Genomic DNA, 72,089 nt, shown 5'->3' with positions numbered 1-72,089 from the left:
TGTTTGAAGTTAATTTATTTTTTCCTCTTGGTTCATACTCTTTGCAATTATACTTAAAGTCAACTTAGGCCTTGTGTGATGGGGCCCCTGTCAAAGCATGTTGCTCTAAAGGCCCACTGGATCTTTTGCAGACTGGGGACCTTAAATGCCTTCTTCTTTAGAATTTTGCAGTCTATTCCAAATAAAAAGCTTTCTGTGGTACCTTGAACTCTATTCCCCTGTTTTCAGTTCTAGCCAGAAGTGTCTGATTGGTGCTTTTAATGTCCTCAAGAAGTTAATTTTATAAACAAATCAAAAGCATTGTATAGTAGTTGAAAATGCCCAGAGTTAGGGATCAGGTAGAATAGGTCAAATTATTCAGTCTCTCTGAGCCTCAGCTTTCTTACCTGTAAAAGGGGGGCAATTATACTAATCTCATAATGTTGCAAAGTTCAGATATTAAGTAAATATTCTAGCAGAGTACTTTGTACATACATGCACTATAAAAGGCCACTATTTTTAAATCATAAGAATTCTACAGTTTAATCTTAAAACCCAACAGAATTTTTATGAATAGAGCTGTTTTTGCTCACTCCCTTTTCTAGGTACATGCTAACTCTACTGATTTCTCCCTTTACCTAGTTTATGATAGGTCCTGAGTATCTATATAGCTAACCACAACTTCATTTTTTCATTATCTTTGCTCTGCTCAGTTTGAGAAGCACCTTGGACAATTTTTGTTACAGTCTGCTCTCTTTCAAAGTACATGGGCCTAATAAACTTTTGACAGTTCTCAATGAGTTTCTGTATTTAGACAATGGCTATTTGACACTTCAAAATTAAGTGCCTCTCCAAAATGTTTTGCTGCACAGCTATGCCATAAGAGGTATTCATCCTTCAGGTTGTCTTAAAAGTTTCTCTCTCTCTCTTTTACTCTCTCTCGCTCTCTCTAGAAGATTGTATTTTCCAAACAGTTTACAACATCTCCCATTCCACATGCTCTTCTTTCAATGTGACTTTGACACTCCTCTCATTAAAACGTGGGCTCTGTGCTTCCTCTTTGTCACACTGGTGGTACTGTGTAATGTTATGTGACTTCCAAAGCCAGGTCATAAAAGCAATACAAATTCTGCCTGGTATCTGGATATGCTTGCCCTTGGAACCCAGCCACCATGCTTTGAGGGTGCCCAAACTATCCCACATTGGTAGACCACAAGGAGAATACACATACACATTTTCTGACTGACAATCCAGCTGAGGTCCCAGCATCAACTTCTAGACACGGGAGTGAAGACACCTTAAGATGATTATTACAGCCCTTGGCTGTTGAGTTACTCTCCCCTACCTTCAAGTCTCCCCGGCCGAGGCCCCAACATCATAGATCTGTGCTCTGCATGAAGTTCTGACCCACAGAATCAGTGCAAGTAATAAAAAATATTTCTTTTAAGATAGTAAGTTTTGAGATGCTTTATAAAATTAGCAACAATATCTAGAACACTTTCCTTCCCTTTCCTACTCCCCCTTCCCATGGAATGTCAATAGAAGTTAATTCTGTTACTTACCTGTATATTTTGAGTAGATGTGAAATGATAATTTGCTCTGTGCTATGCACCATTGATTCCAAGCACTTTATGCATCTTATTTAAATGCTATAAGAGAATACTACAACAATACCAACTATACTATAAGAGAACCGCCATTATTGTTATCTGAATTTACAAATGAAAAAACCCAAAGGTCAAACATCTATTAATTGTTGGCTCCAAACCTCTCATTTTACATCCAAAAGTGCAGAGGCAAGTGAAAGCAGTAATATATAATTCTAGGTCAGAGAGCTCAGTTTATGTTTTAGGTACATAGATTGAAAATATTAGATTCCAAATACACTAAAAATATTTTATTCATTTAAAACTATTTCCTTTTGAACTTTAAAGAAAATATAAGAAGTTACTTTTTCTTTTAGTAGCTTAACAAGTTGCTGGGATCCAGGGAACTGTGAATTAGTAAATCTAACCTTAGAAATCAAGATTAACATTACATTCTGTCCTTTACAAACATATTTCTTCTATTCTCAGATGCACATTTTCCAACATTTTAATAGCTCAAAAATGGGAATGCCTTTTACAGTTGATCATGTGTCATAGTTGAATTGGCAACACTTTAAATCATTTTTAGTGTTATACATAAAATAATGATCTTACAATAGACTGTCTTGTTTTGGTAAAATGCACATATTTTACATTTTCAACCTATTAGATGGTGGAATCTGGCAAACACTGTTGTTGCAACAATGGCATACACATATGAGGAAATGACAGATAACTCAAGAATCCTTCTAAATGATTGATGCAGTAGTGTTAAACTGAATAGTCAAAGACTGTCAAAAATCTAGGAGGCTCTGAAATGAGACCAGCATTAGCCTCCCAGTATTGTCTTGCAAATACACGTATTTTTACCCAGAGAACGGTCATCACAGATAGACACTAGATAGTCAATATTTAATAGGGTCTCTGCTGGAGCGAGGTTTCATAGGAACACAGCCAAAACCCAGTGAAATTTATTGGGGCACCTGATGGTGTTGCCAATTACTGCCCTTTTCTGCAAATAAAGGCATCTCTTGCATCAAAGGGCTCCAGTACCTAGTTTTATCCTGACATTTCTCTTGTAAAATTTATCTTTTATAAGTCAATTATCATAAAGTTAGCTTTTCTAATCTATCACAGCAGGTTTGCAAGATTTTATATCGATTTGTAGTTTTTAAGTCATTGTAGTAGTAAATGGGCTAAATATTATTGGTTCTTGTATTCCTCCACCGTACCTAATTTTCAGAGATCAGTCATGTTCCTAAAGACTTAACTTAGTGATTTTATACACTACAATAAACCAGTCTAAGATCTTCATATTCATGGAAGTAATGATCACAATACAGTACGAGTTGGGATTCTTATAGACAGTGTTTTCAAAAGAAGGCATTTCACTGACCAGGTTGGCAAAACAGCTGCCTGTAATCAGGACTATTGCATCTACTATGGCCATTGCAGATATGATCCCTGCCTCAATAACTCCAGATTTGTTAGTTTATATTCCTTCTTTTAGTGGGGTCGTTGCTTGAATAATAGAATTTCTTGACTGCTGAGGAAGCAAGGTTTCAAGATTGGTTTCCTTTATGCTCCTCTGAGAATTTCTTTTTGTTTCAAAGGGGAAAATAGCAAATAGCTAATTATTTTTAAATTAAATGAAACCTCTATTTCAATTAATAATGTATAAATTGTAGTAATTAAAGGTAAAATGAACTTTTAGGTCATTATACTCAATGTGATGAAATCCCTCAGAGATGTAGTGACATCTAAGGTCACATGGTTAGAAAGGGGGTGTGTATAACTGCCATGGTTTATTAAACAGCCCACAGCAGAAGAGGCGGTGGTCTGAGTTAAGATCAGAGGAACAAAAAGGAACCAATTGAAAAGCTGCCTGGCAAAGACTATTTTAGGTAGGAGCAGTGAGTGCAAATAATCTGAGATGGGAAAGAGCTTCTTGGCAGGAGAAGGGCAATAAAAGTGCCAGTGTACGTGGACACAGTGAGCAAGAAGAAGACTGGTACAAGACTGTTGGATAGAAGTCCGGGAGAAAGGAAATGGATCAGTAGCACCTTACAGGCCATGAACCATGGACATTGTCGGTTGCCTACCTAACTTTCATTTTCCCCTTTTTGTGGACTAAATGTTTGTATTCCCCCAAAATCCGTATGTTGAAACCTTAACTCCCAAAATGAGATAATATTAGGAGGTGGAGCCTCTGGAAGGTAATTAGGTCATGAAGGTGGAGCCCTCATGAGTGGGTTAGTACCCTTAAAAGAAGAAACCAAGAGAGTGCTTTATTTGTCTGTCTGTCTGTCTCTCTCTCTCTCTAACATGTGAGAATACAAGGAGAGGACAGCTCTCTGTAGACCAAGAAGAGAGCCTTCACCAAAAACCCAAACATGCTGGCACCCTGATCTCACACTTCTAGCCTCCAAAACTGTGAGAAATAAATTATTGTTGTTTAAGTCACTCAGCCTATGATATTGTGTTACAGCAGCCAGAACTAAGACATCCTTCTTCTGTTTTTCTGATTTTCTGAATCTTATCTATCTTCATGCATTGCCCTTATTCTTCAGTGAGAAGCTGACCCCATCTCCGGCTCCATGAATGGGTCCTAGTTGGCTTAGGCCAATCAACATATTCCAATCCTCTGTTCATAGTCATTTTTGTCAGGGGTGGGCCTGTGACCCAAGACATGCAGTTAGGGCAAACCATGGGACACTTGTTCCCTCCTTTTGGACATGAACAAAAAAATTTGTTATCCTGATTGTGTCTGATAGACACTTTGTGAACTATTATTGGGAGAAATTCAACACTGTGGATGGCAGAAGAAAGCAGAAAATGGGACTTTGATGACATTTTTTAGATGCTCTATTTCTGGATCTTCCTTATGTGAGTCAGTGAATTCCCTTTATCATTTAAGTCAATTTGAACTGGGTTTTCTTTTCTTTTTTTTTCTTTTTAAACAACACACGTGGTAAGCTGCTCTTTTTTTTTGAATCTTTTTTTTTTTTTAATTTTTAAAATTTATTTATTTATTTATTTATGGCTGTGTTGGGTCTTCGTTTCTGTGCGAGTGCTTTCTCTAGTTGCGGCGAGCGGGGGCCACTCTTCATCGCGGTGCGCGGGCCTCTCATTATCGCGGCTTCTCTCCTTGCGGAGCACAGGCTCCAGACGCGCAGGCTCAGTAATTGTGGCTTACGTGCCCAGCTGCTCCGCGGCACGTGGGATCTTGCCAGACCAGGGCTCGAACCCGTGTCCCCTGCATTGGCAGGCAGACTCTCAACCACTGCGCCACCAGGGAAGCCCCTGAACTGGGTTTTCTTATCTGAACATGCAGAGACATAGTCCACTGGGAAACCATTAAGTGGGTTTATGCCAGGGAGTGGTTTGCCCTTGTTCCATTTTTTAAAAATGTTATTCTAGGTTAAATAATAAAGAAGATTTATTGGCTTACAAAGGAAAAACTGGAGCAAGAAGAATAGTTAAGAAGCAACTGTAGTAGTCTATGGGAAATGTTATAGTGAATAAGTCTAGAGGGTGACATTGGAGGTAGAGGAAAGGTCATTTGCGAAGAAATATATTTCGGTGGTACAGTCAAAAGGACTTGGTGAAGGGTTAGCTGTGGGTAATGAGAAATAGGAATAATCATGGGTGAGTTTTCCAAAGTCATGGGAAGGTTTTGGTTTGAACCATTAAGACGGTGCCATTTACTAACATGGAGTCTGGCACCCAGTGGAGAAATCAGGACTGGAAATAAGATTTGTGAGTCATCAGTTTATCAGTAGGTTTTAAATAAATAGAATTAGATGAGGTAACTTATGGAGAGATTATAGGTAAAAAGTAAAGGAAGGCCTAGGATGGAGGCCTAGTGCTTTCCGAGTTTGGAGGTTGATCAGAGATTTGGGGAGGACGTTAGAGAAGATTGGCCAGGAAAGCAGGTAGAAAACCTACAGTATGGAGAGTTAAAATAACAAAAGTGGGGAAATATTTCAAGAGAGGCATCAGCAGTCTGGAATCCTCCTGAGATTTTGAATAATAGGGAGAGAGGGAAATGTCTGTCTCTTTTAATGTGATGAAAATCTGAGATACTAGAAAGCTCTAAATAATCAAAGATTAATTTTATGATTTATTTAAGACAGATATGTTCTAAAATCTATGCTTTGAAGATATTTCATGGATCATGAATCATAATTAAGCAGAATATTTGATCAAAGTAATGATTCTAACTCAAGTTAACTCTCAGGCCTTATAGGCTCCATCCAACAAAAATAATTAAAAATGATTCCAATTTTTACTTGCACTTCTCAAAGAACATAAATGGATATTCATGTCATAACTCACTTCTCTTAAGTCCCTTTTTTTCCCCCTCTAATTGTCTTAAATTTGTGAGAGCGAGAGAGCGAGAGAGCAAGAGAGCGAGAGAGCGAGAGAGCGAGAGAGCGAGAGCGAGAGCGTGAAACTGTCTTTCCCTAATATTTTCACTAAATCTCCCCCAGATACTCGTCTGTGGTCCTAGTCCAAGCCATGTCAGGCCACTCTTGCATGACTAGAAAACTCAATTACTGCATTTCTCTGGACCTTCCTTCTGGAAGGAAATACAAGAAGTCCTTTGGAAGTTCTATCTCACTTGGATTGCTTTCTCCTGTGGTGAAAATCAGATGAATCAAATTATCTTCCTTCTTAAATCTAATTTTCCAGTTACCCTGGATGAGAAAGTTTATGGGTCAAACTATTTTGCTTTTGGGGGGAATAGTCATTTAAAGAAGTTTTCCTACTGTGACTCATTTTCAAAAGTCAAAATACCACATTTTAGAGGACCTAAAACATTTATTGCATTTATGAAATTAATTTTCATTCCAATGGCCAACTCGCTTTTCTTTGGTTGCTGCTTTGGAGAAGGTTATGTGTTTTCCATAATGTCATCATCCCATTGAATTCCATCTGTCTCCTTCCCCCTGCAGTGGGGCAGCTCTTTCAAGTTCAGCAGGGAAGCCAAATTAAATACCAATCTCCCACCTTTTCAGTAAGTATAGAAAAAACAAAAGCGAAAAAACAGGCCTACAGGGGAGAGACGGGTATGTATACTCGTGCTCTAAAGGTGTAATGTGAAACTCATATTCTGTTAAACCTGTTGAACATTTACTTAAACTTCTTCACCAGTGTGGTTCACATTTACAATAAAAATTACCATATCATACTGTGGAAAGAAACAACATAAATTACTAGAGAAAGAAGACTAGATAGGCCACACTTTCTGGCTCAAGTTGGGAACCTGACTTGTACCCTTTTATTAGAGCTAAAGTATGCATGTACTTACACATCAAGGGGCTCTCCAAATGGGAGAAATCTAGTAAATCCCCAACAGACCTCACTACACGTCTGCCTTCCATCCTCTTCCTTTATTGATTGGGGCAGGTTATAAGCAGAAGAGAAAGGAACGATAGGACCCATGGTTCATTCCCCTACCTCCTACAGCAGTTTAAATGCTGAGGTGCCCTAAAACTTCGGATATACTTTGGAAACTAAGCTGAGGAATGTTTTCTTATTCATTCTGGTCCAGTGCAAATATTTGTCTATTGAGAAATATATAATACATTAGACTTGTAAACCCACCATCTGCCTAAAATGAGCCAACACCCACCTGTAAGGAGGCGGATACAGGCTGGTATCCTGTTTCTCCAGCTCCTAAGTGAAGGCCGCTGACGCTATGCAGCCCGGGTTTGTTTGAGCTGCCCCATGCCAAGATGGCCTGATCAGATTCCAAAGGGTGTGGACATTTGTCACAGCCCATAAGGATTGCTTTCAGGTTCTGTTAGAGAAAACTTTTTGCAGTAATGGGGTCAAACGGAGGCTAAAAAATACCGTCAGCTTTGGGCATGTGGGTGCATTTGTGAATTCTTCAGGGGAATGGTCTAGTGCAAGGGATGAAATAAACCAATCAATCACCTCCTGTTCTGCCATGGTAGCAACAGGTGTGATGGTCCACATTAGCTGAGAGAGAAAGAGATCGTCATTGGTGGAGAGGATGATAGCAAGAAAAGGATACTCTGCTCACAGTGGTTTGTCTTTTTAAATGACCAGAAGTCCTATTTTAACTGACAGACGTTTGGCTGACCCTTGACCTTCGAGTTCTCCCTGAAAAGGTTGCTCTCGCTACTTAACAATAAGCTTATAAAATCTGGAGAATGAATTTGTAGTGGAGCGGTGTTCCTTGAAGCAGCTGCCATTGCTTTGTTTTTTAGTTTTGTTTTATTGTTTTTGCATACCCTTTTTTATTGAAGTATAATTGATTTACAGTATCATGTTAGTTTCAGGTGTACAGCACAGTGTGATTGCTTTTTAAAGAAGCTCCCCCCGAGAACAAGAATTTCAGGATGATCACATCACATAAAGTGTTCCCCTGAAGGGCTTGCCTCTGAGATTGCCCTTCTTTGGAAAGACTCTAATACACAATGGATACAGAAAGATGACTGATTATTATATTTTAGGGCTTGAAAGTTTTGAAACAAACTACCACATAATTTTTACAAAGGTTTTAGAGTGGTATTAACATGGCTGACCCAAGAAACATGATTGTCTAAGACTCCTGTGTGATTTATACAAGTTATTTGCCAAATATAGGCATGAAAGCAAATCAAGCTACATAACTTGCTCTTTTGGGGTGTGTTGCTTTACTCTGCATTTTTTCTTAGGATACCAAAAAGTTTATGGTTAGTGTAAATAAAATTCCTAAATGCCGCTTAGGATTAATAAAGTCAGAAGAGAGTAGCTTCAATATGGTTTCCAGGTTTTAGGTAGACAGAACAGGTAGTCTTAAGGGGTAGTTGAAAGCCCATTAATTGTTAGAACCTGGAGGCGCTAAAGCTTCAATAGATAGCTTCAGCTTTCCATCGTTAAGGATGGGAATACAGGTGGAAGTACTAATCACAACTACCTTACAGAGGAGAGCAAGAGTCACTGCTGTAAGAATGTACCTAGAGCTGGTCCGGCAAGAGGGGCTCTGGGTAGTGGATGATTTCAAGAGGGCAATGTGTAACCCGAAAAGAGGTCTTTAAGAATGTGAAGAATTCTGCCAAAGGTAAGCTGTCTTCTTGGAAGTTTTCCTATGGGTACAGCACATAGCGTGATAAAGTAGGAATAGTGGGTCGCTTAGATTCGTGATTGTTATTGAGGAGTGTTTGGGATTTGAAATCACACTGTCCTGTCCCGCTTCCCTTGGTTCCCTGGATGCTCATGTTGAGAATCAGTTGCAGAGTCACCAAAAGCTGGTAGAAGCTTGTCCTTTGGTTTGTTGGGGGTGGAGACTCAAAGCCAAGAATGGCAGGACCGCGTACAGTCTTTCTATAAAATGTTAATTAGAATCAATGTGAACTGCCCTTCCTTTATAAAGGACATACTCTACATGTTTTCAGTTATTGCACAGTCAGTTTTAATTAAATCATATTTTTTTTTTACAACATACAGATCCAAAGCAGAATTATATGGTGGTAAAACGTGTTGACCCTGGAGTCAAACTTGCTGGGTTTGAGCACTGGCTCTGCTAGTTAGCTATGTGACTTTTTTTTTTTCTTTTTTCTCTTTTTATCAAGTTATTGCACATCTTCAGGCCCCAGCTAATCTTAAGTAAAATGAGGGTCACGGTATTTCACGTTTGTGGTGAGGTATTAATAAGATAATCTCTGCAAGGACCTCAGCTCTGTGCCTGGAACATAGAAAGAGTTCAGTATGTTTGCTTTAATAATAACAAAAAATACCAAATATAATAACTCTTCTCTAGGTATGACTTTTGTTTCTGCATTAAAACCACCGTGTTAGATGTTGATATTTCATAAACCTAACTTAACCGATTATATACAGCTCTGAGTACTAAAATAACATTTAATTTGGCAGAAATTTGTTTGGAGGGTAGACTAGAACCAGAAAAACTTGTTGTGAAAAATGATTCTTCAATTCTAGCAGGCCTTCTTTTTAAGTGTGTGATGAGAAGTTTTGGTGTTTCCTCACCTACCATGGGAATCACGCAAACTGGGGATGGGAGAGGGGAAAGCATCTCGATTGGTTTTCTAGGGCTGTCTAAGAAAGTACCACACATAGGCTAGCTTAAACAACAGAAATGTATTGTTTCACAGTTGTGGAGGCTGGAAGTCTGAGATCCAAGTGTTGGCAAGACTGGTTCCTTCTGATTGCTGTAAAGGACAATCTGTTCACGTCTCTCATCTGGTTTCTTGTGGTTTGCTGGTAACTTGTGGCATTCCTTGGCTTCTGTAGCATCTCCAGATCTCTGTCTTCATCTTCACAGGATATTCTGTCTTTGTGCATATCTCTGTGTCCAAATTTCCCCTTTTTATAAAGATGCCAGTCATATTGGATTAGGGGCCCACCCTATTCCAGTCTGACCTCATCTTAACTTAATGAATGATACCTTCAGTGACTCTATTTCCAAATGAGGTCACATTCTGAATTACTGGGGGATTTAGGACTTCAACCTATGAATTTTGGGGGAACATAATTTAACTTGTAACAGCATCCTATCTTTGCACTATAATATACTTCAAGAAGTTGCAGTAGTCAATACTCAGCAAAAATCCAGTTGCCTGATTTCAAAGCTGTGGGCAGTGGATTTATTTCTTCTTTGAAGAAAAGATGTCCGTAAGCTGGTATTCATAAAGTTTATCACTGCCAACATCGGGGGAGGTACACACTTAATGGCATCCTCCTGTGGGTGCTTGCTGCAATCCTGCATCCCCGCACAGCAGTCACAGTTTATTTTGTGAGGGGGCGGGGTGTGTGTGTGTGTGTGTGTGTGTGTGTGTGTGTGTGTGTGAGAGAGAGAGAGAGAGAGAGAGAGAGAGAGAGACTGATTTTCAGCTCCCAAGGGCTTTTCACGTCGCTAAAAAACAGACATTGCATAAGAAACAATTTTTAAAAACAGAAAAAAAGCTTATCTTTCTCTACACAGTAAGGATGTTCGTGGATACACAGATTATGTATTACGCGTCACTTTAAGTGCGGTTGTGTTCTAAGGAGTGCTACTGAGGACTCTCAAGTACATCTCTATCAGTCTTTATAGTATGTAATCCTATATGTTAAAGAAGTTTGTCTGAAGCTTGACACGGTATCTTAAGCCTAATCTAAAATTCTCAAAGGCATTACTAAGAAAACCTTGTATACTTTTGTATTTTAGAGTTAAACCAATGAATGAGAATTTCTGTAACCCCTATAATGTGCTTTATTCTCTATTTCATCATGTGAATTTCCGTAATGGTGGAATACAGTCTTGTTCAAGGCGCATGGGTGCTGCATCCTGTGTGAAGCCCCACTAGGAGTCGGGCCATCTCTTCTCTGCTCCCACATCGTCCTATTACATTATTTCATAAGGAATTGTTTCTCCTCAGTGATCTCTCTTACCGCTAAATTATGAACTCCTCTCGGGAACAAAACAGCCTTATTTATATCTAATTTATCTTTGGATCTATAATATCAAACACAGTGTCTGGCACAGAGTAGAAGTTAAATTAGGAGAGATTAAATGCTATAAAATAATTGAGGTTATTTTCTGGAACTCAGAAACTGAGAGATTGATTGGAAATACAAAGAAATGTTGCAAAAAAAGAAATGTTGCTATTTTAGGCAAAAATTAAGGGGAAAGAGGAGGAGAAGGAGGGGCATCTAGTGCAGTGATTCTAAACTGGGGTGGCCATTGTTAGCAAATGAAAGCACAGGTCACCCAGTTAAAAGTGAATTTCACATAAACAGCAAATACAGTTTTTGCATAACTGTGTTCCAAATATTGCATAGGATGTACTTATACTAAAAAAAAAAATGGTTGCTAATCTCTAATTTAAATTCAACTGGATGTTCTTTACTGACAATCCTATTCTAATCTCTTTTTGAATATGTGACGCTTTTTTTTTTTTTAATAGGCTATGAAGAGACATTTGGCACCTTTTTCTATTTATTTATTTATTTATGGCTGTGTTGGGTCTTCGTTTCTGTGAGAGTGCTTTCTCTAGTTGTGGCAAGCGGGGGCAACTCTTCATCGCGGTGCGCAGGCCTCTCACTATCGCGGCCTCTCTTGTTGCGGAGCACAGGCTCCAGACGCGCAGGCTCAGTAATTGTGGCTCACGGGCCCAGTTGCTCCGCGGCATGTGGGATCTTCCCAGACCAGGGCTCGAACCCGTGCCCCCTGCATTGGCAGGCAGATTCTCAACCACTGCGCCACCAGGGAAGCCCTGTAACACTTTTATGATTAATTTCTTTTATTGCTGATTTAAAAACATAATATGAATAGACTTCTCACTCTCCCTTCTCATAAAATGTCTATTTAAAACCTCTTCCAGCCAACTCCCACACTATCTCCCCAGAACCGCATAACCACACTCTCCATCCCCGCCCAACCGCCCCACCCCCGCCCCAGCTCTATGTGACTGCACAGAATCACACAACACTTTTTTCTGGTGAATATCTAGAATGCCAGGGAATGCTCTCGACACACCATTTACAACCCACAGAACTCGAGCAAAGCGTCCTTTCGTTTGGCTGCATCACAGAATTTCCTGGCTTGTGATCTCCTGATCTTTTTCTAGCATGTGATTCCAGCAAACTGACCAATTATGCCTAAATTTAAGTTGCAAATATTTCTATGCCCAGAGCCAATTTCCTCTAATTACATCTTCTGTCTCATGTATATTTTTTAACATCTTTATTGGAGTATAATTGCTTTACAATGGTGTGTTAGTTTCTGCTGTATAACAAAGTGAATCAGCTATACATATACATACATCCCCATATCTCCTCCCTCTTGCATCTCCCTCCCATCCTCCCTATGACACCCCTCTAGGTGGTCACAAAGCACGGAGCTGATCTCCCTGTGCTATGCGGCTGCTTCCCACTAGCTAGCTATTTTACTTTTGGTAGTGTATATATGTCCATGCTACTCTCTCACTTCGTCCCAGCTTCCCCTTCCCCCTCCCCGTGTCCTCAAGTCCATTCCCTATGTCTGCGTCTTTATTCCTTTCCTGCCCCTAGGTTCTTCATTACCATTTTTTTTTTTTTTAGATTCCATATATATGTGTTAGCATATGGTATTTGTTTTTCTCTTTCTGACTTACTTCACTCTGTATGACAGACTCTAGGTCTATCCACCTTACTACAAATAACTCAATTTCATTTCTTTTTATGGCTGAATAATATTCCATTATATATATGTGCCACATCTTCTTTATCCATTCATCTGCTGGTGGACACTTAGGTTGCTTCCATGTCCTGGCTATTGTAAATAGTGCTGCAATGAACATTGTGGTACATGACTCTTTTTGAATTCTGGTTTTCTCAGGGTATATACCCAGTAGTGGGATTGCTGGGTCATATGGTAGTTCTATTTTTAGTTTTTTGTTTTTTGTTTTTTAATCAGTCATCAATTTTATACACATCACTTTATACATGTCAATCCCAATCACCCAATTCAGCACACCACCATCCCTACCCCACTGCAGTTTTCCCCCCTTGGTGTCCATACGTTTGTTCTCTACTTCTGTGTCTCAATTTCTGCCCTGCAACCCAGTTCATCTGTACCATTTTTCTAGGTTCCACATACATGTGTTAATATACGATATTTGTTTTTCTCTTTCTGACTTACTTCACTCTGTATGACAGTCTCTAGATCCATCCACGTCTCAACAAATGACTCAATTTTGTTCCTTTTTATGGCTGAGTAATATTCCATTGTATATATGTACCACATCTTCTTTATCCATTCGTCTGTTGATGGGCATTTAGGTTGCTTCCATGACCTGGCTATTGTAAATACTGCTGCAATGAACATTGGGGTGCATGTGTCTTTTTGAATTACGGTTTTCTCTGGGTATATGCCCAGTAGTGGGATTGCTGGGTCATATGGTAATTCTGTTTTTAGGTTTTTAAGGAACCTTCATCCTGTTCTCCATAGTGGCTGTATCAATTTACATCCCCACCAACAGTGCAAGAGGGTTCCCTTTTCTCCACACCCTCTCCAGCATTTGTTGTTTGTATATTTTGTGATGATGCCCATTCTAACTGGTGTGATGTGATACCTCATTGTAGTTTTGATTTGCATTTCTCTAATAATTAGTGATGTTGAGCATCTTTTCATGTGCTTCGTGGCCATCTGTATGTCTTCTTTGGAGAAATGTCTATTTAGGTCTTCTGCCCATTTTTGGATTGGGGTGTTTGTTTCTTTAATATTGAGTTGAATGAGCTGTTTATATATTTTGGAGATTAATTCTTTGTCTGTTGATGAGTTTGCAAATATTTTCTCCCATTCTGAGGGTTGTCTTTTCATCTTGTTTATGGTTTCCTTTGCTGTGCAAAAGCTTTGAAGTTTCATTAGGTCCCATTTGTTTATTTTTGTTTTTATTTCCATTACTCTAGGAGGTGGATCACAAAAGATCTTGCTGTGATTTATGTCAAAGAGTGTTCTTCCTATGTTTTCCTCTAAGAGTTTTATAGTGTCCGGTCTTACATTTAGGTCTCGAATCCATTTTGAGTTTATTTTTGTGTATGGTGTTAGGGAGTATTCTAATTTCATTCTTTTACATGTAGCTGTCCAGTTTTCCCAACACCACTTATTGAAGAGACTGTCTTTTCTCCATTGTATATCTTTGCCTCCTTTATCATAGATTAGTTGACCATAGGTGCGTGGGTTTATCTCTGGGCTTTCTATCTTGTTGCATTGATCTGTGTTTCTGTTTTTGTGTCAGTACCATATTGTCTTGATTACTGTATCTTTGTAGTATAGTCTGAAGTCAGGGAGTCTGATTCCTCCAGCTCCGTTTTTATCCCTCAAGACTGCTTTGGCTATTCGGGGTCTTTTGTGTCTCCATACATATTTTAAGATGATTTGTTCTAGTTCCGTAAAAAATGCCATTGGTAATTTGATAGGGATTGCATTTAATCTGTAGATTGCTTTGGGTAGTATAGTCATTTTCACTATGTTGATTCTTCCAATCCAAGAACATGGTATATCTCTCCATCTGTTGGTATCATCTTTAATTTCTTTCATCAGTGTCTTATAGTTTTCTGCATACAGGTCTTTTCTCTCCCTAGGTAGGTTTATTCCTAGGTATTTTATTCTTTTTGTTGCAATGGTAAATGGGAGTGTTTCCATAATTTCTCTTTCAGATTTTTCATCATTAGTGTATAGGAATGCAAGAGATTTCTGTGCATTAATTTTGTATCCTGCAACTTTACCAAATTCATTAATTAGCTCTAGCAGTTTTCTGGTGGCAGTTTTAGGATTCTCTATGTATAGTGTCATGTCATCTGCAAACAGTGACAGTTTTACTTCTTCTTTTCCAATTTGTATTCCTTTTATCTCTTTTTCTTCTCTGATTGCTGTGGCTAGGACTTCCAGAACTATGTTGAATAATAGTGGTGAGAGTGGACATCCTTGTCTCGTTCCTGATCTTAGAGGAAATGCTTTCAGTTTTTCGCTGTTGAGAATGATGTTTGCTGTGGGTTTGTCATATATGGCCTTTATTATGTTGAGGTAGGTTCCCTCTATGCCCACTTTCTGGAGAGTTTTTATCATAAATGGGTGTTGAATTTTGTCAACAGCTTTTTCTGCATCTATTGAGATGATCATATGGTTTTTATTCTTCAATTTGTTAATATGGTGTATCACATTGATTGATTTGCGTATATTGAAGAATCCTTGCATCCCTGGGATAAATCCCACTTGATCATGGTGTATGATCCTTTTAATGTGTTGTTGGATTCTGTTTGCTAGTATTTTGTTGAGGATATTTGCATCTATATTCATCAGTGATATTGGTCTGTAATTTTCTTTTTTTGTAGTATCTTTGTCTGGTTTTGGTATCAGGGTGATGGTGGCCTCATAGAATGAGTTTGGGGGTGTTCCTTCCTCTGCAATTTTTTGGAAGAGTTTGAGAAGGATGGGTGTTAGCTCTTCTCTAAATGTTTGATAGAAATCACCTGTGAAGCCATCTGGTCCTGGACTTTTGTTTGTTGGAAGATTTTTAATCACAGTTTCAATTTCCTTACTTGTGATTGGTCTTTTCATATTTTCTTTTTCTTCCTGGTTCAGTCTTGGAAGGTTGTGCTTTTCTAAGAATTTGTCCATTTCTTCCAGGTTGTCCATTTTATTGGCATAGAATTGCTTGTAGTAGTCTCTTAGGATGCTTTGTATTTCTGCAGTGTCTGTTGTAACTTCTCCTTTTTCATTTCTGATTTTATTGATTTGAGTCCTCTCCCTCTTTTTCTTGTTGAGTCTGGCTAATGGCTTATCAATTTTGTTTATCTTCTCAAAGAACCAGCTTTTAGTTTTATTGATCTTTGCTATTGTTTTCTTTGTTTCTATTTCATTTATTTCTCCTCTGATCTTTATGATTTCTTTCCTTCTGCTAACTTTGGGTTTTGTTTGTTCTTCTTTCTCTAGTTTCTTTAGGTGTAAGGTTAGATTGTTTACTTGAGATTTTTCTTGTTTCTTGAGGTAGGCTTGTATAGCTATAAACTTCCCTCTTAGAACTGCTTTTGCTGCATCCCATAGGTTTTGGGTCGTCGTGTTTTCATTGTCATTTGTCTCTAGGTATTTTTTGATTTCCTCTTTGATTTCTTCAGTGATCTCTTAGTTATTTAGTAACGTATTGTTTAGCCTCCATGTGTTTGTGTTTTTTACGTTTTTTTCCCTGTAATTCATTTCTAATCTCATAGCGTTGTGGTCAAAAAAGATGCTTGATATGATTTCAATTTTCTTAAATTTATGGAGGCTTGATTTGTGACCCAAGATGTGATCTATCCTGGAGAATGTTCCATGCGCACTTGAGAAGAACATGTAATCTGCTGATTTTGGATGGAATGTCCTATAAATATCAATTAAATCTATCTGGTCTATTGTGTCATTTAAAGCTTCTGTTTCCTTATTTATTTTCATTTTGGATGATCTGTCCATTGGTGTAAGTGAGGTGTTAAAGTCCCCCACTATTATTGTGTTACTGTCAATTTCCTCTTTTATAGCTGTTAGCAGTTGCCTTATGTAATGAGGTGCTCCTATGTTGGGTGCATATATATTTATAATTGTTATATCTTCTTCTTGGATTGATCCCTTGATCATTATGTAGTGTCCTTCCTTGTCTCTTGTAACATTCTTTATTTTAAAGTCTATTTTATCTGATATGAGTATAGCTACTCCAGCTTTCTTTTGATTTCCATTTGCATGGAATATCTTTTTCCATCCCCTCACTTTCAGTCTGTATGTGTCCCTAGGTCTGAATTGGGTCTCTTGTAGACAGCATATATATGGGTCTTGTTTTTTTATCTATTCAGCAAGCCTGTGTCTTTTGGTTGGAGCATTTAATCCATTCACGTTTAAGGTAATTATCGATATGTATGTTCCTATGACCATTTTCTTAATTGTTTTGGGTTTGTTTTTGTATGTCCTTTTCTTCTCTTGTGTTTCCCACTTAGAGAAGTTCCTTTAGCATTTGTTGCAGAGCTGGTTTGGTGGTGCTGAATTCTCTTAGCTTTTGCTTGTCTGTAAAGCTTTTGATTTCTCCATCAAATGTAAATGAGATCCTTGCCGGGTAGAGTAATCTTGGTTGTAGGTTCTTCCCTTTCATCACTTTAAGTATATCATGCCACTCCCTTCTGGCTTGTAGAGTTTCTGCTGAGAAATCAGCTTTTAACCTTATGGGAGTTCCCTTGTATGTTATTTGTCGTTTTTCCCTTGCTGCTTTCAATAATTTTTCTTTGTCTTTAATTTTTGCCACTTTGATTACTATGTGTCTCGGCGTGTTTCTCCTTGGGTTTATCCTGTATGGGACTCTCTGTGCTTCCTGGACTTGGGTGGCTATTTCCTTTCCCATGTTACGGAAGTTTTCGACTATAATCTCTTCAGATATTTTCTCGGGTCCTTTCGCTCTCTCTTCTCCTTCTGGGACCCCTATAATGCGAATGTTGTTGCGTTTAACGTTGTCCCAGAGGTCTCTTAGGCTGTCTTCATTTCTTTTCATTCTTTTTTCTTTATTCTGTTCCATGGCAGTGAGTTCCACCATTCTGTCTTCCAGGTCACTTATCCGTTCTTCTGCCTCAGTTATTCTGCTATTGATTCCTTCTAATGTAGTTTTCATTTCAGTTATTGTATTGGTCATCTCTATTTGTTTGTTCTTTAATTCTTCTAGGCCTTTGTTAATCATTTCTTGCATCTTCTCGATCTTTGCCTCCATTCTTATTCTTAGGTCCCGGATCATCTTCACTATCATTATTCTGAATTCTTTTTCTGGAAGGTTGCCTATCTCCACTTCATTTAGTTGTTTTTCTGGGGTTTTTTCTTGTTCCTTCATCTGGTATATAGCCCTCTGCCTTTTCATCTTGTCTATCTTTCTGTGAATGTGGTTTTTGTTCCACAGGCTGCAGGACTGTAGTTTTTCTTGCTTCTGCTGTCTGCCCTCTGGTGGTTGAGGCTATCTAAGAGGCTTGATGGGAGGCTCTGGTGGTGGGTAGAGCTGACTGTTACTGTGGTGGTCAGAGCTCCATAAAACTTTAATCCACTTGACTGTTGATGGGTGGGGCTGGGTTCCCTCCCTGTTGGTTGTTTTGCCTGAGGCAACCCAGCACTGGAGCCTACCTGGGCTCTTTGGTGGGGCTAATGGCAGACTCTGGGAGGGCTCATGCCAAGGAGTACTTCCCAGAACTTCCGCTGCCAGCGTCCTTGTCCCCACGGTGAAACAGAGCCAGCCCCCGCCTCTGCAGGAGACCCTCCAACACTAGCAGGTAGGTCTGGTTCAGTCTCCCCCAGGGTCACTGCTCCTTCCCCCGGGTCCCGATGCGCACACTATTCCATGTGCACCCTCCAAGAGTGGGGTCTCTGTTTCCCCCAGTCCTGTCGAAGTCCTGCAATCAATTCGCACTAGGCTTCAAAGTCTGATTCTCTATGAATTCCTCCTCCCATTGCCAGACCCCCAGGTTGGGAAGCCTGATGTGGGGCTCAGAACCTTCACTCCAGTGGGTGGACTTCTGTGGTGTAAGTGTTCGCCAGTCTGTGAGTCACCCACCCAGCAGTTATGGGATTTGATTTTACTCTGATTGCGCACCTTCTACCGTCTCACTGTGGCTTCTCCTCTGTCCTTGGACGTGGGGTATCCTCCTTGGTGAAGTCCAGTGTCTTCCTGTCGATGATTGTCCAGCAGCCAGTTGTGATTCTAGTGCTCTCGCAAGAGGGAGTGAGAGCACGTCCTTCTACTCCGCCATCTTGGTTAATCTCCTATTTTTAGTTTTTTAAGGAACCTCTATACTATTCTCCATAGTGGCTGTATCAATTTACATTCCCACCAGCAGTGCAAGAGTGTTCCCTTTTCTGCACACCCTCTCCAGCATTTATTGTTTGTAGATTTTTTGATGATGGCCACTCTGACCGGTGTGAGGTGATACCTCATTGTAGTTTTGATTTGTATTTCTCTAATGATTAGTGATGTTGAGCATCCTTTTATGTGTTTGTTGGCAATCTGTATATCTTCTCTGGAGAAATGTCTATTTAGATCTTCTGCCCATTTTTGGATTGGGTTGTTTGTTTTTTTGATATTGAGCTGCCTGAGCTGCCTGTATATTTTGGAGATTAATTCTTTGTCAGTTGCTTTGTTTGCGAATATTTTCTCCCATCCTGAGGGTTGTCTTTTGGTCTTGTTTTTGGTTTACTTTGCTGTGCAAAAGCTTTTAAGTTTCATTAGGTCCCATTTGTTTATTTTTGTTTTTATTTCCATTTCTCTAGGAGGTGGGTCAGAAAAGATCTTGCTGTGATTGATGTCATAGAGTGTTCTGCCTATGTTTTCCTCTAAGAGTTTTATAGTGTCTGGCCTTACATTTAGGTCTTTAATCCATTTTGAGTTTATTTTTGTGTATGATGTTAGGCAGTGTTCTAATTTCATTCTTTTACATGTAGCTGTCCAGTTTTCTCAGGACCATTTATTGAAAAGGCTGTCCTTTCTCCATTGTATATTCTTGCCTCCCTTATACCATATGTGTGTGGGTTTATCTCTGGGCTTTCTATCCTGTTCCATTGATATATGTTTCTGCCAGTACCATATTGTCTTGATTACTGTAACTTTGTAGTATAGTCTGAAGTCAGGAAGCCTGATTCCTCCAGCCCCGTTTTTCTTTCTCAACATTGCTTTGGCTATTCGGGGTCTTTTGTGTTTCCATACAAATTGTGAAATATTTTGTTCTAGTTCTGTGAAAAATGCTATTGGTAGTTTGATAGGGGTTGCATTGAATCTGTAGATTGCTTTGGGTAGTATAATCATTTTCACAATGTTGATTCTTCCAATCCAAGAACGTGGTATCTCTCTCCATCTGTTTGTATCATCTTTAATTTCTTTCATCAGTGTCTTATAGCTTTCTGCATTGAATATGTAACTTTTTAAACTGTTTTATCTCTTTGAAATGCAATTGAAAGTTCCCTAAACTCCTCTGTGAAAACGCCTATACACACAGAATTGTGCATACTGTTTCTGGTAGCTGGTGTAAGTAATTTAATTCTTAATAGTGGATGTGTTAGAGAAAGAATAAATACTTTTTTGGAGGTTACAAGGCTAAAAGTAATAAAAGTTAAGTTATATATACACATATGGGTTCTATGCCTAGTCCTGCATTTCAAAGCTAAGGGTAACCACAGAAGTGATGGAATCTAAGCCACTAATTTTATAAAGTGAAGAAATTAGATAGAAATATCAAGTAAGATATAGAATTTAATTGTTAGAGTAGAGAAGGAAACTAAATTGGTTACAAGACTACACTGATTAATATAACTTATTATCAAATTATATATATATAAAATAGATGTATAGTAAATGTTAGTGTATGTATAATTATATGCATAAGTGAATTATATATAATTTAAATACATATGATAAAAATATAAAGGCACATATATTTTCATGGTAAAGAATTATCAATTTATCATTTAGTAACATTTTTACACTAATTGAAGAAAAACAAGTGAATATTCTATTTTATTAGTTCTTAAAACAGCAACTAAATTGTCAACTGGTTCCTTCTTGGTTCACTGCAAATGACCACAGACATTTTCTGCCTCTGCACTATGTATGCAACAATGAAATCAGTTATATTAGTCTTCATACATTATATTATTAGAGTATACCAGTATACTTTGGTCTCTGAGAATGCATTAAAAAATTAACTCCAAACTTTGATCTAAAATTAAAAAATAGGATATTTAATATTCTTTTGCAGTGGGGGTGCATGGATATCTGGTGTTGATGGTCTTGTAAACTGTTTATATCCAAATAGATCAGTTGCTAAAAGTCTGCTTAAAATGAACTGAATAATGATCAGATAAAACCTGGAAGAAACCTTTCTTTCTCTGACTCATGAAACATTGGAATTAATCAGACATCAGTATCATAGATGTTGTTTATCTGTCTCATATAAAAGTGTACCTTTATATTTCAAAACTTCAAATTATTTAAATGTAATCAAATCCTATGGATTAGGAAAAATTTTCCCATCTCAAATATTCTCTCATTTCTGAGAATTATTCCCAGCTGATTATGGGGTTTCCATGAATAATTAGAATTACTCCAAATGATTAGGGAAATTTTGTTCATAAAAAATTAGGATTTTTGTGTGTGTGTTATTTAAAGGAATAGAAGACATGGATGTGATCCTCCAAAAGCTTCCTGTGAAGAATTGAGTTGGTGGTTGAATGTTTAATAATTTCAGAATGGATAGATTCCTCTTCTGCTAGTTAACTGGAGGAATTCTTTAATATTCTGGAGGCAGTTACATTCTTCTTAAAATGATTAAAAGTGTTAAATATCCACCCAGTAATTAAATTAAGCAAAACATATTTAAAGTTTTAAAATATATTTTAAATTTATTGTAATTACTTTTTAAGTGTCTGTTTTAAAGTAAAAAAAAGAAATAAATGGTTAACTCTAAAAGTTATGCTGCTAAAAGTTAAATAATAAGTGGCTAGAGGTGCATCCATTTGCTTTGGCAACATGCAAATCATTTATGACCTAAACTTGCAGGTTCGATATAATAGAGGGATCAGAATTTAGATTATTTGGTGGAATGGATGATAGATGAGGAAATAGAAACAAGCAGTGTAGACACCTTTTTTTTTTTTTAAACATCTTTATTGAAGTATAATTGCTTTACAATGGTGTGTTAGTTTCTGTTTTATAACAAAGTGAATCAGTTATACATATACATATGTTCCCATATCTCTTCCGTCTTGCATCTCCCTCCCTCCCACCCTCCCTATCCCACCCCTCTAGGTGGTCACAAAGCACCGAGCTGATCTCCCTGTGCTATGCGGCTGCTTCCCACTAGCTATCTATTTTACATTTGGTAGTGTATATATGTCCATGACACTCTCTCACCCTGTCACATCTCACCCCTCCCCCTCCCCATATCCTCAAGTCCATTCTCTAGTAGGTCTGTGTCTTTATTCCCGTCTTGCCACTAGGTTCTTCATGACCTTTTTTTTTTTTTCTTAGATTCCATATATGACACCTCTTATTTAGGTCTTCCTGTCTCCACTATAACTGTCAGCAAGCTTTCTTTGCTACCGATGCAGGCAGAAATCAAACCACAACATTGTCATGCTCCGGTTTTGATATTTATTGAAATATCATTTTACCTTCCTAATATTCAAACACATTAAAAATCTAAACGGTAATGTTACAAAATTCATTTACCCACCCATTAGTATTAGTCAGTTAGCCAGAAGTTTTTCTTCGTGACATTTGACCTCTTAGAGGTAATACATTATAACTCGGATTGAATAAGTTTTAATGCTTTCTTCATGTTTTCTATCACTGTAATAAAAGTAAATATATATTTTCTATTAGTAACTGAGAGTGTCAAATTTTTAAATTAACCCCTGAATCTAAAATTGGCCCATTAAAATGAACAGCTATAAAGATTTGGGGATTTATCTGCAGCCTTAAAGAATATTATGCTAAAAGTGTACATGTAAATTTAAGGATTAGACCATTCAGAGCTGGTTAATTAACAATGTTAAAAAATTTTATCAAAGGGATTTTGAGGGAGTATCTATTTTGTTCACTGATTATTTTGTAGCAGTATTGCTGGATATGACAGGCATAGCTATCTTATTAAACATAGTTGATAGTGAATGTTGTAAAAATGAAAGTCCCAAGTCAGACTGTATCTCCTTGCTTATAGGCATTAAAGGAAGAGAAAAGATTTAATTATGATCACTTTGAGGAAATCACATATGATCTTTCATACCAGAAGAATGGACGGGCTTTCTTAAGGTTTAATTTTCATGTGTACTCTATTCTTTTTGGTGGTGTTAACATTCCATGATCACAAGAACTATTAGAGATCCCTGTTGAAAAAAGAGATTCTGAGGTGCCCCAGAAATTCTGATTTTGGTGGGAGCTAAGAGTTTGCATTTAAACCACTATCACCACTACCAACCCCAGGGACTGTGCTGTGTGGGTAGCACTGTTTGTGGGGAAGCACCCATGTAGGGTATCATTGACCCTTCTAACAGTCAAGTGTTGCTAGTATCACTGTTCAAGATAATTTGTGAATACTTACATAGTGGTAAATCCTGAGGTTCATATGTATATAATCTGTTTGAGTATCTTCCAGTTATATCAGCTCTGACTGTTAAAGAAGGATCTGCCAAGAAAAAATAAGTCCCTTACATATTATTTAAAATGTTCTGAAAATCATTCTTGCCTCTTACTCTAAAACAAACGTTAAGCAAATTTATAAGCAAAATCAGTTTTCATACATGTGAATTCATTATGAGTTAATCTGAATTCTAATTTTAGTGTGTCACAGGTCTTTGTCAACATATAATAGTTTAGAGAACGATCCTGAAACTACATTGGGATATTGATTTCATAGCATCAGTTAATTTAAAAAATTAAAATTTAATATTTATAAGTTGCAAGTTACGGATATAATGAGTTTGATTGTTGACCTAAGAAGAACTGTTATTGACTGTGTTACTAATGACTTCCCTTTAAAAGGAATAGTACTTGAACTAGCATTTAAAAGTAAATAAAAGCAAGAAGGCTACTGATTTTCTAAATCTGATGGAAAGAGATTATACAATTACCCACAAACATGATTCTAGGCACATATTGTCCGTCAGGTGATAAATTCTTATCAGTGGTTTCATGCTAGGAAAAAGGTGAAAAATAAAAAGAATGTTATTGTATTGGATTGTTTTTAACAGTTGATTTAAAAATATTTTATGTGAACAAGCCTTTCAGTAAGTTGTATATTTTGGCCTCTTACAATTCTATATAACATTCTATATCCACTAATACTTTATAGCTCTTTTTGTCTTTAAAAAAAGACAAAAAAAGAGATTCAGCTTTTCCACTGAATTGAGATATTAAGAAAACATTGTAGAGGTCATGTACCATGAGATTCAGCATGATGAAATTATTCTGAGCCATTTCTTGTATTTCTTTATTTTGGGCAAACACTTTTTTTAGTGCTGTGGGAGAAAACATAATGTCAGTTAGTTTCAAGGATCAAGACGCCTTCAATATAATGTAGCAAAATTAAGCTAGTATTTTGCATTTGTTTGCATCTGTAACTTGGATGTAAATAGTTCATTGGCCCATTGCCACTTCGTCTCTCATTGGAAAGCAATGAGGGACAGAGTCTATCCAAGAAGACATCAAGAGAGAGTCACATTGATGAAATCACCAGTTTTATAATGTCATGTAATTCATTGACTCATTGGTTAAAACAGCATCTTCTTTCAGCCAGTTTTCCTACCTTTTTGGGGGGGCAGGGGAGGAAGAAGGATATAAAATTCTAAAGGACATATAATATAAATATATTCAGTAGATTACTAACAATCATTGTAGTCTTTAAGCACCTTTGTAAAATGGTGGTACTCTAGCAGTTGTCCTTTTTTTTTTTTTGGAATAGAGTTTCCTGAGTGCCTTCTTAACAATTTGTAACCAGGTCACTTTCCTACTTCATATTGGAGATACAGTAAGATCTCAGGAGCAAAAATTACCTTGGCAGTATTGACAGTCCTCCAAGTGATGAATAACCATCAGTGGCTTGTTACTAAACAGAGAGAGTGTGGAATTGAGCCAAGTGATTAATTTGAGTCAAAATGTACAGTGAAATTAGATTTAAGATTCTCGTACTGTCTATGAGACATAAAGTAAAAATCTCAGCCTGACAAATCACAGCGCTGTAGTCTGTAGTCCTGTTACTCATAACATGGCCTCAGCACTGAAGCATCAGCCTCACCAGAAATGTAGCTCATTAGAAATGTAAATTCTCAGGCTCCCTCTTGGGCCGACTCAATCAGCATCTGTGGGGGTGAGGTCCAGGAATCCTTAGCTTAACAAGTTTACCAGGTCATTCTTATGTATACTGTAGTACAGTTAGAAAAATAAAAGTCAATTCTGTCTCCATAGATGAAAGGATATTATGAACAAGGTAGTATTCATTTCCAATGAGCATGTGGTATAAAATTTTGGAAGTGTCCAAGTTTTTACTTAGGTTTTTTGTTTGTTTTTAGTTTTTCAAAAAGTCTATTAATATTTGACCATTTTCACAACCTTTTATTCTTGTCACAACTTAAAATTACCAACAGTCTCAGGGAGAGTTCCCTTCCTATATATTTTTCAGTGTCATTTTGATTTTAACTCTCTGAAGAAAAGTTTTGATGGTAGCTCCTTGACTACCCTGGTGTTTAGAATACGAGAAAAATTAGAATGTTAACTACAGTGAAGGATAAAATAATTATGATTCGGGTATATAAGATGTTTTTAAAAATGTTTCTTTAATTTTGCGAGGATGCTAGGTACAAAAAGAGATAGACGAGTGTATACGTATCAAGCATAAATCTTTTTAAAAACAACAGACGTAATCATATGAAATACCTGTTATTGAATAATCCTGTTTTTTCAAACTTTAGTCTCAAAAGTGTTAAATAACACATTTTGAAGTGTAAATAATTTCATTTAATCCTCAAACTTAGAATATAAGTTAATTTTAGGTAAGAATAAATCCTACAACTTATCTCTTAAAATTTATAACATAGAAAGCCAACATTTGCCAACAACTTCACATTTACTGGTGAAAGAGCAGATTAGATATCCAATGAATGAAATATTATTACCTCTTTTTAATTAGTAGGAAACTGAGCCTAAGAATATTCATTGACATTTCTTCAGAGACACATACAGAACTTAGACCTCCTAAGCACCAAGTAGTAATTCTTCTACTAGATAACTTTTTCTCTGATTGCACTTAGGTAGGTAGAGGTGTCCTGTGATGCAGAACAATTCAGGGGCATGAGTCATTCTGATTTCCTGAACTGCTACCCTTTCTTCCCAGCATAACAGCTGGAAATAAGGATAGCTCTGTGTAAGGAAAGACATTGATGTAACTCTTGGAAAACTAATTTCTCCATCAGATTTCTGGCCACCTGGAGTCCAAGGAAAAATGTATCAAGACCACAGAATACTCAGTCTTAATAGTTCAACTTTGAATGGGTTGTTCAGACAGTCAAACCAAGACAGTAATCCGTTTTAGGAAAAGCTTCTGTTTCTGGCAGACACTGAAGTAGGAACACCTGAACCAAGGACTCAGAAACTTTTAAAGCAAAGAGGCAGATGGTAAGTATTTGAGGTTTTGCAACCCATGTGGTCTTGTTCACAACCGCTCGCCTCTGCTGTTATTGCACGAAAGCAGCCATGGACAATACGCAACAAGGTGAGAGTGGCCGTAACAGTAAAACTTAATTTATAACACTGGAATTTGAATTTCAAGTAACTTCCATGTGTCACAAGATATTATTCTTCTTTTGATTAAAAACATTGTTTTAATGTGAAAATCATCCTTAGCTCACACACCAAATTATCAGTAAAACAGGTGGTCCCTAGTCTTATGGTTACCAGGGGCGAAGGGTGGGGGGAGGGATAGACTGGGAGTTTGGGATTGACATGTACACACTACTATAGATAACCAACAAGGACCTGCTGTATAGCACAGGAAACTCAGCTCAATATTCTGTAATAACCTAAATAGGAAAAGAATTTTAAAAAGAATAAAAAAATAAAGCATTTTAAATTGGGGGAAAAAAATCTTATGAACTAGCACATCAGATTATGAGAAACTCGAGTGAGAGAAAGAGTAAAAATTTTGGGGAGCTGTACTTCTGAGATGCTCTAAAACCAGAGCCTTCCAAGCCTAGCTGCTTATCAGCATCATTTGGTGAATTATCTTTTAAAATTCTACATGTTTTTCATTGAAAATAAGTTACAAATTCAGATGGTTTAAAATTCAAAAGTTAAAAAAGTAAAAATTCTTTCTCCCATCCTGCCTTCAAGAAATAAGCAGTGTTACCATTTTCTAAGTCTGCTTCCAGAGTTTTTCAGGTCATATGACAAAATACCCATGTGCATATGCATATGCTTGTGTATATACTTATGTAAATGTATATGATTATGAATTGTGTATGTTCATATGCATGTCCATATGTATATATATATATATCCTTTCTTTTTTAAAAATACAAATACTAGCACGCTATACACATGTATTTGCATTTGGCTTTTTTAGCATCATGGTATATCTTGGACATTATTCCCTTGTGCTTTTGTATAATATTCCATTATATGGATCATCTTTATTAGTCTCCTCAAAATAGATATTTAAATTCTTTTCAATCTTTTATGTTTAGATTGTTTTCAGACATTTAAAAAGATGCTTTGGTGGACATGATGTTATTTACATATAATTTTGCACTTGGGTGGGTATATTTGTAAATAAATTCCAGAAGTGGAGTTTCTGGGTCAGAGTATGTGCATTTATAATTTTGATGCACTGTGTATACTTTCCTTAGAAGCTGTACCAATTTATATTCTCTCTGATAATGTGAGAGGTAAGTATTTACTCTCACTAAAACTGTTTATTGAGCTTTTAATTCTTTTATCCAGTAGGTGAAAGAGGGAAGTTAATGTGGTTTTACTTTCTTATAAAAAATAGTCACCATATGATCCAGCAATTCTACTTCTGGGTATATACCCAAAGAAAATGAAATCACTATTTCACTATCTCAAAGGGATATCTGCATCCCCATGTTCATTGCAGCATTATTTACAATAGCCAGGACATGGAAGCAACCTAAGTGACTCTCAGTACATTTGTGACAACGTGAATGAACCTTGAGCATATTATGTTAAGTAAAATAAGTCAGAGACAAATACTATATGATCTCACTTACATGTAGAATCTGGAATTTAAAAAAAAGTAAAAAGCAAACTCATAGAAACAGTAGATTGGTGGTTTCCCGGGGTGGGGATTGGGAGGTGGGGAAAATGGGTGAAGGTGCTCAAAGGGTATACACTTCCAGTTACAAGATGAGTGAGTCCTGGGAATCTAGTGATGACCAGAGTTAACAATACTGTATGGTATACTTGAAAGCTGATAAGAAAGTACATCTTAAAATTCTCACCACACACACACACACACACACACACACGTTAACTATGTGAGGTGATAATTAACCTTACTGTGGTCATCGTTTTGCAATATATACATACATCAAGTCATCACATTCTACACCTTAAATTTGCACAATGTTATATGTAAATTATATCTCAATAAAGCTGTAAAAAAATAACCTTACTCATATGTTTAGGTTACTAATTTTTTTATTCTGTGAACTATCTTTCCTATCTTACGTTCATTTTTTCAAGGTCATTGACTTGACCTTTTTCTTATTAATTTATATGAGTACTTTGTATATTAGAGAAATTCACTCTTGTAATATGTGCTATAGTTTTCTGTTTGTTTTGTATTTTTTGCCTTTTTCCTTTGCTTATGATAAATTTCTGGTTGTGCAGAAATTTGCATAATCAAAAATATTAGTCATTTATTTTAGGATTTTTCTTTCTTCTTTTTTTTTTCCTTTGGCCATACTCAACTCTAAAGGAGGACTAGGGTGAGGCAAGAGTAGCATCTAGGGCACAAAAATTAAGTGCTTTGTTTTTGCATCCTAGACATCCCTCATGCCTCATTCTAATTGTACCCTACTCCAAGAATTTAAAGAAATAACAGTTTTGTAATAGTGTCTTCTAGTACCTTAATGGTTTTATCTTTATAATTAATCTTTATAATTTATTTTGATATAAAATGTGAGGTATAGATCCAAATTTTTTTATTTTTCACAAATGGCTGTCAAATTCTAACAATTATTTTACATACTCTATCTCTCCCACTCCTGATTCAAAATGCCACTTAATCATGTAAACAATTTCTGTAGTATCCAGTTTTCTGTTCTCTCCATTCTTTTCAATTCATTTACCGGTAACATACTGTGTTATTAAAATGTTTCATATTGATTAAGGGCTAGTTCCCACTGATTTCTTTTCAGAATGTTCCTAACTATTTAAGTCTGTCTATGTTTCCATTTCAATTTTAAAATCACTTAAAAACTTGTACTAATATATTGTGATTGTCTTAACAAATTTTTTAACTATAGAGAGAATTGACATTTTTACGATGTTGAATCTTCCTATCCAAGAACATGATATCCCTTCACATAGGTTTGTAATTTTTTTCCTCACTAGTACATTTAGTTCATACAGATTTTGTACATTTTCTGTCAAGTTTATCCTGGGATATTTCATCTTTTTTTATTGCTATTTTATATAAGATATTTTATAAGTGTCTTTAACTATTTTAATTATATATATACATAAATGCTGTCGATTTCTAGGTATTAATTTAGTCTCATCTAATTTAACTGAATCTTCATACTTCTGAATACTTTGGGCTGATTCTCAAGTTTTTCACAAACACAGTCATCAGCTGCAAATGAAGATTCTTTCACTCTTTCCTTTCTAAGTCTTTCTCATCTAATTGCATTGGTTAGTATCTCCAGAACAATGTTAGTAATTGTGGTGATTAAAGAATCCATCAGTGGGATACTTTGTTTTTCCTCAGTAAGCATGATGTTGACTTTTTTTGCTGGGATGGATAAGTTTTTTAACTTCAAATATGGATTTGGCATTGTATTAAATGCTTTTTTAGCATTTGTGGAGATAGGAGATACTTGTATGATTTGTGTCCTTATAAATATTAAATTATTTTAATTAATAGATTTCTTAATCTTGAATCTTTTGGCTTTCCCAGACTGAATCTCACTTTATCAGGGTATATTCTTTAAGTGTTCTGCTGTCTGCCCTTTGCTAATATGTTGTTTGTTTTTTACATTTCTATTTGGAAATAAGATTATTCTGTAGACTTCTGTTTTTTTTTTTTTTTTGTAATATTTGTCCAGTGTTGAGAGTGTTTTACCCAATTCTTATTTGGAATCTTTTCTTTTTCTTCAAAGAGTTGAACTGAACATTCTTTAGATATTTGATAAATTCTTGGGGTGCTTTTAAAAGTACAAGTTTCTCAGCTCCATCCCCAAAGATTTAGTAGATCTTTAGTAAATCACGTCACTCTTGGTCACTGAGCGCCTGGCACATAGAAGTGGATACTCAGTAAGTAGTTGACCCTGAATATGGATTTTTAAAAAAGCTCTCTGAGTTGTTCTGATGATCAGACAGCCTTGAGAAGTGCTGCTATAAGTCAGGTTCCTGTTTAAGCTTGTATATTGCCCAGTGAGTGATGCTGTTTTGTTTATACAATTTATATTCAAAAGTTTGCTTGGTGGATGTTAACTAGACTTATTGTGGTAATCATTTTGCATATATACAAATATCCAATCATTAAGTTGTATACCTGAAACTAATATAATGTTAAGTCAATTATTCCTCAGATAAAAAAGCTTGCTTGGATAATTAAGAAATTAATATAAAAGTGTTTAGAGCTGTTGTTTATTAAAAAATTCTAATAGCAACTCTTAGTCCAAACAGCATACAGTAACAGAGCAAATTCTTATTGTATTCTCTGAAAAGCTAACATGCTAGTTTTTGGCTCTCCTATGAGGAGGTATCTGTATCATCTGTCAAAATTAACTGAGAGGTGTTTTACCTTTTTTGAATGTGAAAGAGACCTTCCTCATAGGTCTGCATCCAAGTGATGTCATCTCCCCATCCTAAACAGAAGAGAGAAATCAGTGTGTTAACTTAGGACTACCAAAGAGTTCTGAATTGGGGATGTGATAAGCAGGTATCTATCTACAGATATTTAAGCTACCAAGCAGTTGTGTGACATAAGGTATGGAGGACACATAATTATAACTAGATACAAAGAGGTTGTGTCCTTTCAGGTGATATTACTGAGGTTTTGTGACTATGTTTTAAATCTTAAGGCCCATGGCCTTGAACCCAGTAAGTGTTCAGTAGATGCTATTATGATTAGTGGTGATTGAAAGGACATCTCTGGACCATGCAAGAGCTCTCGCTTTCAGAATGTACAGGAGGAAATAACAGTTAATCTTTGCATACTTTGTAAATCTATCGGGAATACTTTGGGCTATACTGAACAGTGTCCTTGAATCTTGAGTGCCAAGAGATGTTGACTCCTTCAAAGTCAGAACACATCATTGAAAAAAAAGGAATTTCAAATTTTGCTTTGAGTTTTAACAGGGAAAAAAATTCTGGCGTGGGAATTTCATGGTTGAGAGACTCAATAAAACCCTTGTTTTGGAAGCCTCCAAAAGAGTGGAGGAGAGGGAAACAGAACGCAACGAGTAGGGAGAGAACCCACTAGCTTTTTTTTTTTTTTAAAAGAATCAATTTTATTTATTATTTATTTTCGTTGTGTCAGGTCTTCATTACTGCACATGGGTTTTCTGTAGTTGTGGCGAGCGGGGGCTACTCTTCGTTGTGGTGCCCAGGGTTCTTCTTATGGTGGCCTCTCCTGTTGCGGAGCACAGGCTCCAAGCGTGCAGGCTTCAGTAGTTGTGGCACACGGGCCCAGTAGTTGTGGTACACAGGCTCAGTAGTTGTGGCTCACAGGCTCAGTAGTTGTGGCTCACGGGCTCTAGAGCGCAGGCTCAGTAGTTGTGGCACACGGGCTTAGTTGCTCCACGGCATGTGGGATCCTCCCAGACCAGGGATCGAACCCGTGTCTCCTGCATTGGCAGGCGGATTCTTAACCACTGCGCCACTAGGGAAGTCTCCCCACTAGCCTTTAAAGAAATGATGTGAGTAGTTGGGAATGTGTATTAGAGATTGAAGAATAAGACCATTGAGGAGAAGAATGCACAAAACATCCAGAAATATTTCAAAGTATTTTCAGGAAATGTCTCAGTCTATGGATGAAAAAGGTTGAATTAATTTGAAAATAGAAATAGTTGCAGGCTATTTTGGACCCAGATTTTTTCATAAGTTTCATATGTTGTCAGACTGGAGTTCCTGGTTTTGATACCATGGCTTAAAGATGTCCAGGACTTATGAAGCAGAATTATGAAGCAGGATAAATATGATCCCATGATTTTTGCCTGTTGGGTTTTGGTTTGTTTGTTTTTTCATAACAACTTTATTCAAATGTAATTCATATGCCAATACAGTTCATCCATTGAAAGTATATACTTTTTTTTGTATATTTACATAGTGTGCAACCATCACAACAATCAATTTTAGAAGATTTTCATCACTTCAGAAAGAAACCCTGTACCCTTTAGTTATCACCATGCACTTCTTTCATCTCCTACAACCCTAAGAAATGGCTAATCTACTTTGTCTCTATAGATTATCTTATTCCAGACATTTCATATAAGTGGAATCATATAAGATGCGATGTATCTTATGACTGGATGCTTTCACTTAATACAATGTTTTTAAGGTTCATCCATGTTGTGTCATGTATTAGGACTTCATTCTTGGGCCAAATATTATTCCATTTTATGGATATACCACATTTTGTTTATCCATTCATCAGTTGATGGACATTTAGGTCGTTTCTACTTTTTGGATTTTATGAATAATGCTGCTATGAACATTTGAGTGCAAACTTCAGTGTGAACATATGTTTTCATTTTTCTTGGGTATAATCCTTAGAAGTGGAATTGCTGGATCAAATGGTAACTGTGACTTTAACTTTCTGACAGTTTTTCCAAGTGATTGCATTATTTTACTTACCCGAAGTGTTGTTGGTTTGTTTTTGCCTGACTTTAGAATCCTAACATTGGAAGACATCTTACGTTAGCTTCGTACCCCAACCTTAGGAGGAATACTTCCTATCTGTAATAACCCTGAAGGACTTTGTTTACAACTTTGCTCAAACACATGTAGTAAGTTTATGCCACGTTTTGCATTAGATAAAAGTTATTTTGGAAACAGCCAGTGAGACTAGGTTCCTACTTAATTTCCCTATTCTGTTGCAAATATCATTCAGTGCCAGAATGTCAGCCGTGGGAAGAATTACTGTTCTCTGCTCCTGTTTAACTTAGTTCCACAAATATTGAAGGAACATCTGCTATATGCCTTGCTCCGCTTAGCACTGGGTGTACGAAGGTAAGACAATACAGTCTTATTGTTCTCTGTTCATTATCATAATTCCTAATTCCTAATCCATTACTGGCTATGCTTACTTATCTTCTGAGATTTTATTCATTCTCCAGTATGTATTTATTGAGTACTTACTGTATGCCAGGCACTGGACCAGGTGCTGGGTGCAGAGCAGTTTTGGTTTAAAAGGAAGTTAAGATTTGGGGTTCACTTTTTTATTGAACCATTTCTTACCTTTTTCCAATTAATACTCCCTTTTCTCCCTAACACTGTCTCTGTTTCCCTGGTGCTGCTCCGCACTCTAAGAGGCTCCATATGCTACTTGGTACATTGTAGTCAAATTTCCCCTTCACCCCTACCTTAAATCCTCATTCTCAGTTGTTTCCTATGTGCCAGTAGAAGATAAAGGCTTAACCAAATGCAAACCAGTTCTGAATAATGGAGTTCCCAGCTGCTATCAGTCATCTCCCCTATTGAAATAGTTTAACTGAAATAAGACTCATCACGTTGTTTAAAATTTATTGTACGTATTGAGTATATTTTTCATAAAATTCACCAAATCGTTTTAATGGACATTTGGAAGTGAATACACAGAACGTTGGTACCTTAATTATAGTTACAGCATACTGCTTAACTCAGCCCTCGAGGGTCTTTAGGGGCAGTGAGTTTGACCTTTGGCACTTTAAAGCTACTGACTTCATTGTTTTATAACTGTTGTGGGTATATATGGAGGTACATGATAAATTACACTTAGGAAAATATTTCCCTCTTTTATTTATTTTGCAAAAACTTACTGATTTTTTTAGACTTATAATTTCTGTGATTTTTAAACTGAAGTAGAATTACTTATCTTGGCTGAACACTGACGGGCAATTGGCTGGCACCCAATACATCTGTTAAGGAATGAATTAACTTGGAAAGAAAGTCAATATTTTAAAATTTGAAATTATGCTATAGTTGATCTCCATTTGTTTGCTCCAGTCACATTACCATTCCCAGTACCAGTCAAGTGTTTTTTGGTTTGTGTTACTAATTTAGAATTAGCTATTTGGAGACAAATGATTTTCTTTCCATTTCTGGTAGCTGGAAATGTAGGAATCAATTCTGAGAATTTTCTTTATGAATTATTTCTTTGCAGATGAAGATATAATTGTTTCTCAGGCCAAAGTAAAACAGTTGGTACAAAATAGAAATGTTTTCAATGTAGCCAATGACAAATCTAGATTATGTCCTCTAAAAATACTGCAGCTGTTTTCTGGAGTCAGCATAGCAAACACTTGGTTAACCAAAATTCTTGGAGGGTGGAGATAAAGTATAATTTTCTGGGGACCCCAGTGTAAAATCATTCCAAATTATTTTCTTGCCTGAATAAAGAGAGGACAGGGCACTGGAACAGATTTTGAGGGAATCCTGATTGCATTTAGGACATCAGTATAACATGTCAGTCAATAGCATTTTGCAGGACTCTGGTTACCAGAGTTATAGGCAATGAAACCAGTTCTCCACTATTTCTATAGAAGATGCAGCAAATTGTTGTTTTTCATTTCATTTGGCTCACTCTTTAAAATTAACTGATCCCCTCTGTTGTTGTTGTTTTTTTTCTCCTATTTTAAAGTGATACACAACAAAAAATTTCAGTTAATTGAGTTGGCTTTATAACTAGACTACAGGCAAGAGATGATGAATTTTAAAACAATCCAAATGACTGAGTTCAGAAAATAAAATGAGATTCCCGTACCTCTTGAGAGTGTCTGAGGAGGTCTTTTTCCCTTTTTGATTGCGATGGCAAGGTTAGAAGAAACCGTGATGAGTAAGAGACAGAGGACCAAAGCTGAGTGTAACATCATATCTTCTCAAGAATCCCTCAGAAGCAGCTAGATGATAAAAAATAATTGTCAGAATCTGGTAGGTTACCTCAGGCTGTCACTAAGACATTTGTTAAGAGACCAAACCTATGCTGACAGATTGCTCTGCTTGTGTGAATTGACATGGTACAACCACCTAGAACTTTCACATTTTATTTTTAAATTATTGTAAAAATACAATCAACTCAGTAGATGTCCACTTGATGAAAAGCCACATTCCTGGCATCCTGGGAGCAGTACAATGAAGTTGAAAGAGAACTGGACCAGGGCACCCAAAGCCTGCTTCTGATGGTATTCTAGTGCTCATGGAACTGCATTAAAACTCAAATAAGATGATATTGATTAAAGGCCTTGCAACTGCTAAGTGCAATGGAAAGGTGATGTTTGTCACGCATAAATATTCTTTGCCCTTTGATTCTTCTTGATCTAATAGATTAAAATGACATTTTAACTCTGCCAAGACAGTAAGATGAGGCATGAACAAATACTGCTTAAATTCGAACTGAGAGGAAAAACAGAATATGGAGGTTCTTGTTCTTCAGTTGCTCTACAGTTGCTTATCTTTTTTATCCTTCCATCATTTACTCAGCCTTTTGCCCTTAAATTTAAAACCCTGCCCTATTTAAAATTCATTCCTCTCATTTTAGTATCTTTATCTAGCCAGCAGTACATCCCTTCAGTCCTCTCCTGGATTGAAAATGGTTAGTTTGGTCCTATTTAAATTATTTTCTTTCCTAATCTGCAAGGGACCCACTTTTAAATTATTTTGTATTGAGAAACCCTGTTAAACAATAACCATGGTGCTGATAAGGATCGCAGTTTAAGTTCCTATAACTTATTAATACTGTGAAACATTTCAGCATGCCATCTTTTACCTTATGGGCGTCATCTTGTACCATAAAGACTGAAACAAAGAAAGGGTAGGTTTCAGTAGGGGTTAAAGACAGCTGACTCTGGAACACAAAGTCCAACGTGGGAAGGGCAGACTCTGTCAGAGTGAAAGTTGCAGTGGAAAAATTGAAGCAACCATCTAGGGTAGGGTCTTAACTTGGGTCCAGTGAGCTTCTAGAAGGTCTATGATTGAGCTACTGGAGTCTCAAAAATCCCTGAATTGTATGTAAAATTTTATGTGCCTTTGTTCTCTTTTCTGGGGAAGAGAGCCCCTAATTGCCTTAAGATTCTCCGAGGGATCTCTAGAAGTAAAGAGTTAAGAAAAAGTTAATTTGGAGGAAGCATTAGGAAAAGTTCTTTATGAGAGGGACAGAGATTAGTAGGTAGAATCTATATCAAAAGAGAGAAATTATAACTTCACCATCTTCTTATTTTAAAGCTGCCAAATTTAGAATGAATAGGAACTGAATTTTTTTTCAAATTTCAAGTTGCTATGTATTATTGTCAGATTGTTCTACTTAAAAATCAAAATATTTGTTTTCTGTTTGACATTGATAAATTGTAAAATAGATAGTAAATATATTCTATGACAAAACCAATCAATTTATATATTATTATCTTTGGATGAACAGTAATTTCCCTGGTAAACAGAACATGAGTTACTTATGATCCTCTAGTATCAGATGCGTGGGTAAAGCTACTTGGGGGACACAGATGAATACGACATGGTCATGGCCCTGGAGCAGCTCACATTGCCCTTCGAAGGCAAATAACCACACGTCTACAATTAGGTGTTACAAACACGGAGAGTTACCATTTTCTGACACAGTATTTCACTTTTCAAAAGTAATTTAATGTAAGTCATTTACTTAAATATTATGTAAAAATTCTCTATAAAAGAAAACTGGGAGTGAGATTTTACATTCTTTTTTAATATTCTTTTCCATTATGGTTTATCACAGCATATTGAATATAGTTCCCTGCGCTATATAGTAAGATCTTGTTGCTTATCCATTCTATATATACTAGTTTGCATCCGCTAACCCCAAACTCCCACTCCATTCCTTTGTGCTCTTTACTGGGGAAGAGGGCCTCTAAAGAATATTTTAAAAAATGTATATATATGTATAACTGCGTCACTTTGCTGTACGCTGAAATTAACACAACATTGTAAATCAACTATACTTCAATAAAAAAATAACAGGGAGGAACAAATGTTACTTGCAGCATAATTTTTAAAGGGTCACTTTTGGTGAGTGTTAGTTTATTATAATATCATTAATACACATAAAGAATAAAAGTATGAAGCCAACAGAGGAAATCTAGTCCATTAAAAGAAGAAAAATATCATTTCATTGAACTTGCCCTCTGCTTTACTGAAGACCTCACTTTTGTACAGCGATAATTTGATCCTTTAAATATAACTGAGCTTGACCACTGATTAAATAATCTGGAAATTTTGCTTGCTTACCTGAACTTGTCAGTGCTCTTGCTGGAAGTGTATTCTGGATATTTCTGGTTAAAAATGGGTGTGGATTTATAGACACACACAGGCACACACACACCTGATCTACAGCCCCACCTGCATTGAAACAAGACTACAGTCCACCTGCAAACTTAAAAAACAGCCTTGTCTGAAAAATCCATGCTTCTTTCCAGTTCTCATGCTCTCACACTACAAAAAAAAAGTGTCCTTTTTCTTTCTCTAAATTAAGATTGAGTGTCCTCATAGAATGAGGCCAAATACCACCTTTGTGCTTTTTTCTCGTCTACCTTTTGCTTCCCAAGGTAATTTAATGTTTGGCTGGAGTTCAACACCCAGAAAAAAAAAAAGAAATGGTGGCGAGAGTGGGGAAGGAACGGGCATGAATGTAGGAACTGTGTGTGCACCATTGTTCTTGATGAAAGGTCAGTGAGGCTTGCAGATTAGATGTAAAACAAATAGAAATTCCTCAGGTTTACTCTCTTTACAGGAGTATAATTAACGGCTAAAGAGAGCAGGTCCCCCCACCCTTTTTTTTTTTTTTTCTGAGAGAGAGAAAGAGGAAAAGAGAGAAATAAATAAAAATGCTGTTTTAAAATTTAACATTTTTATAATTTGATGACTCTTTATAGTCTCTCTGTAAAACCCCTTACCTTACCATGCCAAAAAATAGGAAAACAGGCCATTAGAGATTATATTTATCTAATAGTTAGATTTTTAAAATTGTATAATTAATCCATGATTATGGTAAAACATTTTTAAAGTGTGGAATTGTGTCAAAATAAAAAGTAAAATTCTCTTCCCCTTCACCAGCATCACCTTTCTCTGATCACTCCACCCCCAAAGACACACACACACACACACACACACACACACACACACACACCCCAAGTTCTACTTCCTGGACTTAATTACTGTTAAAGTGATCTAGGGCAGGGTCATCAAATCTGGCCCACCTCTTTTCGTACAGACCAAGAGCTACTAATGGTTTTTACATTTTAAAATGGCTGGGTGAAAAATAAAAAGAATCATACTCTGTGACATCTGAAAACTGTATGAAATTAAAATGTCAGTGTCTGTAAATAGAAATTACTGGATGCAGTGCAGCCATGTCCATTTCCTTATTATTGTCTATGGTTCTTTTTGCCTTCTAAGTGGAGTACTGAGTCAAGGACTATATGGCCTGTGAAGTCTAAAATATTTACTCTCAGGTCTTTTATAGCAAAAGTCGGCTGATCTTTAATTTAGGTGCTTGTTCAACAAATTTTTCCCTTCCTTCCGCCCTCCTTCCCTCTCTTTCTCTTTTTTTTGTTTAATTACTCACTATATTAATAAATGTACTGCTAAAGAATGGAGGTGGTGGCTATCTTCTGACATTAAAGAGAGTATGCTTTGCTTCTAGTATTTTAACTTTGGATATAGAGCTGGTTTGATTTACCATAAGAAGGTAGCCATTGTTCCTATACTACGTCTCTTGAAAGCAGGAATGTTGGATTTTGTTCTATAAAGATGGATAAATGTATATAGGGTAGTAAATTGATATAGTAAATGTATTCATTTCATATAGTAAATTTATAGTTTTCCTATTGAACCTTCCTTGTGATCCCAAGAGAAACCCCAGGTTGCTGTACTACTGATTCATGTATTCATTTAATTGTGCTTTCTTCCTTCTGTAGAATTCTCAAAGGGAACCTTCCTTGGAACATGCTATTGAAATAGAATCCTTCCTGCTGAAGGTTAAGGAACTTGACCAACAATTATAATTTTATATCCAGCACTTACAAAGCAAAGAAATAGCTATGCAGTCATCCCTAAGTTTTCCTCCTAAAGAGAGTGGCACAGCTTTCACTTTCTTCTTGACTAGTAGTGGTTTATAGAAAAATCTTTTTCTTTTTTTTTTTTTTTACCATCTATATTGGAGTATAATTGCTTTACAATGGTGTGTTAGTTTCTGCTTTATAACAAAGTGAGTCAGCTATACATAAACATATATCTCCATAGCTCCTCCCTCTTGCATCTCCCTCCCATCCCCCCATCCCACCCCTCTAGGTGGTCACAAAGCACCGAGCTGATCTCCCTCTACTATGCAGCTGCTTCGCACTAGCTATTTTACATTTGGTAGTATATATAAGTCCATGCCACTCTCTCACTTCGTCCCAGCTTACCCTTCCCCCTCCCCGTGTCCTCAAGTCCATTCTCTACATCTGTGTCTTTATTCCTGTCCTGCCCCTAGGTTCTTCATGACCATATTTTTTTTTAAGATTCCATATGTATGTGTTAGCATATGGTATTTTTCTCTTTCTGACTTACTTCACTCCGTATGACAGTCTCTAGGTCCATAATCCACAGTTTCGTTTCTTTTTATGGCTGAGTAATATTCCATTGTATATATGTGCCACATCTTCTTTATCCATTCATCTGTCGTTGGACACTTAGGTTGCTTCCATGTCCTGGATATTGTACATAGAGCTGCAATGAACATCGTGGTACATAACTCTTTTTGAATTATGGTCTTCTCAGGGTATATGCCCAGTAGTGGGATTGCTGGGTCATATGGTAGTTCTATTTTTAGTTTTTTAAGGAACCTCCATACTGTTCTCTATAGTGGCTGTACCAATTTACATTCCCACCAACAGTGTAAGAGGGTTCCCTTTTCTCCACACCCTCTCCAGCATTTATTGTTTGTAGATTTTTTGATGATGGCCATTCTGACCGGTGTGAGGTGATACCTCATTGTAGTTTTTTTTTTTTTTTTAACATCTTTATTGGAGTATAATTGCTTTACAATGGTGTGTTAGTTTCTGCTTTATAACAAAGTGAATCAGTTATACATATACATATGTTCCCATATCTATTCCCTCTTGCGTCTCCCTCCCTCCCACCCTCCCTATCCCACCCCTCTAGGTGGTCACAAAGCACCGAGCTGATCTCCCTGTGCTATGCGGCTGCTTCCCACTAGCTATCTGTTTTACCTTTGGTAGTGTATATATGTCCATGCCACTCTCTCACTTTGTCACAGCTTACCCTTCCCCCTCCGCATATCCTCAAGTCCATTCTCTAGGAGGTCTGTGTCTTTATTCTCGTCTTGCCCCAGCCTCATTGTAGTTTTGATTTGCATTTCTCTATTGATTAGTGATGTTGTGCATCCTTTCATATATTTGTTGGCAATATATATATCTTCTTTGGAGAAATGTCTATGTAAGTCTTGCCCATTTTTGGATTGGGTTGTTTGTTTTCTTGGTATTGACGTGCATGAGCTGATTGTATATTTTGGAGATTAATCCTTTGTCAGTTGCTTCGTTTGCAAATATTTTCACCCATTCTGAGGGTTGGCTTTTCATCTTGTTTATTGTTTCCTTTGCTGTGCAAAAGCTTTTAAGCTTCATTAAGTTCCATTTGTTTATTTTTATTTCCATTTCTCTAGGAGGTGGGTCAAAAAGGATCTTGCTGTTATGTATGTCATAGAGTGTTCTGCCTATGTTTTCCTCTAAGAGTTTTATAGTGTCTGGCCTTACATTTAGGTCTTTAATCCATTTTGAATTTATTTTTGTGTGTAGTGTTAGGCAGTGTTCTAATTTCATTCTTTTTACATGTAGCTGTCCAGTTTTCCCAGCACCACTTATTGAAGAGGCTGTCTTTTCTCCATTGTATATTCTTGCCTCCTTTATCAAAAATGAGGTGACCATATGTGCGTGGGTTTATCTCTGGGCTTTCTATCCTGTTCCATTGATCTATATTTCTGTTTTTGTGCTAGTACCATACTGTCTTGATTACTGCAGCTTTGTAGTATAGTCTGAAGACAGGGAGCCCGATTCCTCCAGGTCCATTTTTCTTTCTCAAGATTGCTTTGGCTATTCAGGGTCTTTTGTGTTTCCATACAAGTTGTGAAATTTTTTGTTCTAGTTCTGTGAAAAATGCCATTGGTAGTGTGATAGGGATTGCTTTGAATTGTTGATTGCTTTGTGTAGTATAGTCATTTTCACAATGTTGATTCTTCTAATCCAAGAACATGGTATATCTCTCCACCTGTTTGTATCATGCTTAATTTCTTTCATCAGTGTCTTATAGTTTTCTGCATGCAGGTTTTTGTTTCCTTAGTTAGGTTTATTCCTAGGTATTTTATTCTTTTTGTTGCAGTCATTAGTGTATAGCAATGCAAGAGATTTCTGTACATTAATTTTGTATACTGCTACGTTACCAGATTCGTTAATTAGCTCTAGTAGTTTTCTGGTAGCATCTTTAGGATTCTCTATGTATAGTAGCATGTCATCTGCAAACAGTGACTGTTTTACTTCTTTTCCAATTTGGATTCCTTTTATTTCATTTTCTTCTCTGATTGCTATGGCTAAAACTTCCAAAACTATGTTGAATAATAGCTGTGAGAGTGGGCAATGTTGTCTTGTTCCTGATCTTAGTGGAAGTGGTTTCAGCTTTGCACCATTGAGAACGATGTTGTCTGTGGGTTTCTCATATATGGCCTTTATTATGTTGAGGTAAGTTCCCTCTTTGCCTACTTTCTGGAGGGTTTTTATAATAAATGGGTGTTGAATTTTGTCAAAAGCTTTTTCTGCATCTACTGAGATGATCATATGGTTTTTCTCCTTCAGTTTGTTAATATGGTTTATCACAGTGATTGATTTTCATGTATTGAAGAATCCTTGCATTCCTGGATAAACCCCACTTGATCATGGTGTATGATCCTTTTAATGTACTGTTGGATTCCGTTTGCTAGTATTTTGTTGAGGATTTTTGAATCTATGTTCATTAGTGATATTTGCCTGTAGTTTTCTTTTTTGGTGACATCTTTGTCTGGCTTTGGTATCAGGGTGATGGTGGCCTCATAGAATGAGTTTGGGAGTGTTCCTCCCTCTGCTATATTTTGGAAGAGTTTGAGAAGGATAGGTGTTAGCTCTTCTCTAAATGTTTGATAGAATTCACCTGTGAAGCCATCTGGTCCTGGGCTTTTGTTTATTGGAAGATTTTTAATGAGACTTTCAATTTTGGTGCTTGTGATTGGTCTGTTTATATTTTCTGTTTCTTCCTTGTTCAGTTTCAGAAGGTTGTGCTGTTCTAAGAATTTGTCCATTTATTCCGGGTTGTCCATTTTATTGGCATATAGTTGCTTGTAGAAATCTCTCATGATCCTTTGTATTTCTGCAGTGTCAGTTTTTACTTCTCCTTTTTCATTTCTAATTCTAAGGATTTGAGTCTTCTCCCTTGTTTTCTTGATGAGTCTGGCTCATGGTTTATCAATTTTGTTTATCTTCTGAATGAACCAGCTTTTGGTTTTATTGATCTTTGCTATCATTTCATTCATTTATTTCTGATCTGATCTTTATGATTTCTTTCCTTCTGTTAACTTTGGGGTTTTTTTGTTCTTCTTTCTCTAATTGCTTCAGGTGTAAGGTTAGGTTGTTTATTTGAGATGTTTCTTGTTTCTTGAGGTAGGATTGTACTGCTGTAAACTTCCCTCTTAAAACTGCTTTTGCTGCATCCCATAGGTTTCGGGTCATTGTGTTTTAATTGCCATTTGTTTCTAGGTATTTTTTGATTTCCTCTTTGATTTCTTCAGTGATCTCCTGGTTATTTAGTAGTGTATTGTTTATCCTCCATGTGTTTGTATTTTTTAGAGACTTTTTCCTGTAATTGATATCTAGTCTCATAGTGTTGTGGTCAGAAAAGATATTTGATATGATTCCAATTTTCTTAAATCTACCAAGGCTTGATTTGTCACCCAAGATATGATCTATCCTGGAGAATGTTCCATGAGCACTAGAGAAGAAAATGTAGTCTGTTGTTTTTGGTTGGAATGTCCTATAAATATCAATGAAGTCCATCTTGTTTAATGTACCATTTACAGCTTGTGTTTCATTTATTTTCATTTTGGGTGATCTGTCCATTGGTGAAAGTGGGGTGTTAAAGTCCCCTGCTATTATTGTGTTACTGTCGATTTCTCCTTTAATGGCTGTTAGCATTTGCCTTATGTATTGAGGTGCTCCTATGTTGGGTGCATAAATATTTACAATTGTTATATCTTCTTCTTGGATTGATCCCTTGATCATTATGTAGTGTCCTTCTTTGTCTCTTGTAATAGTCTTTAAAGTCCATTTTGTCTGATATGAGAATTGCCACTCCAGCTTTCTTTTGATTTCCATTTGCATGGAATATCTTTTCCCATCCCCTCACTTTCTGTCTGTATGTGTCCCTAGGTCTGTAGTGGGTCTCTTCTAGACAGCATATATATGGCTCTTGTTTTTGTATCCATTCAGCCAGTCTGTGTCTTTTGGTTGGAGCATTTAATCCATTTACATTTAAGGTAGTTACTGATATGTATGTTCCTATTACCATTTTCTTAATTGTTTTGGGTTTGTTGTTGTAGGTCTTTTCCTTCTCTTGTGTATCCTGCCTAGAGAAGTACTTTAACATTTGTTGTAAAGCTGGTTTGGCGGTGCTGAATTCTCTTAGCTTTTGCTTGTCTGTAAAGGTTTTAATTTCTCCGTCAAATCTGAATGAGATCCTTGCTGGGTAGAGTAATCTTGGTTGTAGGTTTTTCCCTTTCATCACTTTAAAGATGTCCTGCCATTCCCTTCTGGCTTGCAGAGTTTCTGCTGAAAGATCAGCTGTTAACCTTATGGGGATTCCCTTGTATGTTATTTTTTGCTTTTCCCTTGCTGCTTTTAATATTTTTTTCTTGGTATTTAATTTTTGATAGTTTGATTAATATGTGCCTTGGAGTGTTTCTCCTTGGATTTATCCTGTATGGGACTCTCTGAGCCTCCTGGAATTGGTTGACTATTTCCTTTCCCATATTAGGGAAGTTTTCAATTATAATCTCTTCAAATATTTTCTCAGTCCCTTTTTTTTTTCCTCTTCGTGTTCTGGGACCCCTATAATTCGAATGTTGGTGTGTTTAATGTCCCAGAGGTCTCTGAGACTGTCCTCAATTCTTTTCATCCTTTTTTCTTTATTCTGCTCTGTGGTAGTCATTTCCACTATTTTATCTTCCAGCTTACTTATTCGTTCTTCTGCCTCAGTTATTCTGCTATTGATTCCATCTAGAGAATTTTAAATTTCATTTATTGTGTTGTTCATCATTGCTTGTTTGCTCTTTAGTTCTTCTAGGTCCTTGTTAAACGTTTCTTATATTTTCTCCATTCTATTTCCAAGATTTGGGATCATCATTACTATCATTACTCTGAAATGTTTTTCAGGTAGACTGCCTATTTCCTCTTCATTTATTTGGTCTGGTGGGTTTTTACCTTGCTCCTTCCTCTTCTGTGTGTTTCTCTGTCTTCTCATTTTGCTTAACTTACTGTGTTTGGGGTCTCCCTTTTGCAGGCTGCAGGTTCATAATTCCCGTTGTTTTTGGTGTCTGCCCCCAGTGGCTAAGGTTGGTTCAGTGGGTTGTGTAGGCTTCCTGTTGGAGGGGACTAGTGCCTGTGTTCTGGTGGATGAGGCTGGATCTTGTCTTTCTGGTGGGCAGGTCCACGTCTGGTGGTGTGTTTTGGGGTGTCTGTGGCCTTATTATGATTTTCGGCAGCCTCTCTGCTAATGGGTGGGGTTGTGTTCCTGTCTTGCTATTTGTTTGGCATACAGTGTCCAGCACTGTATCTTGCTGGTCATTGAGTGGAGCTGGGTCTTAGCGTCGAGATGGAGATTTCTGGGAGAGCTTTCACCATTTGCTATTATGTGGAGCCGGGAGGTCTCTGGTGGACCAATGTCTGAACTTGGCTCTCCCACCTCAGAGGCTCAGGCCTGACACCCGGCCAGAGCACTAAGACCCTGTCAGCCACACAGCTCAGAAGAAAAAGGAGAAAAAGAAAGAAAGAAAGAAAGAAAAAATAAATTTAATAAAATAAATAGTTATTAAAATAAAAAATAAAAAAATATTATTAAAAAAAATTAAAAAGTAATAAAAAAAAGAAAGGAAGACGAGAGCAACCAAGCCAAAAAACAAATCCACCAATGATAACAAGCGCTAAAAACTATACTGAAAAACCCTCTAAAAACAAACAAAAAAACGGACAGACAGAATCCTAAGACAAATGGTAAAAGCAAAGCTATACAGACAAAATCACACAAAAAGCATACACATACACACTCACAAAAAGAGAGAAAGTAAAAAAAAAAAAAGAAAAAATATATATATTAAAAAAAAAAAGGAAGAGAGCAACCAAATCAATAAACACATCTGCCAGTGATAATAGGCTCTAAATACTAAACTAAGATAAACATAAAACCAGAAAAAAATTAGATGCAGAAAGCAAACCCCAAGTCTACAGTTTCTTCTGAAGTCCACCGCCTCAATTTTGGGATGATTCGTTGTCCATTCAGGTATTCCACAGATGCAGGGTACGTCAAGTTGATTGTGGAGATTTAATCTGCTGCTCCTGAGGCTGCTGGGAGAGATTTTCCTTTCTCTTCTTTGTTCGCACAGCTCCTGGGGTTCAGCTTTGGATTTGGCCCCGCCTCTGCGTGTAGGTCGCCTGAGGGAATCTGTTCCCACCCAGACAGGACAGGGTTAAAGTAGCAGCTGATTAGGGGCTCTGGTTCACTCAGGCTGGGAGCAGGGAGGGGTATGGAATGTGGGGCAAGCCTGTGGTGGCAGAGGCTGGTGTGATGTTGCAACAGCCTGAGGTGCACCGTGTGTTCTCCCAGGGAAGTTGTCCCTGGATCACGGGACCCTGGCAGTGGCGGGCGGCACAGGCTCCCAGGAGGGGAGGTGTGGATGGTGACCTGTGCTTGCACAGTGGCTTCTTGGTGGCTGCAGCAGCAGTGTTAGCGTTTCATGCCCATCTCTGGTGTCCATGCTGATAGCCGTGGCTTGTGCCCGTCTCTGGAGCTCGTTTAGGTGATACTCTTGAATCCCCTCTCCTTGTGCACCCCGAAACAATGGTCTCTTGCCTCTTAGGCAGTTCCAGGTTTTTTCCTGGACTTCCCCCCAGCTAGCTGTGGTGCACTCGCCCCGTACAGGCTGTTTTCATGCAGCCAACCCCAGTCCTCTCCCTGGGATCTGAACTCCGAAGCCCGAACCTCAGTTCCCAGCCCCCACCTGCCCTGGCGGGTGAGCAGACAAGCCTCTCAGGCTGGTGAATGCTAGTTAGCACCAGTCCTCTGTGTGGGAATCTATCCTCTTTGCTCTCTGCACCCCTGTTGCTGTGCTCTCCTCCATGGCTTCGAAGCCTCCCCCCACTGCCTCCACCAGTGAAGGGGCTTCCTAGTGTGTGGAAACTGTTCCTCCTTCACAGCTCCCTCCCAGAGGTGCAGGTCCCATCACTACTCTTTTGTCTCTGTTTTTTCTTTTTTCTTTTGTGCTACCCAGGTACGTGGGGAGTTTCTTGCCTTTTGGGAAGTCTGAGGTCTTCTGCCAGCGTTGAGTAGGTGTTCTGTAGGCGTTGTTCCACATGTAGATGTATTTCTGATGTATTTGTGAGGAGGAAAGTGATCTCCACATTTTACTCCTCTGCCATCTTGACGGTCCCTCTATAGAAAAATCTTAAAGCATTCTGACATCCCTGTTAAAACTCCTCACAGATTATCTATTTTATTTATTTATTTATTTATTTAATAGATCTTTATTGGAATATAATTGCTTCACAATGCTATGTTAGTTTCTATTGTATACCAAAGTGAATCAGCCATATGCATACGTATGTCCCCATATCCCCTCCCTCTTGAGCCTCCCTTCCATCCTCCCTATCCCACCCTTCTAGGTCACCACAAAGCACTGAGGTGATCTCCCTGTGCTATGCTGCTGCTTCCCACTAGCTATTTTATATTTGGTAGTGTTTATATGTTGATGCTACAGTCACTTCTCCCCAGTTTCCCTCTCCCCCTCTGTGTCCTCAAGTCCATTCTCTATGTCTATGTCTTTATTCCTGCCCTGCAACTAGGTTCATCAGTACCATTTTTTTTTTTTTTAGATTCCCTATATATGTGTTAGCGTACAGTATTTGTTTTTCTCTTTCTGACTTACTTCACACTGTGTGACAGACTGTGTCCATCCACCTCACTACAAATAACTCAGTTTCATTTCTTTTTATGGCTGAGTAATATTCCATTGTATATATGTGCCACATCTTCTTTATCCATTCATCTGTCGATGGACATTTAGGTTGGTTCCATGTCCTGGGTATTGTAAATAGTGGTGCAGTGAACATTGTGGTACATGTCTCTTTTAGAATTATGCTTTTCTCAGGGTATATGCCCAGTAGTGGGTTTGCTCGGTCATACGGTAGTTCCATTTTTAGGTTTTTAAGGAATCTCCATACTGTTTTCCATAGTGGTTGTATCAATTTACATTCCCACCAGCAGTGCAGGAGGGTTCCCTTTTTACCCCACCCTCTCCAGCATTTATTGTTTGTAGATTTTTTGATGATGGCCATTCTGACTGGTGTGAGGTGATACCTCATTGTAGTTTTGATTTGCATTTCTATAATAATTAGTGTTGTTGAGCATCTTTTCATTTGATGAAAAGATGCTGTATGTCTTCCTTGGTGAAATGTTTAATTAGGTCTTCTGCCCATTTTTTAATTGGATTGTTTGTTTTTTTGATATTGAGCTCCATGAGCTGTTTGTCTATTTTTGAGATTAATCCTTTGTCCGTTGTTTCATTTGCATATATTTTCTCCCATTCTGAGGGTTGTCTTTTCATCTGGTTTATGGTTTCCTTTGCTGTGCAAAAGATTTTAAGTTTAATTAAGTCCAATTTGATTATTTTTGTTTTTATTTCCATTACTCTAGGAGGTGGGTCAAAAAAGATCTTGCTGTGGTTTATGTCAAAGAGTGTTTTTCTTATGTTTTCCCTCTAAGAGTTTTATAGTGTCTTGTCTTACATTTAGGTCTTTAACCCATTTGGAGTTTATTTTCGTGTATGGTGTTAGGAAGTGTTCTAATTTCATTCTTTTACATGTAGCTGTCCAGTTTTCCCAGCACTACTTATTGAAGAGGCTGTCTTTTCTCCATTCTGTGTTTTTGCCCCCTTTGTCATAAATTAGGTGACCATATGTGCATGGGTTTATCTCTGGGCATTGCATCCTGTACCATTGATATATATTTCTGTTTTTTTGCCAGTACCATACTGTCTTGATTACTGTAGCTTTGTAGTATAGTCTGAAGTCCAGGAGCCTGATTCCTCCAGCTCCGTTTTTCTCTCTCAAGATTGCTTTGGCTATTCAGTGTCTTTCATGTTTCCATACAAATTGTAAAGTTTTTTGTTCTAATTCTGTGAAGAATGCCATTGGTAGTTTGATGGGGATTGGATTGAATATGTAGATTACTTTGGATCATATAGTTATTTTCACAATATTGATTCTTCCAATCTAAGAACATAGTATATGTCTCCATCTGTTTATGTCATCATTGATTTCTTTCATCAGTGTTTTATTGTTTTCTGAGTACAAGTTTTTCGCCTCCTTGAGCAGGTTCATTCCTAGGTATTTTATTATTTTTGTTGCGATGGTAAACAGGATTGTTTCCTTAATTTCTCTTTCACATTTTCGTTGTTGGTGTATAGGAATGCCAGACGTTTCTGTGCATTAATTTTGTATCCTGCAACCTTGCCGAATTCATTGATTAGTTCTAGTAGTTTTCTGGTGGCATCTTTAGGATTTTTTATGTGTAGTATCATGTCATCTGCAAACAGTGACAATTTTACTTCTTCTTTTCCAATTTGTGTTCCTTTTATTTCTTTTTCTTCTCTGTTTGCCATGGCAAGGACTTCCAAAACTATGTTGAATAAGAGTGGACATCCTTGTGTTGTTCCTGATCTTAGTGGAAATGCTTTCAGTTTTTCACCTTTGAGTATGATGTTTACTGTGCGTTTGTCACATATGGCCTTTGTTATGTTGAGGTAGGTCCCCTCTGTGCCCATTTTCTGGAGAGTTTTTATCATAAATCGTTGTTAAATTTTGTCAAAAGCTTTTTCTGCATCTATTGACATGGTCATATGGTTTTTATTCCTTAATTTGTTAATGTGCTGTATCACATTGATAAATTTGCGTATATTGAAGAATCCTTGCATCCCTGGGATAAATCCCACTTCATGATGGTGTATGATCCTTTTAATGTGTTGTTGGATTCTGTTTCCTAGTATTTTGTTCAGGATTTTTGCATCTATGTTCAACAGTGATATTGGTCTATAATTTTCTTTTTTTGTGATGTGTTTTTCTGGTTTTGGTATCAGGGTGATGGTGGCTTCGTAGAATGAATTTGGGAGTGTTTCTCCCTCTGCAGTTTTTTGGAAGAGTTTGAGAAGGAGTGGTGTTAGCTCTCTCTAAATGTTTGATAGAATTCACCTGTGAAGCTGTCTGGTCCTGGACTTTTGTTTGTTGCAAGATTTAAAATTATGGTTTCAAATTCATTACTTGTGATAGGTCTGTTTATATTTTCTAATTCTTCCTGGTTCAGTCTTGGAAAATTGTACCTTTCCAAAAGTTTGTCCACTTCTTCGTTGTTGTCCATTTTATTGGCATATAGTTGTTTGTAGTAGTCTCTTATAATCCTTTGTATTTCTGTGGTGTCAGTTGTGATTTCTCCTTTATAATTTCTAATTTTATTGATTTACGTCATCTCCCTTTTTTTCTTGATGAGTCTTGTTAAGGGTTTATCAATTTTGTTTATCTTCTCAAAGAACCAGCTTTTAGTTTTTTTTATTGATCTTTGCTGTTGTTTTCTCCGTTTCTGTTTCATTTATTTCTGCTCTGATCTTTATGATTTCTTTCCTTCTACTGACTTTGGGTTTTCTTTGTTCTTCTTTCTCTAGTTGCTTTAGGTGTAGGGTTCGATTGTTTATTTGAGATTTTTCTTGTTTCTTGAGGTAAGATTGAATTGCCATAAACTTCCCTCTTAGAACTGCTTTTGCTTCATCCCATAGTTTTTGGGTCATCCTGTTTTCATTGTCATTTGTTTCTAGGTATTTTTAATTTCCACTTTGATTTCTTCAGTGATCTCTTGGTTATTTAGTAGTGTATTGTTTAGCCTCCATGTGTTTGTGTTTTTTAGAGACTTTTTCCTGTAATTGATATCCAGCGTCCTAGCGTTGTGGTCGGAAAAGACACTTGATACGATTTCAGTTTTCTTAAATTTACCAAGGCTTGATTTGTGATCCAAGATATGATCTATCCTGGAGAATGTTCCATGAGCACTAGAGAAGAAAGTGTAGTCTGTTGTTATTGGTTGGAATGTCCTGTAAATATCAATGAAGTCCATCTTGTTTAATGTATCATTTAAAGCTTGTGTTTCCTTATTTACTTTCTGTTTGGATGATCTGTTCGTTGGTGTAAGTGGGGTGTTAAAGTGCCCTACTATTATTGTGTTACTCTCGATTTCTCCTTTCATGGTTGTTAGCATTCGCCTTATGTATTGAGGTGCTCCTATGTTGGGTGCATAAATATTTACAATTGTTCTATCTTCTTCTTGGGTTGATCCCTTGATCATTATGTAGTGTCCCTCCTTATCTCTCATAACAGTCTTTATTTTAAAGTCTATTTTATGTGATACGAGTATTGCTATTCCAGCTTTCTTCTGATTTCCATTTGCATGAATATCTTTTTCCATCCCTTCACTTTCAGTCTGTATGTGTCCCTAGGTCTGAAGTGGGTCTCTTGTAGACTGCATATATATGGGTCTTGTTTTTGTATCCATTCAGCCAGTCTGTGTCTTTTGGTTGGGCCATTTAATCCATTTACATTCAAGGTTCTTATTGATATGTATGTTCCTATTACCATTTTCTTAATTGTTTTGGGTTTGTTTTTGTGTGTCTTTTTCTTCCTTGTGTTTCCCACCAGGGGAGTTCCTTTAGCATTTGTTGTAAAGCTGTTTTGGTGGTGCTGAATTCTCTTAGCTTTTTCTTGTCTGAAAAGCTTTTGATTTCTCCATTGAATGTGAATGAGATCCTTTCTGGGTAGAGTAATCTTGGTTTTAGGTTTTTCTCTTTCTTCACTTTAAGTATATTCTGTTACTCCCTTCTGGCCTGCAGAGTTTCTGCTGAAAAATCAGCTGATAACCTTATGGGGATTCCTTTTTATGTTATTTGTTGTTTTTCCCTTGCTGCTTTTAATATTTTTTCTTTGAATTTACTTTTTGTTAGTGTGATTAATATGTGTCTTGGTGTGTTTTTCCTAGAGTTTATGCTGTATGGGACTCTCTGTGCTTCCTGTACTTGGGTGACTATTTCCTTTCCCATGTTAGGGAAGTTTTCCATCATAATCTCTTCAAATATTTTCTCAGTCCCTTTCTTTTTCTCTTCTTCTTCTGGAACTCCTATAATTTGAGTGTTGGTGCATTTAGTGTTGTCCCAGAAGTCTCTGAGGTTGTCTTCAATTCTTTTCATTCTTTTTTCTTTCTTCTGCTCCTCAGCAGTTATTTCCACCATTTTGTCTTCTAGCTCACTTATTCGTTTTTCTGCCTCAGTTATCTGTTATTGAGTCCTTCTAGTGTATTTTTCATTTCAGTTATTGTGTTTTTTATCTCTGTTTGTTATTTAGTTCTTCTAGATCTTTGTTAAACATTTCTTGTATTTTTTCAGTTTGTGCCTCCATTCTATTTCTGAGATTCTGGGTCATCTTTACTCTCATTACTTTGAACTCTTTTTCAGGTAGATTGCCTATTTCCTCTTCATTTAGTTGGTCTTGTAGGTTTTTACCTTGCTCCTTCATCTGTGACATATTTTTTTGCCATCTCATTTTTTGGTTTGTTTTTTGTTTTTTTTTTGAGTGGGATTGTGTTCCTGTCTTACTGGTTGCTTGGCCTGAGGCTTCTAATACTGGAGTTTGTACGCTCCTGTGTAGACCTGGATCTTGGTTCTGAGATGAGTATGTCTGTGAGATCTCACTCTGATGAATATTCCCTGGGGTCTGAGGTTCTCTGTTGGTCCAGTGGTTTGGACTCTGAGCTCCCACCACAGGAGCTTTGGTCTGACCCCCGGCTCATGAACCAAGATCCCGCAAGCCATGTGGGGTGGCAAAAAAAAAAAAAAAAAAAAAGAGAACAATAACAAGGTAAAAAATAAAATTAGACTGGGAAACTAACAGATATGTTAGAAAGAATATAAAAATAAAAATATAGATGAAACAACAACTGGAAGGTACAACAGTACCACAATAGTAAAAAAGAGGAGGAGGGAAAAGAAAAAAAACGAGGGGGGGGTGGAAAGGGCTTGGCTGTGAAGGATGGGGCCTAAGCAAGAGCGAGGTTTTGGTGGTGGGCAGGGCATGTGCTTAGGACCCACAGGGCTGGAAAAGGCCCTGGGGTCTTTGGGGGGGTGGGACTTATGCTCTCCTGAACAGAAGGGGCCGAGGTGTGCCCCCGTCCCCTGTTATCAGAGGATGGGGGACCTCACCTGGGAGCCCCAGAGCCTTCCTGGGCTCGAGCCAGCAGGGCAAATGCACTCCTCTCCTCTCCAGCTTCTCCCAGATGGCCCCATCTGCCTCTCCTGCTCTTCCCGGGGAAGGACCCATGCAGACTGGAGGGGTCTTTGGGGGGCAGGAGATCAGCCGGGGAGCTCAGCAGGCTCCCCGTGTCCAAGTGGGCAGGGCAGATGCCCTCTGCTCCTCTCCTCCCAGAGGAACCCTCCTGCCTGCCTCTCCTGATCTCCCCGGCCTCAAGGACGCCGATCTTGTCCGGCCTCCACTTCTCCTCCTCCCTCAGTCCCCCCATGTCCTACTGGTTCACTTGGGGGTTCCTCCTGTTTCCTTGGGCATCCGGGTCCCCCCCCAGTGGCTGGCAGGCGCCCTAGTTGTGGGGAGACACTAACTCGGCATCTTCCCACACCGCCATCTTCCAGATTATCTATTTTAATAGATAGTGAGTGAGAATAAGAAAGTCAAGTGCTTAAGGCTTAGTTAAATTAGGTCTCAATGTGTCTGCACTGATCAACATCATTGGTTTTTTCCCACTAGTGTGACTATGTAATATATCCTGCAAACCAGGACAACTTTGAGAGTAAAAGAAGGTAGTAAAAGCCATTGGAATTATGTAATTTTAGATAGTATTTTGAAATATTTATTTGTCAGCCAAAATTGGTTTTATTGTATAATAGATCACAAATAGCTCTATTAATGATTATTCTCTGTGTCCACCTAGAGGGGTGGGATAGGGAGGGTGGGAGGGAGATGCAAGAGGGAGGAGATATGGGGATATATGTTTATGTATAGCTGATTCACTTTGTTATACGGCAGAAACTAACACACCATTGTAAAGCCGTTATACTCCAATAAAGTTGTTTAAAAAAAAGAGACTATTCTCAAGAATAAAAATCTTTAAAATATATTCATGTACATTTTGGCAAAAATTAAAAAATTATTCTTTGTATATATATTAATGTTAATCAATTTCTTAACTATACTTGTCTCTTATACCAGGTGGTTGGTATTTTTCTGAAGATTTTTCTGGTATTATTGGTCTTTATTTTTCAGTGTGATCTTATATTTATTTTTTCATAAAATTGCATGCAATCATCTTCAAAGTTGTCCTTATGGTTAATATATTTAGAATTGTCATCAGCTTCAATTGGTACTCCTCTGTAGACCATACTATTTTTAATTAAGAAAATACTCTTTCCATAGTTGCTTGGTTACCTGCTAAATTCAAAAACATTTATTTCAGTGGAGGATGATATTTTTAATCTTATAATCAATTTTAATCTTATTGAAAAATTCTCTCAAATACTTTCTTTTAGTTTCTGTTTAAAGTTATTTCTTCAACATTTCATTCCATTTGGGAATAGAATACAAATTTATCTAATTAAAGACTCCTTTAATAAGTCAAGATAGTCCACACTTGTTAATTCTTTCAAGGTCAGTGACCCATATTTTTACAAGATTAATAGGTCACATAAACCATAAATTGAATTTAGGATTAGGATTACCTGTCCACTTTGTGTGTGTGTGTGTGTGTGTGCATGTGCACGCACACATGTATTTGTCCATCTGTCTGTCTGTGTTTCAATTTGTCTCTCACTGAGAATATATAAAAAATAAACAGTACAGGGACTTCCCTGGTGGTCCAGTGGCTGGGACTCCACGCTCCCAATGCAGGGGGCCTGGGTTCGGTCCCTGGTCAGGGAACTAGATCCCACATGCTGCGACTAAGAGTTCACATGCCGCAACTAAGACCCGGCACAGCCAAATAAATACATAAATAAAAATATTTTAAAAAAATGAAATAAAAATAAACAGTACAAAAAGGTTGACAGTGGAAAGTAGGTCTCCCTCTATCTTCCAGTGTATGAGTCTCCTTCTTAGGGCAATAATGATTATCAACTTCTTGAGCTTTCTTCAGGAAATACTTTCTCTATATTCAAGCATGACACTCTCCATTTATTATCTATCTATCTATCTATCATCTCTGTATATATCTACATATTATATTTTTTATTTTAAAACAAATGGCACCATTCTATCAATATTTCTAATCCTCTCTTTTTCATTTAATAATATTAAATATTATACCACATAAGAAGAGGAATTTTTGAAACTATTCAGTAAATGAATGAGAAAGAATATACTGTAGAAAATGTTTATCCATCTTTATTTTCTAAATCCTGTAGAGGCAAATATTTATTTTAAAAATATTGATTTTTGGGAAAAAAGAGAGTCTTTGCTTTAAAGGAATAGATATCTCCAGAATTTGTTATTGAGCCATGTTAATTTATGTCAAATATTTAAAAGCGTAGTCTTTTTTTATAAGCTTCTCATGTTCAGGGTCTGCAACCTACAGATTCTTGCTCTGTCACGAATGGTTACATTTCTCAATGCAAAACAATAGCCCTTTCATTTCCAGTAAGTATCTTAAGTCTCTTAACTTTCAGGATACTACAACTAAACACTTGATAAATGTGCAGTATTTTCACAATATGGATAAAAATGGGATTTATTCCTTGGTACTTGCCCTGTGGCTACATAAGATTAAATAGAATTACAAATGTCATTTTTGGACTAGAGATTCGGTCCTTCATTTAGACTCTTACCTGTAGCCTTTTCCTTTTATCCATAAAAATGTTCCTATGCCTACAAATAGGCAACACATTTTTCCTCTGATGGAGGGAGATCTGGGACCTAGACTGGACACTCAGTTTCCCCGGATTCAGTTTGGGGAGAGCCTATTTTGGAAATTGTGGGTGACGTTAAAATGGAGTGTAGAGAGTTGGGAGGCAGCCATGGCAAGTCCTCAGAGGGATTTAAAAATAGTTTTCAAATGGATGAAGAACAGATACAGAGAGTAGGAAGAAGAAAGCAGAGCCAGTGAGTCACAGAACCAGGGAAAGGAGAGGAGAAAGCAGTGGGTCTGAGGGTAAATGGGCACAGGGCTCTTGGATGATGTTAGGACAGCTGGCTCTGTTTAAATAGGTGGAGAGAGTGTGGATATGGCCTTATTATCATGAGATTGGAGGATGAAGAATCTTAAGATGGCAGATACAATGTTCATAATGAGATAAATTTGAGTTTCAAAGCTTACGGTTTAATTTGTAAAAAAATAAATTATATTCATAAGCTGCAGTTGTGAAAGTACCAAGACACAGAATAAATTATGTTTCTAGGGGAATGATTCATCTTTGTATATATCTTCAAAAGATATTAATAGAGGAGTGTTCCCTGAAAAGGATACTGCTCTTGCAGCTGATCTTCCCCTTCACACAGCCAAATGCAGTTCTTGGTCAGGGTTCTTAGGGGCTAAATATTGTACATACAGATCCACAATGAAAATTAATGTTTAAAGACAAATTCCTATAAATCAAGTAAATTGCATATTATAATTCTTCTCAACACGGACTGATATTTTGTGTGCTTAATGAGTAAACAATGTAGTAGCAGACCTCAGTCCTGTTAAAGCTCTTCATTCATCTTCCCTCTGTTTTGTTTCAGATAATACAGGATTTTAATTTCATATTTTACATTTGCTTATATCCCTTTTACAGAATTACTGAACTAAATACTACTGGTTGCTTACTTAAGACTATTTTTCTTTCATATAGGTCTCTTTTCTGAAAGACACGGATTTAGTTCAGATATTCCCTTGTCTCTGTGCTGCTATATATTTAGGGGAGGTGGGCCTCACAACTAGTCCCAAAGGGAAATCTTGATTGGTCTATTCCAGTGGTTTTCAATCAGGGGACATTTGGCAATGTCTAGAGACGTTTTTGATTGTCACAACTGGAGAGGGTATTGCTGGCATTTAGTGAGTAGAGGCCAGAGATGATTTTAAACATGCTTCAATGTACAGGACAGCTCCCACAGCAAAAAATTATACAGGCCTAAATGCCAATAGTTCTGAGGTAGAGAACTCTTGGTTTATTTTAACCCAGTCATGGTGGTTCCATTCTAAATTAGTGTTGGTTTAAGCATGAACGTGTGATATGATTCTGGCCAATGAGCTATGAGGGAAAATCTAAGGAAAGTTTTTTTCTCATTAATGCCATCAATAAATGTAAAGAAAATGGCTCCTTTTCCCATTGTATATTGTCATCTCTGGATGTTATACATGCAACTGTGGCAGCCACCTTGGTACCATGAGGGTGGTTAAGGAGGACAAAGTGGATATACTTTAAAGAGCCTGATAGAGAGATGGAAAGAGTGCGTGTACCTGTGTGTGTGTTTAAATATCAGAGTCACTGTTTTTTTTTTTTCTTCTTTAGTTTTTTATATTATGTTTCATGGTTGAAGCAAAACTATAATGTTGTCTAATGTGGTTCTCAGTGTAGGCAGAGGAAATTTTAAAACAATTATAGAAACAGGTGAGGGTAAAGGGATTTAAAGGGAAGTAAGATTCCTATACTTCACTCAAACTGGTAAAAAGTCAACACCAGTAGACTGCTGATAAGAGATATAGGTATAACATAATACCTAGAGCAACCACTAAAACATCGATACAAAAAGGTTTACTAAAAAGGAGAATTTCTAGAGTCAAAAAGAACAGAGTTTGCCCATTTTCCTCTACTTTCCAGCTGTGTGACTACAGTCAAGTAACTATAACTTGACTGCATATTATTTTTTATTAGGTCAGACTAGAAGCCCTGCCTCCCTAATTTGCTAGCTTAAATGAATATTTAAAGTAGTTTTTAACTAAGATATGTATGTAAAGTTCCTATCACAGTAATTGGTATATACGACATGCTCAATAAATTAAATCTATAATTATTTGTTATTTGTCAATAAAGAAATGTAAGGTTGGCCTTTCCTTGAAAAAAAAAAAAAAAAAAGTGACAATCCAAAGTGTGAGGGGTTGAGTCTCTCCCAGGTGCCAGAAGCAAGAGAGGCTAGGCTGAGCCAGGCCAGAGGGAGGCCTAGGTGGCGGCTCTCTTTAAACTTGACCACACAGAGCGCTTCATACCCTGTGAGGCCTTCACTTCTTCCCAGTCCAGTTTGATGTCTGGAACCTCATCTTCCGGCTGCGGATCCTTCTTCAAGGCCCCCGTGGGGGAGGCAACCACGATGGGCAGAGGGCCACATTCCTCCCGGAATTCCACAATGTGGAGACTCTTCTTATCACCCAGCTGTTGATGGGTTTCCTGGCGGGAGAGCCCGTGGAAGAGGCCCCGGGTGAGGTTAAGCATGTTGACGGAGCCAGAGACCTTGGCATACATGTCTTTGATGCCAATGAGCCGGCAGATGGTGATGATGGCCTGGTGGCAGCGGAGGCCATAGCCTCTGGGTTGTTTCTTCATCTTGATATGCGTCCTTTTAAATGTTAAAGAAGTATCATGGTATATTGTATGGTCTTCGTATCGTTCTCTATAATGCAAATAGTGAACTGCCTTGTTCTTTGCTTTTCTGAAAGCATCTGCCCGTTCAGTGGCTTTCCCAATGGCAAAACCTGCAGCTCCTCTGCCATTCCCCACAGCGACCAGGACACGGACTGATCTCTTTCTTCCCTCTTTTGCTGTCATATTGAAAACATTCCTCACCTCAAGTATCCTGGTATCGAAATCATCATATGTTTCTCCACTGGGACCAGGGTCAGGGTGGCCAAGACTGACGCCTCCCCATGTGTTTCCACTCCATCCTCGCTCCCGTTTAAACTTCATCTTCCTTTTCCAGTCCCACTCTTCTCTCTGCCGGACCATATCCGCCTCTACCTTCTCCTGCTCTTCCTTGCTTCTTTGGGCAATGGTCTGCACAGCTCCATTTCTCATAAGAGGGACATTCAGACCAGGCCATAGGAAGCCACAACGCCCTTCACTGATGATCTGACCCCTGTTCAAATCCTTTCTTTTCTTTTTCTTAGTTCTTTTGCCTCTTCCTTTTCTTGTTCTGGCACCAGTCTCTGCTAAGGCACCTTTCCACAGCTCATCTGCTGTCAATTTAGTGAAGAAACTATAGAATCTATACTGTCGGCCCATCAAGTTACTGGGAGAAGAAATACAGCACTGTGTCTGTAGCGCACGGGTCAAGCTGATAAAATGACGGTTGTCTCTGGTTCCTGGAGATGACAAAGAGCCATTGCTGGGAACAGTCTTCAATGCCAAAATGGAAGCTGTTGGAAAGCTGTTTAGGTAAAGCTGCCTGGACCATAAATGACCCGCCGACGCGCCACACAGCACAGGGAGAATTCCCGCAGCGCGCACCGCCGCCACCATGGTGGAGACCCACCCAGAGTCACTGTTTTAACCAATCTTGGAACCATCATGATTTAGGGCTTGTTATACAAAAAAAAAATTTTTTTTCGTATTGTTTAAGCCAGCTGAGTCAGAGTTTTCTGTCACTTTTAGTCAACAGCATCCTAATTGATAAAATTTTTTTAGCATTTGCTTGTTTTGTAATTAAACTTTCAACCATTTTGACATTTAGTTACATTGGTTTCATTTCTTATTGACATTTCTCTTTTGTCATATCTTTCTCATCAGGATTTTTTATTTTGTGGAATTTTAGAGCAAGGGTACGTGGGTGATATTTACTGATCTGTGTAAATCTAGAATGTCTTTCACTCTCATGGGAATGAGAGTTTGTTTGGATGTTGAATTATTTGTGGTTCAGTAAATTCTAGATGTAGTTGTTTAGTGTTCGGCTTGTTTAGTACACAGTATTTTCTGTTTAGTGAAGAAGAAAGATTCGAGGCCAATCCGACTCTTTACTATGTGACTTTATTTTTCTATCCAGATACTTATGGGAGTCTTTTGCTTATTCTTAAAATTAAAAAAATATTAATCAAGATATTGTAAAGTATAAATTTCTGCTCCTTAATTTTGCCTAGAACTAGATGAATTTGTTTAAAGTAAATACCCAAGTCTGCATTCAGTTCCTAGAAGTGTTTTCTATTACTGTGTAGCTGGTCATTGATTTTCATTCTGTTCACCTTTTTCTTTCTGGAAAACTTGTTTTGTTTATATTGGATTTCAGACACTATTATCTGTGTGTCCTTGATAATTTTCATCTCTTTAGCCTTTTCCTCGGAGGCCTGAATTTCTCAAGATTGTTTTCTAACTAACTGATTTGATTCTTGTAGTATTGAATTTATTACTTATTGCTTCCATTACAGTTAAAAAGTTAGCAGTCACACTTTTTAATTATAAACCTCCTTTCTGTTTTCAAATTGTTCTCTGTGTATGACTACAGATCTTGCTGTATATGTGAGGCAAGATGCCTTTGTAGAAGTGTGTCCATCCAGATATTAAATGTTGGGAGTGACCTCACTTTCTTAAGCCAGTGTCTTTGCTAAATTTACAATGTGAGTGCCTCTGTGGCTCCCACTGTTTGAAGGATCCAAGTTTTATTGCACTTGCTGGAAATTCCAGCAAAATTGAAATTCACTCCCTCCTAATATCCCACGACTTATTCTTATTTTCAGGCCCCACTGCAAACCTGCTGGAGGGGTCCCTTCATTTATGCCCCTGAAAGCTTTCCTTTATAAATTTTAGATCATGGCCATATCAGTCCTCTCTCACGTTGATCCTGCCTGAGCTGTCTTAGAGAGATTCTTTGAATTTTCAGTTTGGCTAAGTATATCTTTCTGTAGTTTATAAGGAGGTATAATTTTTTTCCCTACTGTATTCAAAGGAGAGTTTAGAAGCATGTGGGCTTAAGTTGCCATCTTGAACTGAAAGCTACCATTTACTGCACTTTAAATTGAGCCTAAAATGGGTTCAGTGACTTGCCCAAGCTCACGGTGACAGAGCCTGGTTTCAAACTTAGATCTTTTGAACGCAACTTTTGCGTTTTTCCCACTCAGGGAGGCATCGTACATGGTGGTGAAGAGTGGGGGCCCTAGCGAAGGGGAGTAGACAGGTTCTAACAGCTGGAAGGGTGGTCCCATGATGGGTCACCATGGGGAACTGATTCTCCAGTGCTGATTGGAGGGAAAGCAAGAACTTGAAAGGGGAATTTTCTGTTTTGTTATATGCTTCACAATGGGACCACTGATTTTAATCCCATGTTTTACAATGCTTCCTCGAACATTTTCATCATTGCCTTAACAATTGTCATGACAGAACGATGTCACTTAAGGAACAATGATCATGGGACCATTTGTCCTCTCCTGCCAGCCTCTAGTTGGCCGCCTTCTCTAGGGACAGGATGTCTGAGCTCATATACTTGATTAGTAGCCGGATAAATTATTAATGTAAATAGAAATAATGATAATGTTCATCTTACAGAGCTGTGAAAATTACATGAGAGAAAACATGAAAAGGGACAGGAAATGAATAGTATCTTCCCAAACATGTGGCTACCAGACTTTCTTATAGTTACTGGAAATAAGACAATATAGAGAGTTGCTTTCTTTTTTGGAAGAAAAAATAAATATTTTAAAATGCTGTTTGATGAATTCCCAATAAATATTAGCTCCCTTATTTATTATTATAACTATTATTCAAATGAGCCCACTAAACCCAGAAACTAAATAAGAAAATGCTTTATCAATAGGATGGACTGATGTAATATTTTAGTTATTTTCCAAAAATGTACACTTTTGTAAAGGGGAGACTTCCCTCAAGAAAAGGCCCACTTTGAAAATGTATCATTCTTATATAGTTTCAAATACTAATTCTATTTTCATTTTAAACAAGTTTAACTCAGTTTTAGTCATGTTTTTCATGGCCCAACAAATTTTTCTAGTGCAGTCTGTCTTCACTAGAAGGTGAGGCTGTAATCTGAAGAGCCCCGTCAGTTGGGAAGCTTGACAGAGGCTGAGCTGATCTCTGATTCTGACGTTAGGTGTCACTACAATCAAAGAAAAACAGAGCAAGCAAACGAGTGGTGAAGTGGACCTTGAACCTGGAGGGAGAAAGATACACATTTAAATTGTGGTATGAAGTACCTGGAGAAGAAACGACGTATCCACATTGCCATGGTGAAGAAGGAACATCTTAATACATGGATGGCAACAGCACCCATTTTCCTAAACGTTGATTAGAAACAACTAGTAACTATTTTGCAATTCTTGCTATTTCTTCCCCTAAAAATACTAAAACTGATAGAGGCCTCCAAGGCTTTTTAAAGCAGAATAATCCCAATAGGTTACAAATGAGATTTTCACAGACTTGCTCACCGAGAGTTTATTTCTTCTAATAAGTATGAATATATACTTTGACCTTATGACTTTAAGAATTAATGATTATCATGATGTTTGAGGGCTTTTTCTCACCAACATCAGGCACCTTTTGATGTCACAATAGTGTATTTTTTTCTCTGTATGTGAAATTACTCTCTTTTAATTCCACCATTTAGCATTCTTTACCCACTTTGACTTAGGTGTTTTTCTCTAAATTTCGTTGATACACGTATACAGTTTGTTCCAGTGTCTTGACAATTCCAATGCATAAGGTTGATCCCATTGTACATTTATGGATTTCGCAGTATAAGTTAGTGGTACTCTTGTCATGATATGAAATTACCCTGATGCTATGGTAGCCCCAAGCATGCTACCAGTAAACTATTTTAGAGGTTGGAGTATGAAAAGTCTCACAGACCGAATTAAGATTCTCAGATTACATGGTTTATTGAATCAACAGAGAGAGAAGCAAGCGGAAGGAGTTAGCATAGGTTAACATGACTTGGATGGGTTACATACTGAGAGGAAAGGACCACGATACCTAAATCCTGGCTACACAATATACATACTTCCTGCTCCTTTCTACTGTATCACTCTTTTTTTGCTAATGGTAGGTTTATGATCATTGAAGTTGGAGATGACCAAGGGGATTCAGGAGAAGGAAGGTGCCCAGAGTCAGCTTGCTCTATCCAAGAGACAGGACAAAACGTCTGACCAGTAGCTCTCACCAAATAGCAATGGCTTTTATCTGTATGGGGTAGAAAACTTGAGGGACCAGTATGAGTGTCAGCAACGGGTAACTGATTTAAGGTTGCCATAACTGAAGGTGGCATGATCTGAACCTAGGAAATTTGTCTAGTTTTACACCTTAATTGAGAGTAAATTTGCAAACAGTTAAATGCATCCATTTTAAGTTACACTTCAATGATATTTTGAGGACACTTTTATCTCATATAACCACCCTCAGAATTAAGATACAGAATATTTCCAACTGCCCAGAAAATTCCCTTATGCCCTTTTACAGTTAATCTCCCACCCCCAGTCCCAGGCAACCACTAGTCAGCTTTCTGTCACTATAGATTAGTTTTGTCTTTTCTAAATAAATTTATATGCGATGTAGGCTTTTGTGTTAGCTTCTTTTGCTAACCACAATGGTTTTGACATTCATTCATGTTGTTGCATGCACCAGTAAATCATTCCTTGTTATTACTGAATATTATTCCATCATATGGAAATACCTCGATGTGTTTACCTGCTTATCTATTGTTGAACATTTGGGTTGTTTCTAGCATTGGGTTATTATGAATAAAGCTGCTGTGAGTATCCAAGTACCAGGCTTTGTGTGGATATGTTTTCATTTCTCTGGGACAAATATGTGCAAGTGGAATTGCAGGGTTGTATGATAAGTATATGTTTAACTTAATAAGAAACTACTAAACTGTTTTCCAAAATTGTTGTACTAATTTACACCGCCACGTTGTTCCACACACTTATCAACACTTGTGAATCTTTAACTTTCGACATTCCATGGATGTTTAATAATGTCTCATTGTAGTTTTAATTTTCATTTTTCTAATGATCAATTATGTCAGATATCTTTTCATGTACTTATTGGTTATTCATGTATCTATTTTGGTGAAAAGTCTATTAAAATATTTTCTCCATTAAAAAAAATTAGGTTGTTGTGTTCCTACTATTGAGTTGTTAAGAGTAGTTTTATATTCTGGATACAGCTTCTTCATCAGAGAGAACACTGTCTCCAATGCGTAGCTGCCTTTTTATTTTCCTATGTTGTACTGAAAACTGGTTTTAATTTTTATAAATTCTAATTTATCATTTTGAATTTTTTGTGTTTTCTGTGTTCTTTCTAAGAAATCTTTGCCTACTTCAATATTGCAAATTTTTTTCTATATTTATTCTAGAAAGTGTATAGTTTTAACTTTTATGTTTAGGTCTATAATCCATTTTGAATTAATTTTTGAGTTGGTGTGAGGGAGGGGTTGAGATTTATGTTCTTTACATATGACTATTTAGTTGTTCCAGCATCATTTGTTGAAAAGACTGATCTTTCTCCACTGTATTACTTTGGCACATTTGTCACAGTTGAATTGACCATATAGATGTGGATCTGTCTAGACTCTGTTCTATTCCACTGGTCTATATGTTTATCTTTATACCTGTGCCATACTCTTGATTGCAGTAGCTATATAGTAAGTCTTGAAATCAAGGCACTGTAAGTTTTGTTTCTTTTCAAAGTTGTTTTGGCTGTTCTAGAAGCTTTACCTTTTTGTATAAATACCAACTTGTCAATTTCCACACATACAAAACAAACAAACAAACAAAAAAAACCTGTGGGGATTTTGATTGGGAATGCACTGAATCTACAGATTAATTTGGGAAGAATTGGCATTTTAAAAAATTGAGTCTTCCAATCCAGAAACATTTTATATCTCTCCATATCTTTAAGTCTTCCTTAATTTCTCTGAGTGATGTTTCACTGTTTTCAGTGCACAGATCTTGTACATATTTTGTTAAACTTATGAAGTATATCATATTTGTGGATGACATTGAAAAAACATTTTAAAAATCAGCTTTCCAATTATTTTTGTTACAATATGGAAATACAGTTGATTCCAGATATTGTCCTTATACCCCTGTGACCTTGCTAAATTCACTTAATAATTTTAGTAGATTTTGGTAGATAATTCACAATTTTCCACATGTGTATTTCTGGTTCTGTGAATAAATATCGTTTTCTTCCTTTCCAATTTTTTATTTCTTTTTCTTCCTTATTGTGTCTTCAGCACAATTTTGCATGGTTGTAGTGAAAGCAGAGATGTTTATCTTGTTCTTTATCTTAGGGTAGGACATATAATCTTTCATAATTAAAATGATATTAGCTATAAATTTTTTTATAGATGCCTTTTTATCAGATTGAGGGACTACTCTTTTATTACTAGTTCCCTGAGAATTTTTTTTATAATGAATGAGTGTTGAAATTTTTCAAACGCCTTTTTCTGCATCCGTTGAGATGATCATATGTGTTTTCTTTTTTCTTCTGTTAATATGACAAATGATGCTGAATTTCAAATGTTAAACCAACCTTGCATTCCTAGTATGAACTCCACTTGGTCATGATACAGTATTGTTTTTATATATTGTTGAATTCAGTCTGCTAATATATTTTAAAGAATTTTTGCATCTATATTTATAAGGTATATTGATTAGTAATTTTGTTCTCTTTTTAGTATTGGCATAGAGTAAAACATAAAAAGAATTGAGAAGTGTTCCCTTCTCTATTTTTTGAAAAACTTTGCAAACAACTGCTATTATTTTTCTATTTTAAATATTTGGTAGAGCTCATATAAAGCCACCTGGACCTGGCATTTTTTTAGTGGAAAGTTTGAAGAATGTTTCAAAGTTTTATTTTGAATTAATTATATATTTACAAGAAATTGCAAAGACAGTACAGAGAGGTTCTGTGTAGTCGTCATCCAGCTTCCCATATTGGTCACATCTTCTTACTTAATTATAGTACAGTGTCAATACCAGGAAATTGACATTGCTTACAAAGTGTGCAGCATAGTACTGTGTAATTTTGTCACATGTGTATATTTGTGTAACTACTACTCTCATCAAGATACAGAAATATCCTATCATTACAAAAATCTCCCCTGTGCTGCCCCTTTGTAGTCACAACCTGCCCTCTTCTTGTCTACATCCATACCCCATGACAATCACTAATCTCCTTTTATGGCCCTTTATTCTCTCCTACTTATAATTATCTTAAATATTTCCTCTATATAAATTGAGAATTACTTCAGGGAGTATTGAAATATTTGTTTTAACTTTCAAATATAACTTAGAAGACTCAGTTTAAAAAAGTAAGTCTATTGTATTTAGCCATATTCTTACTCTTGCTGTTGTTTTCTCTTCCTTCCTGATGTTCCAGTATTCCATTTTTTATCATTTCATTTCTGTTTGAAGAACTTCCTTTAGCCATTCTTTTAAGATAAATCTACTGACAACAAAGTCTCTTACTTTACTTTTATCTGAGAATATCTTGATTTCTCCTTAATTGTTGAAGGGTACTTCACTGGATATAGGATTCTGGACTGATAATTTTCTTTTTTCTACTCTTGAAAAATGTTCATTTCCTTCTGGCTTCCATGGTTTCTAGTAATAAATCTGCTGTCATTTGAATTGGTTGGTTTTTTTTTTTTTCTCCACCTTTAGGTAATGTTTAATTTCCCTTCACCTTTCAAGATTTTTCTCTTTGTATTTAGTTCTTAGAACTTTGACTATAATATGTCTTGGGATAGATTTCTCTGGGTCTATTCTGTTTGTTGTTCACTCAGAACCTTGAATCTGTAAGTTTATGTCTCTTACCCATATTGGAAACATTTCAGCCATTGTTTCTTTGAAAAAATTTTCAGCCTCACCCTCTTTCTGCTCTTCTTCCAGGACTCCAGTGACATGCATATTAGATCTTTTGTTATGATCTCTGAAGCTCTGTTCATTTTTTTCCTAGCTCATTTTCTCTTGGTGTTTCAGATTAGGTAGTTACTTTCATTCTGTTAGCAAGTTCACTGATTCTTTCCTCTGTTCTCTCCATTTTGCTGTTGAGTCTATCCAATTAGTTCTTATTTGAGCTATTGTGATTTTCAACTCTAGCATTTCTGTTTGGTTATCACTGTGTTCTATTTATCTGTTGAGACTTTCTCTTTCTTTGCTAAGGATTTCTACTTTTTCCACTTGTTTTCTCATGTTAGTTATTGCACATTGAATAATTTTCAATGCTTCAAAATCCTTCTCAGATAACATCTCTATCATCTCAATGACACCTTTAGATTGTTTGTTTTCATTCAGGTTGATATTTCCCTGTTTGTTGGTGAGTGATTATACACTGAAACTTGGACATATTTGGTATTTTATGAGAATCTCCACCATATTAAATTTTCTGTTTTAGCTGTTCTCCTCTGACTCCATTCTGATAGGGGCAGGAGTTGAGGAATAATGCCCATTATTTCCAGGGAAAGATGGAAGTCCAGTTTCCCCAAATGACAACTGAGTTGAGATACCACCTCCCCACAATGCCTTCACTAATGCCATTCTGCCTGGGAAAAGTAGGAGGGCTTTGTTACTTCCCCCCATGTGGCTTCCATTTATGCATCAGGGGAGATGACCTCATTACCACTGGGTGATAGTGAATGTCTACCTCTGGGCCTCTGACACTAACCCCACAGGGAATGGGAGGAGTAGTTTGTTACCACCTGGTGGGTAAGGAGGTCCATGCTCCCCGTGTGATATCCACCAACACTGTAAGAGTGGGCCTCATTATCACTTCATGGATATCATAATCTAGGTCCCTTCTTGGCTTTCTCTGACATCACTGTAATAGGTGAGGTGAGGTACCTCTTTCCAACCTGGCATGGTTTTGTTCTTCACTCAACTTTTGCTGGTAGGAGTAAGTCTTTTGGGTTTTTTTTTTGTGATGCTTGGCTGGAGTAAAGTGGATATTGTCTAAACATTTTTTTTTTCTCTTTATAACCAGGTTTCCCCTTTATTGCTTTTGCCTAGAGTGAGCTGGCTTTTGTTGGGATTCTTTTTGCTCTGTACCTTTTGGTATTTTTGGCTTGCTGGCTTCTTTGGCACTAAGTCTGGGATATAAGAGGCAAAAAGAAAATCCAGGAAACTTCTTATTACCATGTCATTTCTCAGGGCCTGAGTTCCTTAGCTTGTCTGTTTTCATGTCTCCACCTTTCAGGGTCATCTTATCTTCATTTTATATATAATATCCAGAGTTATTAGTTGTGCTTAGTGGAAATAATAGGAAAGAGTATTTCTAGCTCTGTATTTCCAGAAGTGGAATGTAAAGATTTAATTATGAATTCAGTTTTATTAAATTGGTATAATGTTACTCAGGTTTTCTGTTTCTTGAGTCAGTCATTGTAATTTGTGTATTTCAAGGAATTTGACCACATCATTTACATCAAATTTATTGATATATGATTCTTCATAATATTCCTTCCTTATGCCTAACAGCTCTGTAGTGTATATATAGCACATCTTCTTTATCCATTCGTCTGTTGATGGACACTTAGTTTGTTTTCATATCTTGGCAATTTTAAATAATGCTGCTATGAACATTGGGGTGCATATATTTTTTCAAATTAGTGTTTTTGTTTTGGGGTATATACCCAGGAGTGGAATTGCTAAGTCATATGGTAGTTCATTTTTTAATTTTTTGATAAGTCTCCGTACTGTTTTCCACAGTGACTGCATGAATTTATATTCCCACCAACAGTGTACGTGGGTTCCCTTTTCTCTGCATCCTCACCAACATTTGTTTTTTTTGTTCTTTTTGATGATAGCCATTCTGACAGATGTGAGGTGATATCTTGCGGTTTTGATTTACATTACTCTGACGATTAATGATTTGAGCATCTTTTCATGTGCCTATTGGCCATCTGTGTATCTTCTTTGAAAAATGTCTATTTAGGTTTTCTGCCCATTTTTTAAATTGAGTTGTTTGGTTTTTTGATGTTGTTGTATGAGCTATTTATATATTTTGGATATTAACCCTTTATTGGTCATATCATTTGTAAGTATTTTCTCCCATTCATTAGGTTGTCTTTTTGTTTTGTCAATAGTTTTCTTTGCTGTGCAAAACTTTTAAATTTAATTAGGTCCGATTTCTTTATTTTTCCTTTTCTTTAGGAGACAGATCCAAAACAATACTATAATTTATGTCAGAGTGTTCTGCCTATGTTTTCTTCCAGGAGTTTTATAGTATCCAATCTTACATTTAGGTCTTTAATCCATTTTGAGTTCATTTTTGTACATGGTGTTAGAGAATGTTCTAATTTAATTATTTTACATGTAGCTGTCCAGTTTTCCCAGCACCACTTGTTGAAGAGACTGTCTTTTCTCCATTGTATATTCTTGCCTCCTTTGTCATAGATTAATCATGGGTTTCCTTCTGGGCTCTCTATTCTATTTCATTGATCTATATGTCTGTTTTTGTGCCAGTACCATACTGTTTTGATTACTGTAGCTTTGTAGGATAGTCTAAACTCAGGAATTATGGTCCTTCCAGCTCTGTTCTTCTTTCTAAAGATTGTTTTGGCTATTCAGGGTCTTCTGTGTTTCCATACAGATTTTAAAATTATTTGTTTTAGTTCTGTGAAAAATATCATTGGTATTTTGACAGGGATTGTATTGAACCTATCACTTCTCTCTCTCTCTCTCTCTTTTATATCTTTATTGGAGTATAATTGCTTTACAATGTTGTGTTAGTTTCTGCTGTACAACAAAGTGAATCAGCTATATGTATACATATATCCCCATATCCCCTCCCCCTGAGCCTCCCTCCCACCTCTTTAGGTTGTCACAAAGCATGGAGCTGATCTCCCTGTGCTATGCAGCAGCTTCCCACTAGCCATCCATTTTACATGTGGTAGTGAATATATGTCAATGCTACTCTCTCACTTCTTCCCAGCTTCCCCTTCCCCCCCATGTCCTCAAGCCCATTCTCTACATCTGCATCTTTATTCCTGCCCTACCACTAGCTTCATCAGTACCGTTTTTTTAGATTCCATATATGTGCATTAGCATGCGGTGTTTGTTTTTCTCTTTCTGACTTACTTCACTCTGTATGACAGACTCTAGGTCCATCCACCTCATTACAAATAACTCAATTTCGTTTCTTTTTATGGCTGAGTAATATTCTATTGTATATATGTGCCCCATCTTCTTTATCCATTCATCTGTTGATGGACACTTAGGTTGCTTCCATGTCCTGGCTATTGTAAATACTGCTGCAATGAACATTGGGGTGCATGTGTCTTTTTGAATTATGGTTTTCTCTGGGTATATGCCCAGTAGTGGGATTGCTGGGTCTTATGGTAGTTCTGTTTTTAGTTTTTCAAGGAATCTCCATACTGTTCTCCATAGTGGCTCTATCAATTTACATTCCCACCAACAGTGCAAGAAGGTTCCCTTTTCTCCACACCCTCTCCAGCATTTATTGTTTGTAGATTTTTTGATGATGGCCACTCTGACCGGTGTGAGGTGATACCTCAATGTGGTTTTGATTTGCATTTCTCTAATGATTAGTGATGTTGAGCATCTTTTCATGTGTTTGTTGGCAATCTGTATGTCTACTTTGGAGAAATATCTATTTAGGTCTTCCATCCATTTTTGGATTGGGTGGTTTGTTTTTTTGATATTGAGCTGCATGAGCTGCTTGTATATTTTAGAGATTAATCCTTTGTCTGTTGTTTCATTTGCAAATATTTTCTCCCATTCTGAGGGTTGTCTTTTCGTCTTGTTTATGGTTTCCTTTCTGTGCAAAAGCTTTTAAGTTTCATTAGGTTCCATTTGTTTATTTTTGATTTTATTTCCATTACTCTAGGAGGTGGGTCAAAAAGGATCTTGCTGTGATTTATGTCATAGAATGTTCTGCCTATGTTTTCCTCCAAGAGTTTTATAGTGTCTGGCCTTACATTTAAGTCTTTGATCCATTTTGAGTTTATTTCTGTGTATGGAGTTAGGAGGTGTTCTAACTTCATTCTTTTACATGTAGCTGTCCAGTTTTCCCAGCACCACTTATGGAAGAGGCTGTCTTTTCTCTATTGTATATTCTTGCCTCCTTTGTCAAAGATAAGGTGACCATATGTGCATGGGTTTATCTCTGGGCTTTCTACCCTGTTCCATTGATCTATATTTCTGTTTTTGTGCCAGTACCATACACTGTTTGCAGATGACATGATACTATACATAGAAAATCCTAAAGATGCCCCCAGAAAACTACTAGAGCTGATCAATGAATTTGGTAAAGTAGCAGGATACAAAATTAATGCACAGAAATCTCTTGCATTCCTATACACTAACAATGAAAAATCAGAAAGAGAAATTAAGGAAACACTCCCATTTACCACTGCAACAAAAAGAATAAAATACCTAGGAATAAACCTACCTAAGGAGGCAAAAGACATGTATGCAGAGAACTATAAGACACTGATGAAAGAAATCACAGATGATACAAACAGATCAAGAGATATACCATGTTCTTGGATTGGAAAAATCAACATGTGAAAATGACTATACTACCCAGAGCAATCTACAGATTCAGGGCAATCCCTATCAAATTACCAATGGCATTTTTCACAGAACTAGAACAAAAAATTTCACAATTTGTATGGAAACACAAAAGACCCCAAATAGCCAAAGCAATCTTGAGAAAGAAAAACGGAGCTGGAGGAATCAGGCTCCCTGACTTCAGACTATACTACAAAGCTACAGTAATCAAGACAGTATCAGTTATCTCTTGATAGATTTCTCCAAGTTCAAGTTCATTTGAGTTTACAGATGGGAAACTGTGAAAACTAAGATTTATTGCTAAACTAGCAAAAACAAAAAACCTAGTCTTTCTTCCTTTTTCCCTTTTATTTTCTCTCTAATCATTTTTCTAGGGCAACAGTGACTCTCTTCCAGTGTGCGTAGCTGACTTGTTACTCTGCTTCTAGATTAGCAATGGTAAATACACTACATGAGTGCCACCACTCCTCCATTCCATCCCCATGCACACATTGTTCCATGATCACAGCCTCTTTTGATGTTAGGGAGAAGCCCTCTGGCTCTGAGCAGCGTCTCCATCATCAAGAAAACTGGGGTGCCTAGATCCACTCAGCTATTCTCAAGTGTTCATTGCCTTTTGCTATTTGCATTAGCATTTCAAGGGCTCCATAATCACCAGAAGATATTCCTGGGGTACAATAATTCTCAAAGTCTCTATTTTAAGATTCTGATTTTTTAGGATCTAAGTTATTGGGGAAGGATGTTTATGAAAGATACTGTAAAGTAAAACAGGGTTTAAACTATGTTAACTTTGGTAAATTTTACTGTCTGAGCTGAAATTAAGATGTTTCCTTTACTACTCTGATGATGCTGGCTTGTGTCATGAAGTAAATAAAAATTATGAGTCCGAAAGCCAGAGTGGTTTCAGTCTCCACTATGTTACTCCAACAATTTCTGAGAAGCCAAGACTATTTACTATGAAGAATTGTAGAACAGGTTAAAACATTTCCCAAAGCATTGTCCCAAAGTGTTAAAATGTATGATGTAACATATACCATAGGCTATGGGTACAGAAGAAGCCAGAACCTGCTCTGTGATTCTGGAATCCTAGTATCTTCATGAATATAAAGTATGTGGATGGAGTCTCTGTGCTGATGATGAAGCTGCAGCTGCAATAGGCTCAGCCTCACCCCAAGGTTTGCTGGAAGAACATGGGGTGCATAGTTGTTTCCTGTGGTCTAGATGTGGGCTTTACCGACGGGGACATCTTGTGTGC

The 72,089-nt window shown here is 37.1% G+C and overlaps 2 protein-coding genes across 2 annotated transcripts; both read right to left on the bottom strand.

Annotated features, from left to right (window-relative positions):
* Nucleotides 1–22,346: 22,346 nt before the first annotated feature.
* On the bottom strand, nucleotides 22,347–34,857 carry AGR3 (anterior gradient 3, protein disulphide isomerase family member). Its single transcript, XM_061197718.1, has 7 exons — nucleotides 34,749–34,857; nucleotides 30,588–30,651; nucleotides 24,598–24,650; nucleotides 23,987–24,063; nucleotides 23,677–23,740; nucleotides 23,148–23,231; nucleotides 22,347–22,396 (listed from the first exon to the last, which is right to left on the bottom strand). Exons 1-7 carry the CDS (start codon nucleotides 34,855–34,857, stop codon nucleotides 22,347–22,349), a joined length of 501 nt encoding a protein of 166 aa, XP_061053701.1.
* A 22,635-nt stretch (nucleotides 34,858–57,492) lies between these two features.
* On the bottom strand, nucleotides 57,493–58,830 carry LOC133096213 (small ribosomal subunit protein uS5m-like). The gene has a single exon (XM_061197717.1). It carries the CDS (start codon nucleotides 58,821–58,823, stop codon nucleotides 57,531–57,533), a length of 1,293 nt encoding a protein of 430 aa, XP_061053700.1. The 5' UTR covers nucleotides 58,824–58,830; the 3' UTR covers nucleotides 57,493–57,530.
* Between the last annotated feature and the right edge of the window lie 13,259 nt (nucleotides 58,831–72,089).

The sequence above is a fragment of the Eubalaena glacialis genome, chromosome 8, assembly GCF_028564815.1.
Source record: "Eubalaena glacialis isolate mEubGla1 chromosome 8, mEubGla1.1.hap2.+ XY, whole genome shotgun sequence".
NCBI classification, from domain to species: Eukaryota; Metazoa; Chordata; class Mammalia; order Artiodactyla; family Balaenidae; genus Eubalaena; species Eubalaena glacialis.
Note: the sequence above shows the minus strand (reverse complement) of the source record. Positions and strands in the feature narration are given on the sequence as shown.

Bases quoted from the DNA above. Each gene is read 5' to 3' on its own strand.
- AGR3 (XM_061197718.1), bottom strand. From the start codon at position 34,857: ATGATGTTACACTCAGCTTTGGTCCTCTGTCTCTTACTCATCACGGTT. The intron at 30,652-34,748 runs GTACGGGAATCT...TCTTCTGTTTAG, and splicing joins TCCTCAGACACTCTCAAGAG to GATGGGGAGATGACATCACT. The intron at 23,741-23,986 runs GTACATGACCTC...CCTTTTTCCTAG, and splicing joins TCATCATGCTGAATCTCATG to CATGAAACCACTGATAAGAA.
- LOC133096213 (XM_061197717.1), bottom strand. From the start codon at position 58,823: ATGGTGGCGGCGGTGCGCGCTGCGGGAATTCTCCCTGTGCTGTGTGGC.